We start from the raw sequence: 60,948 nt of genomic DNA on the forward strand, positions 1-60,948 counted from the left end.
TTGTGCTACCAGAGGGGAGCCATTCCTCACTGCTCCAGCAACAGAAAATAGGTTCCTCAGCTGGGAATGTAGCTCAGTTGGTAGAGTGCTTGTCTGGCATGCACGAAGCCCCTTCAATTCCCAACACCAAGCAAACCAGACATAGTAGCCATTGCCTGTCATTCCAGCTCTTGGGAGGCGAAGGCAGGAGGATCAGAAGTTCAAGGTCATCTTCCACTGTGCTGTGAGTTTGAGACCAGTTTGTGCTACCTGGAGCCCTGTCTCAAACAAACAAACAAATAAAATGTTCCTGAGTCCTAATCCAGAGTATTTTATATTAGCACTTTGGACTTTGGGGCAGGGACTTAGGTGTATAAAAACCAACACCTTCATGCTTTTTCTCTTTGATATAGGATCTTGCTGTTTACTCCTGTCTGACCTTGAGCTTTCAGTCCTCTGCCTCCCCAGTGGTGAGATTACAGGCATGAACCACACCCAGCCACTCCAGGATTTTTTTTTTAATTTTTAGGATTTATATGTGTGTGTGTGTGTGTGTGTGTGTGTGTGTGTGTGTGTGTAACTTTATGCCAAGTGTGTAGGTGTCTTTGGAAGTCAGAAGAGGGAGTCTGATCCCCTGGAGGTGGAGTTATAATAGACTGACCCAGTGCAGGTAACTGAACTCGGTTCTTCTGAAACAAAACAAAACACTCCTAACCACTAAGCCATGCTCCCCCTCGGGGGTGTGTGTAATTTTAAGAGAATGAAGAATGGTAGGTTCTTGTCTTAATGAAGCAGTGGAGTTTTAATCCTTGAAGTGAGATATTTCTAAGTAAGGGGTAGAGATTCTGCAAATCTAAAACCTCACTATCATTTGAAGGGAAGAAATGGGGAGTCCATATGGGAGACTTAAGTCTGAGTCCTGATTCAGATAGCTTGGGCCAGTCAATTAAACTCAAGTGCTGACCGTTGTCTACACCTCAGGCTGTTGTGAGGATTAGATTAAAATACAGATGTGAAAGCACTTTCCTTTTACACAGGTATGTGTGGTGTGCATGTGTGCATGTGTATGTAGGTGTGGACACACACTTAAGGGCCCCTGGTTGACAGCATCTGTCCTTTTCAATTTCTTTTTACCTTATTCACTGAGGCAGAGGTCCTTATTGGAACCCAGAGCTTCTTGACAAGGCTAGACTGGCGGGCCAGCTCGGACTGCTGAGCTACCTCTGCAGCCCTCACTTGTTTTCCTGAGACAGCGGCTCACTCGTAGCCCAGGCTAGCCTGAACCCAGCATGTAGCCCAGGCTGCCTTCCCAGTGGTAGGCGTCAGTCTCCAAAGTGCTTTGATTCCAGGCAGGGGCCGCTGCGCCTGGCTGTAGAGGTTTTCACAACTGTGAAGTTCTGTATGATGGTGGCTCACGTCACCCACAGATGCAAACCCTTATCTATGTGCGTGGCATGTTTGTGTGTATATATTCACATGTTGCGACATATGCATGCTTGCATACATGACAGGCAGATCTCTGTGTGTTCAAGAACACCACCATCATGGAGACACACGCCTTTAATCTCAATATCAACCATAGAAGACCTGGAGGTCTGTATAGATAGGCAGTGACGAGGAGGTCATGTGGTTGGGTTTACAACCAATGAGAAGGCAGAACAGAAAGTCAATAAAATGACAGATACACAGGAAGTAGGTCTCTTTGGGAAGGGGAGGACAGCAGCGGCAGCGGGTGGTAAGAAGGCGGTTTTAGTCTCAGCTCTTAGATACTGCTCTGACCTCTTGGGCTTTTAACTCTGCATTTGGCTCTATGTTTCTTAGTTAATAAGACTGTTACATCTACATGGCCTAATTTCTGGGAGAGGGAAGAAAACATTGATAGGGTCTGTGATAGCATATGCAATGGTGTCATCAATGTTTTTAGGGATATCAGCATTAGTTAATCATGTGTGCATTTGGGGATTAATCTAACTATTCAGAAGACCAAAAAGGCAGATAATAAGAAATCATCTACATTGTTACCATATATCTTAATTTTCGTTCTTGAGTGAGGTATATAGGAAGATTTACCTGGTCGAGCAGGAAAACAATTACCTTCTGACACACTGAAGTAAACTTGCCATGAGCATGTCGTCATTGTCTCATTTTAGAAAACTATCACTTAGCTTGCCTTTCTTGCTTTCTTTTTCATTCCCTTTGTTTGAGACAAGGTCTCACTATGTAATTCTTAGATAGATAAATAAATAAGATAGATAGATAGGTAGGTAGGTAGATAGATAGATACACATACATTCATACATACTTACATAGATACATACATAAAAAGAGGTAAAGGCATAGCTAGACAACAGGTAGGAGAATGTGTAGAAGGTAAAATAACTAGAATACAACAAGCTGTGGATCCAAATGATCCATATGTGCATCCTGTAGTTTCTTTTTTTTTTTTTTTACCAAGGCTAATTCTCTCTCAGCCTCAGCTGATAATATTTTTTTTTGGACTATTTAAGTCCTTATCACCTTGTAGGGTTTGAATAAATTACTGAGTTCTTGAATTGTTAATCCAATTGTGGGTCATAGTAAGTTAATATCTCCCAGCAATTTTTGAAAATCATTAAGAATTTGTAATTGGCCGTGCGGTGGTGGCGCACGCCTTTAATCCCAGCACTCGGGAGGCAGAGCCAGGCGGATCTCTGTGAGTTCGAGGCCAGCCTGGGCTACCAAGTGAGTTCCAGGACAGGCGCAAAGCTACACAGAGAAACCCTGTCTCGAAAAACCAAACCAAAAAAAAAAAAAAAAAAGAATTTGTAATTGATCTCTCCTGATTTGTACTTTCTGTGGTTGAATTATTTGTAAACCTATCTTATATCCTAGGTAATTAATAGAATCTCCTCTTTGTATTTTTTCAGGAGCAATTTGTAATCCCCAACAAGGCAAAATTTTCCTTATTTCTTCAAACATTTTTTCCTAAGGTATCTGCATCTAAATCAGAGACATCATCCATATAGTGGTAAATTATATATTGAGGGAACTGATTATGAATTATTTCCAATGGCTGTTGTACAAAATATTGACACATGGTAGGGCTGTTTAACATTCCTTGTGGAAGAATTTTTCACTGATATCTTTTAACAGGCTGGGGAATTATTAAGAGTAGGTAATGTGAAAGCAAATTTTTCTCTATCCTGTTTTTCCAAAGGTTTAGTTAAAAAAAAAAAAAGCAGTCTTTTACATCAATCACTATAATATAAACCATCCTTTAGGTAATAGAGAAGGCAAGGGAATTACAGACTGCAAAGAGACCATTGGTTGAATCACTTTATTAATAGCTCTTAGATCTGTTACCATTCTCCATTGTCCAGATTTCTTTTTTAATGAAAAATATAGGAGAATTCCAAGGACTGGTCAATTATTTGATATGCTGAGCATTCAGCTGCTCTTGTACTAGCTGTTCTAAGGCCTGTAATTATTCTGATGTCAAAGGCCATTGTTCCACCCAGACAGGTTTGTCAGTTAACCATTTTAAAGATAGGGCTGTTGGTACCTTTGAAAGTTTAGCAGCTGTTGTGTCCTGTTTATGTACAACCTGAATGGTTGGTGACTGTTCCTTATAAAACCTTTTAATATTTTCCCAGAAACATACGTTAGTTTATGGTTTGTTTTTGAGATTGAAGGAATGTTAATCTGGGTATTCCATTGCTGTAACAAATCACATCCCCATAAATTCATTGCTATCTTAGACACATGTGGCTTTAATTTTCCTCTCTGTCCTTCTGGCCCTATACATTCGACCCATCTCCCACTTTATTTTATCTGAGATAAAGTTTCAATCCCTAAAAGCTGAACATTTACCTCCTGAAGAAGCCAATTTGGATGCCAAGATTTTGGTGCAATTATTGTTACATCTACCCCTATGTCTACCAAACCCTCAATTACAATGCCATTTATTTGTATTTTTAACTTTGGACTTTGATCATTTATGGAAGTTTGCCAAAATATTTGCTTTATGATTTTTCTGAAAATTTTGTTTTATCTTCTAAAGCTGTTCTGTCATCCAGAGCAGTATGGTTTTCTATAACAGACATTAAATCTTTTAATTAGCTGGGCAGTGGTGGCGCACGCCTTTAAACCCAGCACTCGGGAGGCAGAGGCAGGTGGATCTCTGTGAGTTCAAGGCCAGCCTGGGATACCAAGTGAGTCCCAGGAAAGGTGCAAAGCTACACGGAGAAACCCTGTCTTGAAAAACAACAACAACAACAACAAATCTTTTAATTATTCTGTGGAGAAGTTTCCCCAATGCTGACAGGGAATGATTGAACCAAATTTAATATGAGGGCCTGAAAGAGGCCTCCTATGGTATTTCCTGATGGCGAAGGGTTATCTTGTCTGTACCATGTTGATCTGCATTCATTAGTACAATGTCAGCCTTTGCCATACCTTCTGCATATCCCAGAAGGCTGGGGCCTAATATTTGGATTCTCTTTAGAAAGAACATTACTCCTAGGAATTCCCTGCCTACAATACCTTTTCCAATGACTTGGTTTACCACCATTAAAACATCTAACATTTTGATTTTTCTTAAAATTTTTAGAACTCACTTCTCAGGGCTGGAGAGATGGCTCAGTGGTTAAGAGCACTGACTGCTCTTCCTGAGGACCCAGGTTCAATCCCCAGCACCCACATGGCAGCTCATAACTGTCTGTAACTCCAAGATCTGACACCTTCACACAGGCAAAATACCAATGTACATAAATTAAGAATAAATAAGTTTTTAAAAAAGAGAAAAAAGAACTCACTTCTCCTGTCCAAGTGTCATCATAAGCATGAGCTCCTAATTCAGCTGTATTTCTTTTTCTTTTTTTTGGTGGGGGGAGGTTTGAGACAGGGTTTCTCTGTGTAGTTTTGGTGCCTGTCCTGGAGCTTGCCCTGTAGACCAGGCTGGCCTCGAACTCACAGAGATCTGCCTGGCTCTGCCTCCTGAGTGCTGGGATTAAAGGCATGTACCATCACTGCCCAGCTCAGCTGTATTTTTAATCCATTCATCTACGGGTGTTGATCTTGCTTTTAAAGGCCTGATCACCCTTCTACGTTTTGAATTAGCATTTTTAAAAGCTGAAGTTTCAATTAATATTTGTCTAACTTCTGGATCTGATATTTTATTTACAACTGAAGTCAATCTTTGTAAAAATTCAGTGAAAGCTTCTATAATTTTGGGACTTCTATAATTTTAATAAATGGCTCAGTTCTCTTTCTTGATTTTTAAATCTTGTCACAAACATTCAAAGTTGTTGTATAGCATAGGGCCAAGTTGTGATCATCAAATGTAATCTGTCTTTCCACATCAGCATAATGGCCCTTACTGAGAATTTGATCTTGGGAAGTCTCATAACTTCTAACCCTACCTTGTTGTTCAATGGCCCTAGCTTTGTCTCTCCAACAGGTTCTCTACTGTAACTTAGGACCAGCTTCTAATACAGTTGTAACTAAATTTTTCCAGTCTTGTAGAATAATTCTGTTCTGAGTAGCCCATGAATTTAACATCTGCTTCACAAAAGGTGAATGCATACCATAAGAAACTATTGCTTCCTTAAATCTCTTAAAATCTATAGGATCCCAGTTAACTTCTGAATAGCCTTGGGGATGCCTACCAGCTGGTGGTCATTCTTGAATGGTAACTGGATAAATTAAAGTTGCTTTTTAATAACCTTGGGCCACTTCTTTTCCGTTTTGTAATGCAATGGTGTAGTAACTTCTGCTCTAAATTCTCTGTCTGTGTGTGAATATTTTTTTTTAGTTCCATTAGTCTGTCTTTCTAATAATTTTATCTTATAAGTCTATTTTTCATATTTGGCACTGATATCAACCAACATTTTTGGTATAAAACAAGAATTACCAAATTGATAATGATTATAGTTGACATTATGTAAATCCCAGCTAAGTTAATTATCCCTTAATTTAATTGTTCCATGTAGATGTAATTCTAAAGGTTTTATTAAATAAGAAACACAGAGCCAAATAAAGAGTTAAAAGCCCAGAGACTGAGCAGTAGACAAGAGCTAAGACCACCTTATCTTACCACTGGCTGCCGTCCTTCCCCTGAGAGAGAGACCTTCTTCCTGTGTCCTGTCTTTTTATTGCTTTTCTGTTCTGCCTTCTCATTGGTTCTAAGCCCAACCACATGACTTCCTTGTCACTGCCTGTCTATACAGACCTCCAAATCTCTCGGGTTCATACTGAGATTAAAGGTTCGGTCACCGCTTGGCTGTGTCCTTTGCCATGTGATCGGAATAATGGCTTGTGCCACCACCACCCAGACTTCTACCAAATGGCTTGCTCTTAGCTCTGATCTCCAGGCAACTTTATTAACATACAAATAAAATCACATTTCAGCACAAATAAAATATCACCATAGTTCCGTTTTCACACCATTCATTGTGGAATCGCCCAGGGACCTAACTTCCTCCATTGCGATACTGTTTCCCATTTTTCCTCCCTTTAAGAATTCCCAGTTGTCTCACTAAATCTGTTGACGGTGACAGGGAAGTGTGAGTCTGGCTGTTGTTTCACAGCACAGTTGGGCAGAGAGCACAGTTGGACGGTGCACACAGCCTGGCTGAGGGCAGCGGTAGCTGCTCCCGTGCAGCTGTGAGCAGAACGTGGCGGTTGCAGCCCCAGAAGCCTGGGCAGGGGTCGAGGCGGCTAACCGAGTATGGCAGCAGCCTGAGGAGGGGGTCCGGGGGAAGCCCCACAACCCACAGGGAGGAGCAGCCAAGGAGCCAGCCGTCTGAAAAGCAGATACAAAGGAATGTGTGGAAGAGGCACATGTGGCCGGAGCTGCCTGACGGCGGAGCCAGCCGGTCCTGGACAGCTAACTAACTCCGCGTTTGGAGCCCAGCCCACGTGGAGTTTGGGGTCTCTCTGTGGAGTTTGGGGTCTGTGGAGTGAGTTTGGGGTGCAGCTGGAGGCTGTTGCAAAGCGGCCGAGACAGGAAAACCCCGGACTTGCTCAGAGGGCTTGGGGTAAGGGACGAAAAGCTAGCCGCTTCTGGGGGCTGTGGAGGCCGCAAAGCCAGCGCTGAGTGACTGTCTTGTGATTTTTGTGCCCCATATTGGGCTCCAGGTGAAGCGTTTATCTGTTTTATTCTTCATCAATAGAAAATCGGGAGTCAGATATAAGGTAAGAACCTGAAGGATCAGAGAAGCGACGGGGAAGCCACAGTGACCTCATCTCTCTTCTGTTCCTCAATCCGAAAGGCTGAGATCCTCTCTCAGCCTCACCTTAATACTTTCTGTCTCCCATCTGTCCTCAGTCCAAGACCTTCATGGTTAATTTTGGTTAGTTAGTGGATAGCTCCACCCTTTTTTTTTTTGTCTTTTTGAGCTGAGCATCGAACCTAGGGCCTTGTGCTTGCTAGGCAAGTGCTCTACCACTGAGCTAAATCCCCAACCCCATCCACCCCTCTAACTCAAAGCAAACTTTATTGTCAGAAAGTGATCAAAATATCACTCAACATCTTTATTTAAAAGGCAATAGTGGCCGGGCGGTGGTGGCGTACGCCTTTAAATCCAGCACTCGGGAGGCAAAGCCAGGCAGATCTCTGTGAGTTCGAGGCCAGCCTGGGCTACTAAGTGAGTCCCAGGAAAGGCGCAAAGCTACACAGAGAAACCCTGTCTCGAAAAACAAAACAACAACAACAACAAAAAAAGGCAATAGTGATTGTAGAAGAGCATGTGTGCTGGAAAGTTTTATGTCAAATTGACACAAGCTAAAGTCATCTGAGAGAGGGAAACTTCGAGAAGATTCCTCCATAAAATCAGGCTGCAGGCAAGCCTGTAAGGCATTTTCTTAATTAGTGATTGACTGGGGAGGGCCCTGCCCATTGTGGTTGGGGTCATCCCTGGGCTGGTGGTCCTTGGTTCTATAAGAAAGCAGGCTGAGAAAGCCTTGAGGAGCAAGCCAGTAAGCCACACTCCTCCAAGACCTCTGCATTAGCTCCTGCCTCCAGGTTCCTGTCCTATTGACGGCATGGTGTGAAACACAAATTGCTAAACGGTCTTATTAATAAAACCCAGAGCCAGATATTGGAGTGAAAGCTAAAAGATCAGAGGGATAGAACAATCCAGCCACAAGTTCCTACCACTAGGAAATCCTTAGCCCAAAGAGAGCTACTTCCTGTATACTCATGCCTTATATACCTTTCTGTGTCCTGCCATCTTACTTCCTCTTTATGCCCAGCTCTATCACTTCCTGTCTGTCTGTACAGACCTCCAGACCTCTATGGTTAACTAGTGCTGGGATTAAAGGCGTGTGTTACCATTGCCTGACTTCTATGTTTAATATAGTGGCTGGCTTTTTCCTTTGATCCCCAGGCAAGCTTTATTTGTTAGAGCACAAATAAAATATCACCACGTTGGTATTTCATCACAGCAATAGTAACACTGACTAAGACCCCATGGCTCTCTGAGAGGCAGCACTAGAATTCCTGGTGAAAGAGAAGGTGAGATTTAAAAACAGTATTTGTGTGCAATGGGGTGTGTGGAGGTCAGAGCACATCTTTTGGGAGTTGGTTCTCTCCGTCTACCATGAGGGCCCCAGGGATTGAACCCCAGCCATCATCAGTCTTGGCAGCAAGCACCTTTACTCACTGAGCCATCTCAATAGCTCCAAGCAGTAAAGTTTTTAAACTAGAAGACTTGGGCTCTATTCTGTCTCTTTTCTGAATCACCACAGGATCCTGTTCAAATTCCTACCTTTCTTTTAACATTTATTTATTTGTTTGTGTGTGTGTGTGTGTGTGTGTGTGTGTGTGTGTGTAGGCACACAACACTGTGCATGTGGAGGTCAGAACACACCTTGTTCTTTTCTTCGACTATGCAGGTCCCAGGGTTCAAACTTATGGCCTCAGACACCTTTACCCACGATCCAATCTAAAAAAACTCAATGTTGGTTTTGGATGATGTGCTGACTCTAACCTATACAAATATATATTTTTTCCACAGCAACCCACAATATTCACAATGCTAGGAGATAAAACTGAGTGAAAAAGAAAAAATGAGTTTTATGCAAGAAGAAGATACACAAAGCTATGATCTCCAGCTATGTAGTTTACACAAGATAATAACTCGAGATAAGGACTCGGCAGCTCCATTAAAACTATTTGAGATGGAAAATTGCACTTGATTTACTTTTTTTTTAAGCATCATTAACCTGTCTGAAAAGGGTAGAAGTAGGTGTAATGTGGAAGTGCTTTGTCTCAAAGAGCTGATGAGATGTGACCAGCAGTATTTCCTATCCATTTTTTATCACAGCGGAAATCTCAAATGGCCCTGTAGTTCAGAATCAAAAACTTGAGAGAGTGACCTGGTAGGAACCTGACCAGAGGTTATCGGTGCTGTGCCAAGTGAGAGAGAAGCCATAGTATGCCTCTGGGATTCCACGTTCAGACTCCCAGCTCTGCTCCGTCTCACAGCTGCTCACCATAACCCTAGGCCTGTCCCAACCTGTGAATATCAGGGCAAGAAGTGTACACGTGTAAAATGGAGCATGCACTTTGCTAAACAGTTCCTAAAGAATGATGCCTACAGCTGAGTAGTGGCAAATGCCTTTAACCCCAGCACTGGGGAGGCAGAGACAGGTAGATCTCTGAGTTTGGGGCCAGCCTGGTCTACAGAGCAAGTTTCAGGACAACCAGGGCTACACAGAGAAACCCTGTCTCAAAAACAAACAAACAAACAAACAAACAAACAAACAGAACAATGCTTATAGTTTCCAACATTGTTGTTATTTTAAATATGACACCCATTTGCATTATATGTGCATGAATGTTTTGCCTGTGTGTATGTATATGTACTATGTGTGAGCCTGGTGCCCACAGAAGTCAGAGGAAGACATCAGATGCCCTGGAACTGGAGTTAGGAATAGCTGTGAATCCTGTGGGTACTAGGAACCAAAATAGATCCTCTGTAAGAGGAGAAAGTACTCCAGTGATTCCTCAGTCCCCTTTATTTTTATGGCAATGTCTCCTCACTATATAGCTCTGGCTGGCCTGGAACTCAGTATCTAAATCAGAGTGGACCAGAACTCACAGAGATGACAAGGGTTCCCTAGTGCTGGGATTAAAAGAATTCACCATCATATCCAGTTATAAGTTCCCCAGTTGGAACACCACTTACAAAGTGTTCCATCTATACTACTGTGAGCTATAACCATGAAAGAGCTTTGCATGGAGACAGTGTCTCAACCCAGGCTTTGTGAGTGGTAATCCCAATAGTTCAGATGCGGGGCAGTGTTGGCGCACACCTTTAATCCCAGCACTTGGGAGGTAGAGGCAGGCAGATCTCTGTGACTTCGAGACCAGCCTGGGCTACAAAGTGAGTTCCAGGAAAGGCGCAAAGCTACATAGAGAAACCCTGTCTTGAAAAACCAAAAAAAAAAAAATCCCAATAGTTCAGGCATTCTGAAATGCAGAGCACAGTTGTTTGGTTTTTTTTTTTTTTTTTTGAGACAGGGTTCTCTGTGTAGTTCTGGTTGTCCTGACACTTGCTCTGTAGACCAGGCTGTCCTTGAACTCACAGAGACTTGCCTGCCCCTGCCTCTTGAGTGCAGAGCACAGTTTTAGAGAACAAATTGAAACTACCAAATTTGCTTTGCCATGTGAGGAAACCTTCCCTGGCCTGATGCCAGAGCCACATAACCCTTGTTCACATTGATGAGAAAACTTAACCTGAGTTATGTGCAGCTCACTGTGTTTTGTACTTTCTAGGGCAAAGTCTACAGTCTGCTAATTGGGCAACCACTGGGAATCCCTTCCTGGACACTAAGATTAATTGTTATACAAGTTTATAGGATTTGTCTACTAATATTCACCTTTTCACCAAATGCAGTTCTACTTTCTTTTTTTTTTCTTTTGAGGCAGGGTCTTATGTAGCTCTAGCTGGTCGACTGGACTTGTGATTTTCCTGACTCTGCCTACAAGTGCTGGAATTACAAGTGTGCATCACTTCAAGCTTTTTGTTTCCAGACAGGGTCTCACTACGTAGTTCTGGCAGTCCTAGAACTCATGTAGATCAGGCTGGCCTCAAACTCAAAGAGATTCACTTGCCTCTGCCTCCTGAGTTCTGAGATTAAAGGCATGTACCACCACGCCTGGCAATTTGTCTTTTGTTTTTGAGACTTGGTCTCAGCCCAGGCTGACCTTGAACTCCTGATCTTCCTGTTTCCACCCAAGTACTGAGATTACAGGTGTGGGCCACCACATCCAGCCTGGTTCTTGGCCTTAAAAATTATTTTATTTTTAATATATGTGATTATGTGAGTGGAGGTGCCTTTGGAAGCCAGAGGCATCAGCCCATCCTGGAGCTAGAGTTACAGGTGGTTGGAAACTTCCTGACTTGGGTGCTGGGAACCAGACCCGGGTCCTCTGCATGAGCAATGAGCACTCTTAACTACCCCATCTTGTTTTTTTTTTCTTAATTATTACTACATTTATTTATTCTTTCATTCATTGTGTGTGTGTGGGAGGGCAGATAGAGTGTGGAGATGAGAGGACAACTTGTTGGATCTGTTTCTTTCTTTCCTCCATGTGGCTCTTGGAAATCAAACTCAGATCGTTAAGCTTGGTAGCAAATGTCATTACCCACTGAGATATCTTGAAAGCCTATGGTTCTTGGTTTTTTAATTATTAAGTAAAAAAAATAACAATGTTCTAATGAAAATGAAGTTTGATGTACTGGTTTTGAAAGCATCAAGGGATTTATTGTGATTTTTTGTTGTAGCCTAGTTCTGGCTACTTTGAGGCTCTTTGCCGTCATTTTTGCTTCCTCTATCAGAAAAGTACTTGGTCTATTTCCTCTGAATTGGAGAAAACCTTCTGCTAAACATTAGGGAAATGCTGTGAGCTGCAGAAATATGAAGTAGGAGTTTATCTGACAATGGCAAAAGCTAATACCTGTAAGGGCAGGGCTCTTCCAGAGGATAAAGCCAAAACTCAAGGAGTATTGGTGATATTGGCTTTTGAATATATTGTGTTTCCTGTAATGAATTTCGTGTGTGCTATTGTAGCTTTCCCATGTGATTCTTTTCCTGAGAACTTTTTTTAAAAGATTTATTTATTTTTTATATACACAGTGTTCACCTGCATATGTGCCTGCATGCTAAAAGAGGGCACCAGATCTTATTATAGATGGTTGTGAGCCACCACGTGGTTGCTGAGAACTGAACTCAGGTCCTCTGGAAGAGCAGCCAGTGCTCTTAACCTCTGAGCCATCTCTCCAGCCCCTCCTGAGAACTTCTATCAGTGTGGTTGATCACTCATTGGGCACAATTTCCCCTGTACAATTGGAGCATTTGGACAATATCCCCCAACTGTGCTGACAACACTCACGCAGCCAAGACCCCTAATTTCAGGCCTTTCTGTAATCATCTTTATTAGCAAACATCAGGCCAGGACCTTCTCCGATAAAAGTATTTTATTTGAGATACTTCCCAGACCTAGATAAGGTAAAAATTTACACTGAGACAACCTTCCACACCAGACAGATGTGCAAATTAAGCTTAACCCTCCTTTTTCCAAGTGTTATCTCTAGTTCTAAAGAACTCCCTTTAACAATTAACTCAGAACAAAAGGGCTTTTACACACCAGGTACATCAAGCTGTGATGCAGGTTGCCTAGCTCCTAAGTACACTTTCCCTGCCCTGCCAGAAAACGGCACAGCCGAGATAAGCTTGGACAGATACAGTGCCAAAGGGAAAAAAGGCAATTTTGTTTTCACTCATGACTTAGTGACTTATAGACTCCTAACATTTTCCCTAACCACTTCTAGGAATATAGTTTGAGCACATAAATTCCCTTTTTAGATCTATTAACCGAATTTAGCCCTTAGTGGTTTCACTCCCCATTAGTCACTTCCCTTTGGGGTTGCTAATGTTAGCTGACAATTACTGCTCTTTGTGTGGATCTTATCACCTCTCTGACCCTGAAAGAACCCAAGCTGTGTGATCTTGCTTCGGCCATAGTATTGCTGATGGCATGGGTATATACCTGCAAACCTCAGAGACTCGAGAAGAACTAAGATGAAGAACAGATAGGGAGGAACGAAGACGGGGTAGGACTACGATGGGTAGAACTAAGGACGTAGAGAGAACAGCAGAAAATGTAGAGAGAATCAGGCAAGAGAGGAGCTCAGTGTGAGAACAGAACTGAAGCTGTGTGGGAAGATCTCCACTTAGAAGACTAAAGTGAATGGAGTAAAGAGCTTGGTGTACTTAGATCCATTCAACATCCCTCAGATTAATTCACCACCGGTAGCGTCTCTTCTGGAACTCTGGGAGAAGACTCTAAGGGGCTGGACCTCTATAGTCTTTGTTAAGGAAATTTCCATTCCTTACTTACAACTTCACATGTGTGCATGTCCATGTTGGTGTACATAGGTGTTCAGGCATATGTGTGTGGTTGTGAGAGCATTCAGAGGCCAGAGGACAGTTTCAGGTGCTGTCCCCTCTGAAGCCATCCACCTTGTTTTTAAGACAGGGCCTCCCATTGGCCTTGAACTTGTGAGTAGGTGAGACTGAAAATGCTGGGTTTACAAGCACATGCCACCACACCCAGCTGTTTTACTGGTTTTTTAATGTGGATTCTGAGGATTGAACTCAAGTCTTCATGCTTGTGTAGTATGATGGTTAGTGTTAATTGTGACCTTGACAGAATCTACAAACACTGGGAGGCAGGCCATGAAAAGCAAAATTTGAACACTACCAATAAATCTCTCCTCACAGGAGGAGACTAGACAAATCCTGGTTTGTTTTAAAGACTTAAGTGGTTCTTCCAGTGAGATATTTCCTTACAGAAAGTTAATCCCTTTAGTACTGGTTAGTACCTGTGCACTAAAGGGCAGCGGTTCGTGTGATGATATCTCATTTGGTTCATGAGAATTTCGGCACATGGCTGGAAATGTTGGCAGTTCAGGACCTGCTAGCACAATGGGGGAAACACAATTTTGTAATACCAATTGTTGACCTGAATGCTTATTCTGGATCCCAACTCGGTCCCTGTGTGTGGGCTCAGTCTTTGCAGTCCTTTGGGTTACTGGTTCAGCAGAAGCCAAGAAAATAACTTTGGAGTAATTACAGTGCTATCCAATTGTATATTGTTTTCTTAATTGTAAATGACGGTGAGTGTAGTCCATACTTTTATATCAAAGGAGGGAGGAGGAGGAAGGGCGGTAGAAAGATGGCTTGGGAGTTAAGAGCACTGGCTGTTCTTCCAGAGGACCTGGGTTCAATTCCCAGCCATGTACGTGACTGCTCACAACCATGTGTAACTCCAGTTCCAAAGGTTTTGACATCTGCTGAGCTCCTTGGACACTATATGCACACGGTGCATAGACATACATGAAGGCAAAACACCCATATGCATATTTTTTTTCCAAGACAGAGTTTCTCTGATGTGTAGCCCTAGCTGTCCCGGAATTCCCTCTGTAGACCAGGGTGGCCTCGAACTCAAAGAGATCTGCCTGCCTCTGCCTCCCGAGTGCTGGGATTAAAGGCATGTGCCACGGCTGCCCGGCTCCAAATACTGTTTTAAAGCAGAACAACTTTTCCCACATAAAATCCCAATACATAAAACAGATACAAGTGTAACTTCTCTTTTCGGATTAAAGGTGGCGGGGGAGAGAATGCAGGGAAGGTGCACTTGGTTCCCCCACCGCAGACATGGAGGGAGAGCTTCTGAGAGACTCCAAGAACACATCAAAAAACAATGTACTGAGAGAACTTCAGAGTACCTTCAAAATTGTATTAATGGATGTGTCTGAGAAAGAAGTCGGTCCTAGTGAAGGAAGACATTAATTCTCTTCTAGCTCTGCAACTTCAAGATGAGGAATTATCAGGAGTCAGCGCCCTAAGAAAGAATTCTGTAATATGGGCCACACCTGGAATTCCCCTTCTCAGAGCTTTACCTGGGGAACTGTCAATCACTTTTCTGGGTGGAGATTTAGTGAACTAGTGTTGGTCCTGGCTTGATTCTCTCTCTCTCCCTCTCTCCCTCCTTTCTTTTTTTTTCTTTTTTCTTTTTTTTTTGTGACAGGGTTTCTCCTGGAATTTACTCTGTAGACCAGGCTGGCCTTGAACTCATTGAGATCCCCTTGCCTCTGCCTCTTGAGTGCTGGGATTAAAGGCGAGCTCTACCACACCTGGCTTCTTCTAAATCTCTCTCTCTGAAGGTTCTAGCAGGGTGTGGCGCAATTCTGTAATCTCAGTCATCTAGAGGTGGAAGCGAAGCGTAAACATCAGATGTTCAAAGTTATTTTTAGCTACATTGCAAAGTCTGAGCTACCTGGCAATTTGTCCTGTAGAGTTGATCAGACCTATATAAAAGAAGCATAACTAGCCGGGCGGTGGTGGCGCACGCCTTTAATCCCAGCACTCGGGAGGCAGAGCCAGGCGGATCTCTGTGAGTTCGAGGGCTACCAAATGAGTCCCAGGAAAGGCGCAAAGCTACACAGAGAAACCCTGTCTCGAAAAACAAAACAAAAAACAAAAAAAAAAACCAAAACAAAAAAAAGAAGCATAACTACTCTGGCATAAACCACAAATAAAACCCAGACAAAGCTGGGCGGTGGTGGCGTATGCCTTTAATCCCAGCACTCAGGAGGCCGAGGCAGGCAGATCTCTGTGAGTTCGAGGCCAGCCTGGGCTACAGAGTGAGTTCCAGGAAAGGCGCAAAGCTACACAGGGAAACTCTCGAAAAACCAAAACCAAAATACAAACAAACAAACAAAAAAACCAACAACCCAGACAAAAAACATACGGACGCCAGTGGTGGTGGTGCACGCCTTGAATCCCAGCACTGGGGAGGCAGAGGCAGGTGGATCTTCATGAGTTTGAGGCCAGCCTGGTCTAAAGAATGAGTTCCAGCTCTATTTATTTATTTATTGTTTTTTTTTTTTTTTTTGAGATGGTTTCTCTGTGTAAGCCCAGGCTGTCCTAAAACTTGATTTGTAGACCAGGCTGGCTTTGAACTCACAGAGATCCTCCTGTGTCTGCCTCCCTAGTGCTGGGATTAAAGGTGTGTGCCAACACCACCCAGCTGTCTTGAACTCTTGCTCCTCCTGACTCAATTTCTTGAGTACTAGCATTATAGGTATACAGCTTATCTTCATTCTGTAAAACGGAAACCCTGTTCCCATCAAACAATAACCCCCTCCCTAGTCCTGCTTGTCCCAGGCAACTGCCATGCCACCATCTGGTCCTAGGACTTTAACTGCTACAAGTATGTATGTGTTTCTGTATAATTCTTATATGCCATATATTTGAAGGTTTTAAAAGATTTGTTCTATTTTTATAAGGTTTGTGTTTGGTCTAGTCAAAAGGAGCTAAATAGTAATTTGTGAAACCAGCAGTCTTATATAAAACAGCCTAAGAAACTTGTTTTTTTTTTTTTCCATTCTTCTTCCACTAACAGTGATCAGGACACAGAAAATCAAAGTTGGAAAGAAACAGAAATGTACTCAGCACAGAAGATATGAGACCATGATCTCAGGTCTGAGAAGCACAAACAGGAAGAACTATGGAGCTTTTTGCAGGACTAACGGTATCCTCTCCACTTGGCCAAGACACCAGTTACCATAGAGCAGTGGTTCTCAACCTGTGGGTCACAGCCCCTTTGTCAAACCTCTACCTCCAAAAATATTTATATTACAATACATAACGGTAGTAAAATTACAGTTATGAAGTAACAATGAAATAATTTTATGGTTGAGTGGTCACCACAACATGAAGAACTGTATTTATTTTTTATTTTTTATTTTTTTGGCTTTTCGAGACAGGGTTTCTCTGTGTAGCTTTGCGCCTTTCCTGGAACTCACTCTGTAGTCCAGGCTGACCTTGAACTCACAGAGATCCGCCTGCCTCTGCCTCCCGAGTGCTGGGGAAGAACTGTATTAAAGGGTCTCAGCATTAGGAAGGCTGAGAACCACTGCCATAGAGATATTCCTGCACAAAGCGGGAAGCAGCCAGCCTGCACTGTGAATCAATGGCAAATGGTGACAAACAAACATTCAATAAAGAAAAGAAAGCTTGGAAATGAAAAAAAAAAATCTATTAAAAAAAAAAAAAAAAAAAAAGAATGAGTTCCAGGACAGCCAGGATTGTTACACAGAGAAATCCTGTCTCGAAAAACCAAACCAAACCAAACAACAACCCCCCTCAAACAAACCAAACCAACCAAACAAAAAAAACAAAAAACAAGACAAAATGTATCATCACTAAGCTTAAGAGAACAAGGAAAAGCTGTCTCTATCCAACAATTGTTGCTGGGGATGGGAGTGGGATTCGGTGACATTTCCATTCAACAAGTAAGGAAACAAAAAAATATAAAAGCAGCCCAGAATGTAGAGTCCATGGGGGAAGAAACTTGTTGAAGTGCAAGCGCTTGTTGGTTACTGGCACTTTATTAATGTATTTATTATGTGTGATTAGGGCCTTTACCACTGAACTACATTCTCAGTCTTCGAATCACTTAAAAAAAAAGCCCTCACCTTTTTCGCTTTTACTTTCCCTGCTTCTATGAAGGGTAGGGATAACTCCCGACATACATCCTTTTGGGACTGAAACTTCCCAAGATCAGAAAAAAAAGGCGCTTCCTGAGAAATTAAGCGATCGCAAAACTTTGGGCTCGCTGCTTGCCGTAGCGCTCTCATTGGTGCCCAGGTTACCGCCCCCATTCTCTAGCTTCACGTTAGTCTCCACGCATGCGCGGCGTGTGCTACGCCCCCCTCCGGGGCCTAGGACGCAGGCGCGCGCACGCTCCCCGGCTGGGGTAGGCGGGGGATGGGGGAGAGCAGGAGGGAGGGGAGGAGGGAAGGTGTCTACTCTGGTGAGTAGACGGCAGTGGGCCACTCCGATCGGCCGGGCCTGGCTGCCTGGTGGCGAAAACGCTGCGCCAGCATAGAGCCGGCGGAAGGGAGCGGAGCCAGTCGCCGCAGCCCTCGAGCGGCACAGTCGGGCCGCTGAGCCCCTGAGATCCGCAGGGTGCGAAGCCCCGGCCTAGGCCCCGCGGAGATGTCCAGCTGTGGCGCTTGTACCTGCGGCGCTGCGGCCGCCCGGCTGCTCACCACCTCGCTCACCTCCGCGCAGAGAGGTAACGAAATAGTCCCGCGCTGGAGCCCGTTCTGGGCTCCCGGGAAGTGGACCGGTGAGGACCCTGGGGAGGAGGGCATGAGGACTGCGAGGCGCTGCGAGCCTCTGAAGTAGCTGGCGGTCTGATTTTGAAGAAAACTCCGTGTGCTGTCGCCCGCCGGTGTGCTCTCCAGGCCTCCGGAGTTTGTGGCTGGAATGGGGCCATCTCGCCTCAACTCTGGGAGAGGGGCCGAGTGCTGCACTCGGTCGTTAAAAAGTGACAATCGCTCAGCCCTATTCGGGCCTGCCACTTTTTGCGGGCCTCCGGGTACCCGGTTGTCCGGCTAAGCCGCCTGGACTCAGGCAGCGCAACACTCGGGTGTCACTGTCATTGTGCGGTCGGCGACGCTAGAACATAAACACGGGTCTCACGGGGTTTCCAGATATTTGGAAAACTTCGGAGTTCTAGGAAAGTGGCTGGGGAGATGGGAAACGACTACTGGAATTCTTCAAATACTCACACACAGCAACAGTCGCTCTTGGGCTCCCCCCAGTTTGACAGCTGGAATCTGTCCCCAAGAGTGGCTCTTGTTTACTTTGCCTCTCTATTCATCAGGGCCTGTGACAGAGTGCACACCTGCCAAGAGATTCCGGGAAAGAAACCCGTTTTTCTTTTCCTCAAATCTATGCATATCAGACTGAGGCTAGGTCCTGTTAGACTTTGTGATCTTACAGGCGTCTTTTCATGACGACCCTTGGGTCAATAAGAGCTGTTTTCCTACGTTTTATGGATTAACTATAAAATCTTCATTGCTTACTAAATGTATAATTGACAGTTTTATGATACACATGAAATGGAGTTGTTAATGTGGGTGGGAGCCTGTTGTATGAAGAGACACGTAAGTGTAAGGTTTAGTCTTAAAAGATTGCCACACCTCAACAAGTAGATGTCCCAATTCCAGAGGCTTGATTTGTAAACACTTGAAAGGAACTAATTTTAACCCGTTTATTTGGCATACATTTGTTGAGGGCTTAAGGTATTACTGTTTGGTGCTAGGTAAAGTTTTCGTGTTTGAATTTGGTCAAGTAGACAACAGCATTAACAAGGGTCATGTGTTTTGGACAGGAGGAAGTTCTTGATGTGTCAGCAGGATATTGTAGTGAATACCTTTAATCCCAGCACTTGGGAGGCAAAGGCAAGCGGGTCTCTAGAACTTGGTAGGCCAGGCCGGCCTTGAACTCAGTTCTGTGTGCTGCCTCCAAGTGCTAGGATTAAAAAGCATGTGACACCGTGCCTGGCTGATTTTTATATTTTTAAATGGACTTGACATGTGGGCTGTAAAGATAGCTCAACAAATAAAGGCATTTGCTGTGAGTTTAACCCTGGGACCTACAAGGTAGAGAACAGTCCTGCAAATGGGCATGAGTGTACATACATACATACATACATACATACATACATGAATGATACAAATTTTAAATGTGCTTGACATTGATGAGGTCACCTTGTATTTTAAATATGTGCATTCAGAAGTACTTGATGCCCATTTAAAATGTCTCAGTGACAGTGTTGACCATGAATTTAGGTGAAAGAATTGTAGAATTGCATATAACTTCAGTTTCTGACTTCTTTTAATCCAATCCTTGTAGAAAGGGTGTTCTTTCAGTGTGGTGGTGGCCCACGACTTTAATCCCAGCACTCAGGGACAGAGTCTGGAGGATCTCTGAGTTTGAGGCCAGCCTGCTCTGCAGAGTGAGTTCCATGACAGCCAGGGCTACACAGAGAAACCCTGTCTTGAATCCTGCCCCCCTCCCCCCCCAAGACAAAGGGTATCACTTAATAAAAATGTCTGAGTGAAGAGGTCAAACATGTTGACCATAGTTTTTATGATTATATAGTGCACTTACCTTAATTTTTAGTCCTATTTCCCTCTTCCTTTCCTTCTGGCACTCAAATTATAATAGATTAAATAGGGCAAAGTTAATAATTGATGAAACATTTTCATTTTAGCAGTTTTGCTGGGTAGACCAGGCTGCCTTGAACTCATGATTTCTTTGTCTTGCCTCTGGAATGCAAGAGTCATGGGCCTTCACAAGCAAGTCTTTTTGTTTTGATTTTTTTTTTTGTACTGAGGCTTGAATCCAGGGCCTTGAGTATGCCAGGCAAGTGCATACTGTCTCTGGCCTTCAAAGCATTTAAGATCTCTTTTTTTCTTGGCTAGCAGAATGGACTTACTAAAAACCCATCAAATGTTACAGAAATGATGTTATTTTTCCTTATTAAACAGTATTTAGAGCTCACGAAACAATAACTAGTGCATAAAATAAAAATCCCATCATAAATTAATAAATTCAGTCAGCAACCAGGCGGTGGTGGCGCACATCTTTAATCCCAGCACTCGGGAGGCAGAGCCAGGCGGATCTCTGAGTTCCAGGCCAGCCTGGGCTACAGAGTGAGTTCCAGGACAGTCAAAGATACACAGAGAAACTCTGTGTTGGAAAAAATAAATGCAGTAAGCACTTGTTAAGTTGCAGATATATATATATATATATATATATATATATATATATATCTTTCTTTTAATATCATATATATAGATAGATAGATAGATAGATAGATATAGATATAGATATAGATATATCTTTCCTGGAACTCACTCTGTAGCCCAGGCTGGCCTCGAACTCACAGAGATCCACCTGGCTCTGCCTCCCAAGTGCTGGGATTAAAGGCATGTGCCACCACCGCCCAGCTAAGTTGCAGATATTTTTTGATATTTTTTCTTTTTCAATTTGTGCTAGAGGTTTGAGGCCAAACTTGTAAGAGAAGATTTAGCTTCATTTTCTACTTCACCAGTTATTACACAATTAAAATACTGTCACTAAAATCGGTAATCATTTTTCATCTTTTTTGAGAGCACACTCTACTATTGCTTATTCATTCTTTCATGCTATTTAAAATGTATAGATTGGATTTTTTTTTTTAAGCTGGATCATTTGTAAAGTTTTTAGGCTCCTTAGTTCAAAATAAAGTACAAGAATCTAAAGATGATCCCAGTAATTGGGAGGTGGAGGACCTAGGATTCAAGGCCAACCTCAGCTACCTAGAGTATTCACACCAGTCTGGGTTACATGAAACTCAGAAAACAGTGTTAGGTATGGTGTGGGCTCATGCCTGTGTATAACCTTAGCACTTTGGAGGGCACTCATGGTTTTTAAGCCATAGAAGAGAGTGGAATAGCATGGCTGTAGAATGAAAGCATGTCCTAAAAAGAAAAAGAAATCAAATATGTATTAAATGTATATGTTAAGAATAATATTTAAAAGCTGAATAAATTGGGTCTGGAGATAGAGCTCTGAAGAGTAGTAACTGTTCTTCCAGAGGACCCAAGTTCAATTCCCAGCACCCACATGGTAGCTCACATTGTCTGTAACTCCAGTTCTAGGGACCCAGCACCCTCTGGCTTCCATAGGCACCAGGCACACATGTGTTGTATAGATTACATGTAGATAAAATACCCATACACATTTTAAAAAATTAAAAACTGAGTTACTTTCTTATGTCTTTGTTTTGAGACAAGGTTTCACTATGTAGCTAAGGATTTCCTGGAACTCACTGTGTCTGAGCTGTTGTCAAACTCGTGATCCTCCTGCATCAGCTTGAATCACAGGCATACACCACAATACTTGGCTTCTCATATTTATTTCTTTTTGTTTTAGCCATAGTGGGAAATTGAACCAGGCACCTTGCACATGTCAGGCAAGCATTCTACCACCAAGTTATATGCTTGGCCCTTTAAGAATATTTTGTTTTGAGACAGGACTTCACCAAGATCACTAGGCTAGTCTTGAATTCACTTTGTAACTCTGACAGGCCTTGAACTTGCCATCCTCCTGCCTCAGCCTCCAAAGCAGCTGGGACTAAGATCTGTGCCACCAGGTCTAGCTTCCTCCTATTTCTTAATAGCCTTAAAATGGACATTCCTATGCTATTATTTTAAAAGACAGCTGCTCTGAAACTCGCAAGACTTTATCTGTAGGACAGATGTTCATAATGGTTTAACTTTTAACTGACTTTTATCATTGCTGCCAAACAGTGTTGCAAAATGTACAGAAATGTTTCCCTGGCTTTCAGGGGTTTTTCACCTGAAGTTCATAGGACCTTCAGGGGTCCATAGATAGGAATCAGGTTTTCTAAGCCTTATTTCCACTAATTTTTAACTGAAAAATAGCATTTCCTTTAATTATCAAAGTAAGCAACAAATCATAGTTTTAGAAGTATCTATGAATTTGTCACCAGTCAGAATCATACATTTTCATACTATAATTTGAGTTGGCCCGGACCTAAAAAAGAAATCTTGCTTTTGGCCTCCCTCAAAACCACGTTTCCTTAAAGAATTATTACATTTTATTTGTTTTTGTGTGTGTGGGGATGTGCCTGTGCATATGTATCATGACACTGTGTTGTGGAGGACAATTGTGGGAATAGTTCTTTCCTTTCGCCATGTGGGTTCCAGGGATTGAACTCAGTTTGTTAGGCTAGTCACAAATGTCTTTACCTGCTGAGCCATCTCTCTGGCCCTGCTTTAGCCTTTTGGGTGCTGTAATAAGTCTATGCCATCAAGCCTTAATTTTTATCTTCTTTAGCTTAGTATAGTGAATTTTCTTCATGTATTTTATAGTATACATTCAAAAAATCTGAAATCTGTCCAAACATTTCACCAAAGTATGTAGGTTTTATGTTACAGAAAACCAGTTGAACCCCTGACTAGTTTGCTGTAGTGCCTTATATTTTCTGTGATGGTGTTATGATTGGTGATTGGCCTCTTTGTTTAGTACAGTTGTTTTTGAAGTGCAGTCCCAAGGCAGTAGCATTAGCAGCAGCATCAACATCAACCTGGGACCTTGTTAGAAGGTCATTCTCGGGTCCTGCCTCCAACCTTATGCAGAACCAGGGAAGAGTGCCTGCACTGTGTTTTAATAAATCCACCAGGCAATACTGATGCACACTTTTGAGTTTGAGAACCACCTGTGTTATAACTTGGCTTCTTGTTCATGGTCTTAGATTACAGCATGTTAAAATAGCACTATGGTACCATATGAAAAGTTTCAGTAAAGAAATCCTTAACTTCAGAAGTTTAAATGACACATGAATTATTTTTTCTGCTAGTGTTTTCTGTGGTGACTCTGTGTGATTGCATTGGTTTTTGTGTTTAGAAACACTGTATACTTAGACATGCAAATCCTTGATCACATGAAAATAAAATTTAAAGAATGAGTTTATAATTTTACAAAGAATAAAATGAAGCCGGGCTGTGGTGGCTCACGCCTTTAATCCCAGCACTTGGGAGGCAGGGCCAGGCGGATCCCTGTGAGTTCAAGGCCAGCCTGGTCTACAGAGTGAGATCCAGGACAGGCACCAAAACTACACAGAGAAACCCTGTCTCGAAAAACCAAAAAAAAAAAAAAATAAATAAATAAAAAAAATAAAGTGAGAGGAAAAAAATGTTTTCTTAAATTTAACTACTAATCTCTCCTCTACCACTTTTATTGTTACTTAGTACCTCCTAACAGCACTTTGGTAAACTGTTAGCAAGCCACCTTAGTGATTCACTACAGTCTGTGGTTTATGTAAGGTTCTTTTTTTGTTTTCTTTTGTTTTTCGAGACAGGGTTTCTCTGTGTAGCTTTGTGCCTATCCTGGAACTCACTCTGTAGCCCAGGCTGGCCTCGAGCTCACAGAGATCCGCCTGCCTCTGCCTCCCGAGTGCTGGGATTAAAGGCGTGCACAGTGTGCCACCACCGCCAGGCTGTAAGGTTCTTAGTAGACCCACGGTACTGAAATAAAAATAGAATTTTGTTTAATCAAAGGCCAGTCACCTTTTTGTTTGTGAAGGCAGAAGGAGAGCTGACTGCACACAGTTATCCTCTGGCCTCCACTGCACCCACACATGCCCTCATACATAGATACCCAGTAGTAATTAATTAAGAAAAAAAGAACAAAAAGTCAGGTGTGGTGGTGCACACCTTTAATCCCAGCAATCAGAAGGCATAGGCAGGGGAAATCTCTATGAGTCAAGTCAAGGTCAGCCTGGTCTATATATTGAGTTCCAGTTCAGTTAGGGCTACATATAGAGACCTTGTCTTTAGAAGGAGAAGAAGAGAAAAGAGAAGAAGAAGAAGAAGAAGAAGAAACACGAAGAGCAATATAATGTCCATCAAGAGAGGAATACAAATAATACTTTAATCCCAGCACTCTGGAGGCAGAGGCAGGCAAATCTCTCTGAGTTTGAGGCCAGCCTGGTCTACAAAGTGAGTTCTAGGACAGCCAAGGCTACACAGAGAAACTTTGTCTTCCAGGGAAAAAAAAGAAATAGTATCTTGAGTCCAGGCTGGCTTCAAACTCAATATGTAGCTGAGTATGACCTTGGACTAATCCTCTTGCACTAAGTACTAGGATTACAAGCCTGCACTACCATTCTATCCTTGTTTTATTTTTATTTTTTAAAGACAGGGTCTCATCCCATAGCCCAGGATAGCCTCCAGCTAGGAATTATCCTGCCTCTGTTTCCTGAGTGCTAAAATTACAAGGTAGAATTGCAGGCATGTGCCACTTTGCCCGATTTGGGGTATGTGTGTGCATGCATGCGTGTGTACATGTGTGTGATGTGTTTCTTTGAGGCAGGGTGTTAAAGTAGCTCAAACTGGCCTTGAATTTACTATATGTCAGAGACGGATTAAAAGTGTATACTGAATTCTCTGCTTGTCTTCACTATTTTAAAATGTATAGTTCAGTAGTATTAAATACATATTAAATATTTTTAAAGTTATTGTTATTTACATGTATCTATGGTGTGTGCTTGTGGGTTTATATGCCATGGCACATCTGTGGAGGCCAGAGGACATCATTGTAGAGTCAGTTTTCTTCCTTCATCTTTATGAGGGTTCCAGGAATCAAACTCCATTCTTCAAGCTCGCACATCCAATACCTTTACCCGCTGAGCCATTTTGCCAGCTGTACATTTACAGTGTTCAACCATTACCACCATCCATTACCGATTTTGTAAAACCGAAACTCTGTCCCACCGAAACTATCCTTTCCTCCAATCCTAACAACCACCGCTCTAGTCACTGTGTCAGATTTTCTACGGAGAACCTCCTGTAAGTAGGAAGGCATGTAAGTTTTAAAACAAGTGAGAACTGCCCTCGTAACCAAAGAGGCAAGGGTTGTAAATGCTTATTCTCAAGGGTAGAAATAGTACACAGAAAGTAAAAATATAGCATATAAAGGCCTTTTTCAAAAACATACAGGTAAAGCAAGTGTTAAACGTCTGTCATATTTTAAAAGAGCCTACATGATCTTGCTCACTTTTTTTTTTCCTTCGAGACAGGGTTTCTCTGTGTAACAATCCTGGCTGTCCTGGAACTCATTTTGTAGACCAGGCTGGCCTCAAATGCAGAGATCCGCCTGCCTCTGCCTCACGAATGCTGGGATTAAAGGCTTGTCCCCAACCGCTCATCTGATCTTGCTCACCTTTAAATGATTGATCTGGAAACAATGTTTCTTGCTGGAATCATTCAAAGTCCTGGCTTGTTTGTGAAAGGGCTTTAACTCTGACAGTGTTACTTTTTTTTCTCCAATTGTTGTGTAGCTTTGCTGTCAAAGTTAGCATTTTTCAACCCTCTTTTGTTCAATTTTTATTTTTTCAGGACTTTAAGACTTATTTTTATGTTATGTGTGTAAGTGTTTTACTTGCATGTATGTATGTGTGCTATATATGTGTCTGGTGCCTGCGGAGGACAGAAGAGGTCATTGGAACTCCTGGACATGGAGTTACAGGTGGTCGTAAGCCTCCGTGTAGGTGCTGGGAATCAAACCTAGGTCCTCTGGAAGCGGAGGCACTGAGCATTCTCTCCGGTTCCTACTGGGAATTTATTGAGACATACCAGTGTTTGGTGTGGAAAACTAATAGATTTCTTCTCCCTCCAGGTATTTCTTGTGGGCGCATTCACGTGCCCATTTTAGGAAGACTGGGCACCGTGGACACGCAGATTCTGCCCAGAGCTCCTCTCAGAGCCTTTTCAGAAACACCAGCGTACTTTGCCTCAAAAGATGGGGCAAACAAAGATGGCTCCGGAGATGGAAATAAGGTTATTTTTGTTATTTTGTCTTTATTGGCATCTATACATTTCCTACCTTTAAAGAGCTAAATATAACAATAGTGTTGCATGTTAGCTTAAATGTGTTCTGTAGGAAATATGAATTATGTAAAACAATCTGAACTATAAATTGCATAAAAGTTTGATTTGATCTTATCTTGTATTTTGTTAGTTGTGGTTTTTTGAGGCAGTGTTTATATGATTTAGGCTATTCTGCAACTCGCTGTGTAACTCAGGCAGGCCTGGAATGGGATCATTCCAAGTCAGCTTCCTAGGTGGTCACCCCGCCCAGCTTGTTCAGTGCTTACTTTGTGCTATACAATACTTGTGTAAGTAAAGTTCTAACACCCTAAAGCAATAAAGTGTCATTAAATAACCACATAGTAGGACTGCGTGAGGAGTAGCCATTTCCTGCTTTCTTACACAACTCTAACTTATGCCGGTCTAACCTTCCCTTTATGAGCTTTACGGAGAGATGGCTCAGTGGTTAGAGGGCTGAGGCTCAGTTCCACCACCCAGCGGCAGCTCACAACTGTCTAACTCTGGTCTCGGGATCTGATGCCCTCTTCTGGCCTCCACAGGCACTGCACACATGTTGTGTGCAGACATACACAGGCAGAAAATCCATATATTTACATAAAATTACATACATTTACATAAAATGTAAAGATGAAAAAACAGGCTTCAGTTTGTCCTCTATCTAAAATCTTAGACTTCTCCATTTGCTGTCCAGCTGTGCTGTAACTAGCAAGTGGATGATTAGTGGTTTACTGAGGTTATGTTACTATTTTTCAATGTGTGAATTTAACTATACCTGAACTATTATATATATAGATAAAGTTCTAGGCATTTTCATTTCCATACATAATCCTGGCAATGACTCTGTATTAGGTAAAATTTTTCCATTTTAAATAAGATTTGTGAAAGTTACTTAGAATAGTTAAGGTTTGATCGTAGCGATGACTTGGGAGTAGGTAAAATGGTTGTTTTAAATGAGATGGAAAAGTTCTTTATCGGAATAACCAGTCTGGTGACTTGTGCCTATAATCTCAGTGCTCAGTAGGTTGGAGCTAGAGAATTGCCATTATATTTCAGGCCAGCCTGGGCTACAGAGCCCAAAAAAGGAATGTTAAAAGTTTCTTCCTGTCATGATAACTCTTGATTGGTTTCATCAAAGAGAATTACTTTACATAGAATAACATTTCTTTCCTTGTACTTACAGAGTCTTTGAAAGAAAGCTATTTAATATTCATGTTAATATAGATTCTATTTTTAAAAGATGGTTTTCAGATAACTACATGTGCTAAACTGGAGCCGATTGGATTTTTATGGTAGATCTTTTGACACCAGTGGCAGTAGATACAAACTACTATTACTAAGTCCAGCCTGGAAATTGCAAGATTAATGCAAATTACTGTTTATTGTTAAGCTACTTCTAAAATGGTATCTGATGCCAATGACTGTCTTTCTCTCTTCTGTGAACTTTAGAAATCAGTGAGTGAAGGAAGCAGTAAGAAATCAGGCTCTGGGAATTCTGGGAAAGGAGGAAACCAGCTTCGCTGTCCAAAATGTGGCGACTTGTGCACACACGTAGAGACCTTTGTGTGTAAGTATTTGAATTTTCTTTCCTTCCCTTTTTCTGTAACGAGTTGAATGTATAGAAATGAGAAACCAGAATTATTTTCACCATGAACTTTAGTAAAACTTTAGTGATTCTCCGAGTGTTCTAAAAACACTGAACATCCCTAGGATGTCAGTAGGACTTGGCACTGTAAGAGATAAAATATTCACTTGTTTAATTTGCTTCAAATGTTCATTTCAGATTTGGATTTTGTGAGTTTTCATGTGTGTATTCATTGGGTTTTAGAAAAACCAAAACTTGCCCCCCCCCCAAAAAAAAAGAGAAAAAGGAAAACCAAAACTTATTTATACTATACTGCTACATTCTTCAAATACTTACTAAGTATCTCATATGCCGGGAAGATCAGTCATTCATGGGTTAAGATAATTTCTTCTCTGGGTACTGATGTACCGGAAGAGATAATCCCTCAATTTTAGGCAGTGTTTGATTACCAATGGTTCGGACACTAAAAGAAGAAATCAATTGTCCTACTTCTGGTAGTGCCCTGAACTATAAGAGCAAAGTGCAGTGTATCCAGTGACTCATTGTCTACACGCTCCAGCTAATTACAGTCAAGGGAGAATTACACTGCATCACATGTTAGCCTTCCTGTGTGTCATTGTCAAAGGCTTCTTTCCTTGTTTTTCTCCTCCCTCTCCTTCCCCCTTCCTTCATTCTTCTTTTCTTCTTTTCTGTTCTTTCCTTCTTTCCCCATGTTTTGAGATCACCTTGCTGTGTAGCTACTTGAAATCCACGCTCTCATCATCCTCCAAGGTATAGGATTACAGTCACGCCTCACTGTACATTTTAGCTCTAATAGCAATACTTTAGTTGCATTTTCATATTTACCATAATATTAATTTAGTATCATGTGAAAGAGTACTACACATGGCTTTTTTTTTTTTTGGTTTTTCAAGACAGGGTTTCTCTGTGTAGTTTTGGTGCCTATACTGGGTCTCTGTAGACCAGGCTGGCCTTGAACTCACAGAGATATGCCTGGCTCTGCCTCAGGGGATCAAAGGCATGTGCCACCACTGCCTGGCCCACATGGCATATTTTTATAGTTTTGGGAAGACTTGTTTTTTGTTTTTTTGTTTTTTTCTTGGAGCTGAGGACTGAACCCAGGGCCTTGCACTTGCTAGGCAAGCGCTCTACCACTGAGCTAAATCCCCAACCCCCCAAGACTTGTTTTCTTTTGAGACAGAGTCCCTACATAGCTCTGGCTGTCCTGGAACTCACTCTATAGACCTGATTGTCCTCAGGCTTGAGATCATCCTGTCTCTGCCTCCTGAGTGCTAAGATTAAAGGTGTGCGCCACCACACCCCGCTGCTTATATGATAATTTTAAAGTAGCTCTACTGAACAGTTTGAATATAAAGATATTCTTCACGGATCTAACTGGTAAAAGAGAAAGAATCAATCTGAATAAAGTTTAATTTGGATCACAATATAGAGTGAAAGTGGTGGAAGTGAATGATGAAATTTTCTAGACACATTTGACACATGCACAGTAAGGTTCTAGAGTCTGGGAATTGCCGTCTTTCACTTTGTAAGAGCACTGCCCTGAGGACTCACTGTGTGGTTCTAATCTGTGTTCACTTTGTAAGAGCACTGCCCTGAGGACTCACTGTGTGGTTCTAATCTGTGTTCACTTTGTAAAAACACTGCCCTGAGGACTTACTGTGTGGTTCTAATCTGTGTTCACTTTGTAAGAACACTGCCCTGAGGACTCACTGTGTGGTTCTAGTTTGTGTTTTGCTGATGACCTATAATGTCTAGTATCTTCCTATGTTTTTGGCCATTTGTGGGTGTTCTTTGGCTAGGTGAATGACTATTTGAAGACTGTTCATTTTTAAATAAGGTTGTCTCTATTGTTGAAGAGATTTGTATGTATTCTAGGTACTCGACCCATTTCCAGATACTTGCTTCACAGTTTCTTTTAAACATAGTGTAGCTCCAGTCAGCAAACATTTACAGGAAAAGGCCCAAGTTGGTGGACCATGTGGCCTGGTTGCAGCTACTGTCCTCTGCATCTGTGTCAGGTACTTTCCTTTTTCTGTGACAAAGTACTGACCAGACAGCTTGAAAAGAGGAAGGGTTTCTTCAGTTCATGGTTTCAGGACATTCAGTCCATTTTACTTGGCTCTGTGTACTTGGACAAGGACATTGTGGCCACGTGGGTGTATGATGGCCCACCAGAAACAGAAAAAGGGAACACCAGCAATCTGTTGACTTTCTCCTTGTACTTCTCCCTTAAGTTTTTTTTTTAATTTATTTCTTTATTTGTTTGTTTGTTTATTTAGTGTGTGTGTGTGTGTGTGTGTGTGTGTGTGTGTGTGTGTGTTTGTGTGTGTTTGTGTGTGTGTGTGTATGTGTGAATGTGGTCTCACACATATAGGATCAAGTGAAGTTTGAAGGAGTTGGTTCTCTCCTTCTCCCTTTATGTGGACCCCAGGGGTCAAACTCAGGCCATTGATCTTGACATTGTGCACTTTTACCCTCTGGGTCAGCTCACTGGCCCACTTTTCCCCCTATTGCTCTGCCCAGGCCTTCAGCCCATGGGAATGTATGGCCACCTTAAAGTATTTCTAAGAGTTAAAAATTCTGCCTTATAATTCATGTCACCTCCATAGTATTTTAATAAGTAAAATTGAGTCATTGAACTTGAATATATACTGAACATGCTTCACTGTAAACTTGTATTGCAAATCCAATATTCAAGTTAAATTTTTGTTTTGTTTTGTTGAGTCAGGGTTTCTCTGTGTAGTCCTGGCTTCCTGGAACTTGCTCTGTAGACCAGGCTGGCCTCAAACTTACAGAGCCACCTGCCTCTGCCTCCCAAGTGCTGGGACTAAAGACATGCACCACCACTGCCTGGCCCTCAAGTTAAATTTAAGCAGCCTTTCAATATCAAGCACAGATGAGATATGTTGGTGTTTAATCTCTTTCCCTTTGACCTAATTTCCATAGAGAAATACTTTGGTCATCTGTTTCCAAGCCAGATTTTCCTGTTACACAGCTTGAACTGGATGAGACGCTTCTCTGCCCTTTAATCCTTGCCCTGTTTCCCATCAGTAACAGCTGTGAACTTGCACCTTATTAGAAAACAAAGATGCTCACTGTTTTCTCTTTAATGAGAAATGGTGATTATATATTTGAACTTGTGTTAATTTGTGGATTTGATGGCTTGATGTTTCTTTAAACATTTATTGGTGATCAGTAAATACAAAGTATTTACGAGTCAGTCCTTAATTTAAAATTTGCTACTGGAACAAAACAACACTTTGTTGTTGTTTTAATAGAATATCTTTTTTAAAGGTTTGTTTTGTTTTTAAAGATTCATTTTATTTTTTGAGAATAATTTTTTAAAAATTATTTTATGTGTATGGGTATTTTGCCTTCATGTATGTCTGTGCATTACATGTGTGCAGTCCCTACAGAGGCCCAAAGAGGGTGTGGGATCCCCCAGAACTAAGGAGTTACCGACAATTGTGACCCACCATGTGGTATTGTATATGGGGTGTGGGTTCACGTGGGTTAGTGGAATCAAGATACAGAGGCACTTGGAGGAGAAAATAAGCCTTTCCAGCTGCAGGGAATCAACCTTTCTGGACTGACTCCTCATAGCTTGTCAAAGGACTTTTTCCTGCTGGACTTCTGGAGCTCCGCCTGGTGCTTGGCTGTGGATCTCTGCATCTGCTTCTGTCAGTTACTGGATGGAGGCTCTATGATGACAGTTAGGGTAGTCACCAATCTGATTACCCGAGGAGGCCTGTTCAGGCACCTTTTCCACTATTGCTAGGAGTCTAAGGTGGGGTCATCCTTGTGGATTCCTGGGAACTTTCCTAGCTCCCTGTTTCTCCCTATCCCCATGATGTCTCCTTCTATCATGGTATCTCTTTTCTTGCTCTCCCACTCTGTCCCTATTCCAGCTCAACCATCCTGTTCCCTTATGTTCTCATCCCCATCCCCTTCCCTCCATCCCCCCCCCCTTTTTTGCTCATGGAGATCTCAGAGAGAAGAGGGAGTCTATGAGCAAGGGGCATCAAGATCATGATGGGGAAATGTACAGAGACAACAAAATCAAACTAGTGGGAATTCATGAACTGTGGACCAGTAGCTGTGGAGCCTCTGTGGGACTATGCCCTCTTCATAGGCGAGACAGTTGTTTAGCTTGATCTGCTTATTAAGGGGCTCCTGGCAGTGAGATCAGGAACTGTCCCTGATGCATGAGTAGGCTTTTTGGAGCCCAGTGCCTATGGTGAGACAACTTACACAGCCTTAGTGCAGGGAGAAGGGGCTTGGACCTGCCTCAACTGAATGTACCAGGCTCTGCTGACTCCCCATGGGAGGCCTTGCCTTGGAGAAGGTGGGGAAGGTGGGAATGGTGGGCAATGGCGGCGGCCGAGAGGAGGGTGAGGGGGGGCGGGGAGGAGAGGGGCACCGATGGTTGGTATGTAAAATGAACAGAAAACTTCTTAATTAAAAAAAAAGGACTTTTTATTGTTTTTCAATTTACACCTTTAGCAAGTTAATTTCTGTATCCCAAAACCTCTTATCTAAGCTCCCCAAAGGGACAATGCCAAATGCAAATTCTCAGTGATACCGGTTTTCTGGGTTGCCCCTCAACCAAGTTTACATAGGCTTTGAACCCCTAGGAAACTCTCAGAGAGGACTTCAAATAGAAGGTACCAGAGACAGAAGGTAGCAATCACAAAAGGCAGATCAAAGCTAGGTGCTAGCACTCCAGAATCAAACCCAATGCAGCTCTGTAGGAAATCACCCAACAATGTGGGTGCTGGGAAATTGAACCCGGGTCCTCTAGAAGAATGGACAGTGCTCTTAAACATTGAGTCATTTCTTTTTACAAATCAGTCTTTAAAGATTCATTTTAATGATGTGTGTAATGTATCTCTGTGTGGGTATCTGCATGAGTACAAGTACCCACAGAGGCATTGGATCTCCCAGGAGCTGGAGTTACAAGTGGTTGTGAGCCTCCTTCGGGGAGAACTGTGAACAAGCTCAGGTTCTCTATAAGAGTAGTATACTCTCTTGACCACTGAGCCATCTCTCCAGCTCCTAGAATATCTTTTTTCTCCTTAATTAAAATTTTTTGCATACAATATATTTCGATTATGTTTGTCCTCCTCTCTTAGCTCCTCCCAGATCTTCCTATCTCCCTATCCACACACAAAAAAACAAACAAAATCCCAATACCCCCACAGAAACGAAATCAAAACAATAAGAAACTAATAAGACAGTGCCAAAACAAACAAAAAGGCCACAAAAATATTGGTGAGTTTGTTTTGTGATGGCTAACTACTCTTGAACAAGTATTGTTGATATACCTAGTGACGCTCCACTAGAGAAAAGTGATTTTCCTTTTCTCAGCAGCTACCAATTCCAGATAGCTTCTTGTATCTACTTACCCCTTTCTTAACCCTTCTGACTTTAACCTGTGTGGGCCTTGTGCGTGCTGCCACACAGTCTGTTTGACTCCACATGTGCGTCAGTCCCGCTGTGTATGAAGACGCTGGTTCCTCAGAGTCGTCCCTCCATCACCGCTGGCTCTTAGGATCTTTTCACCTCCTCTGCATAGACCCTGAGCCTTGAGGGGAGGGTTTGTTTCCATTTAGGATTGAGTACCCCAAAGCCTTTTTCTGCACATTATCATGGATCTCTGGATTAATTCCTGTCTACTGCAAGGAGTTTTAGAAAGGATCATATGTGCAAGGTAATCTAAAGAACATAGCTTCTTGCCAGGTGGTGGTGGCGCACACCTTTAGTCCCAGCACTCAGGAAGCAGAGGCTGGTGGATCTACAGAGGGAATTTCAGGACAGCCAGGGCTAAACAGAAATCCTGTGTGAGGAAAAAAAATGTATCACTTACATTTTCAGCAATTAAAATCGTTTTTATCTCAACTTAAGTACTGAAATTTTTCATAAAAAAGATAGAAAATCTACTTATACTCTTGTTACAGTTCATTAAAATATTTCAGTAAATAATTAGTCTATATTCTCAAACTAGTTTTAAAAATTATCTCTAGTAAATGTGGATAGCTGGATTGCAGCCAACTTTTTTGTTTTTTCGAGACAGGGTCTCTCTGTGTTGCTTTGCACCTTTCCTGGAACTCGCTTTGGAGACCAGGCTGGCCTCGAACTCACAGAGATCCGCCTGCCTCTGCCGAGTGCTGGGATTAAAGGCGTGCTCCACCACCACCCGGCTGCAGCCAATTCTTAATATTAGATCAGGAAAAGAACCTAGTGGAAATGAATAAAATAGTTTGTTTTTAATACATTTATTTCTTTTATGTGTGTGCATGTGTAGAGATCAGGTCATATCTTTAGTAGTCGGCTCTCTCCAACCATGTGGGTTCTAGCGATTGGACTCAGGCTTAGAAGCACATACCTGAACGTATTAGCCATCTTGCTTGCCCAGTTTTATTGTTGATTTTTGGTTTGTTTTTATTTTTTGGTATAAGGTCTTACTTTCTGGCTTAGGCTGGACTGTGACTGTGTGCTCAGTGTGCCCTTGAACTTTTGGTACTGCTCAAAAAACAAAACAAAAAAAACCCTCCCATGCTGATATTACAACCATGTGCTGCCACAGCCAGTGGATAACTAGTGGATAAGTCAGCTAGCCAAGGCACTGTTCCACTGAGCCACATCTCAGCCCTACAGCAAGGTTTTTGTTGTTTGTTTTGTTTTGTTTGTTTTTCGAGACAGGGTTTCTCTGAGTAGTTTTGGAGACTTTGTAGACCAGGCTGGCCTCGAACTCACAGAGATCCGCCTGGCTCTGCCTCCCAAGTGCTGCGATTAAAGGCGTGCGCCACCACTGCCCAGCCCTACAGTAAATTTTGTTTTTTTGTTTTTTGAGACAGGGTTTTTCTGTGTAGTTCTGGAGCCTTTCCTTGAACTCACTCTGTATCCCAGGCTGGCCTCAAACTCACAGAGATCCACTTGCCTCTTCCTCCCTAGTGCTAGATACAGTAAGTTTTTAAGGTGAACTCTGTTGAAATTATTCCTAAAATTTTTCTCTCTTGACCTTTTTCAGCTTCCACCCGTTTTGTCAAGTGTGAAAAATGTCATCACTTTTTTGTTGTGCTATCAGAAGCGGACTCAAAGAAAAGCATAGTTAAAGAACCAGAGTCAGCAGCCGAGGCTGTGAAGTTGGCATTCCAGCAGAAGCCACCTCCGCCCCCCAAAAAGGTAGAAGCCTTTCCTCCATCTTTGAGGCATTTTATCCTGAAAACATCCATTCCTTCACTCTTCCTGTTTATGTTAAATCCTAACACTATCTAAATAAGTCTATAAGGTTTTTACCTTTCTTGGTTGTTTTGTTTTGTTTTGAGACCCATGTCCCACATAGCTCAGGTTAACCTTGAACTCCCTATGTAGTTGAAGATGAGCTTCTGATCCTGGAGCCTTCACCTTAAAGTGCTGGTATTATGGGCATATGCTACTGTGCCTAGCTCTATGAGTCTTTTCATTTTTAATTTAGTGTGTGTGTGTGTGTGTGTGTGTGTGTGTGTGTGTGTGTAAATGTGCACATACATGTGCTCATGGTGTGTGTGTGTGTGTGTGTGTGCAGATCAGAAGACGACTTTCAGGGCTGCTCTATGTGTGTCTCCATGGTTTTGATGACTCTTTCTAGGAATCTCAGACAGTGTGATTTGGTCCTGTAAAATATGACAGAGTATGTACTGGTTCGTTTGAATGCATGGTGTGTACTTTTTGAGAACCCAGAAGGTCTTACTTCTTGGCCCTGTGGTCTCTGTTCTGGCCGTCTTTCTATGGTCTGCACAATTAACACTACTTCTCATTTCCTGCTTCACTGTACTCTGCTGTGTTTAGGGCATTCATGTGTGTGTCTGTCTCCATGTGTATTGTGGCAAATTTAGTAATGCAGAGATATGATTTGTAAGGAGTAAGTAAAATTTGAAAACTAATTTAAAGTAATGGTCACACAAAAATAATGTAATAGTTTGATATAGCTACTCATTTGTAGATTTTATATATCTGAGTCAAAGTTCTGGAAAATACATAAGTGATTTAACTTTTCAGGAGTTGATCAATATTAAGAGCTTGTGTTTGCGTATGTGCATGCATGAATGTGGTTATTATACTATGTCACTCAGTCTGGCCTTGAACATGAGAGTCTCCTGCCTCTACCGACCACATGATAGGATTACAGACATGCAGCACTGTGTCCAGTTAAAACCTTCTTCACTAAAAACACAAGAAGTTTTGGTTCCAAACTCTGGTTCCAAACAGTTGGTAATATGAAGTGTGAACCAGAACTTTAATTTTTATTAACAAAGCTGAGTTGTGTGGCTCAGTGGCAGAACATAGAAAGCCACATCCAAGTCCCTAGGTTTGATTCCCAGCTCTGCTGTCCCCCACCAAAAGGAAAGAACAAAGCTTTTAAGTTGCTATCCAGGTAAATGAATAACTTTTCAAGATTACTTTTTTTTTTTAATTTATGTGTAGGGATGTGTGTGTGTGTGTGCGCGCGTATGTGTGTCTGCCAAGGTTAGAAGAGGGCATCAGATTCCCTAGAGGTGGTTACAAGCAGTACTGAGCTTCCTGATGTGGGTGCTAGGAACTAAACTCCAATCATCTGCAAGAGCAGCAAGCTCTCTGAGCCATCTCTCCAGCCCCAGACACTTCATTTTTAATGGGAATCTTTCTTCAAATTTGAAACTCTAAGCAAATTTGTTTAGTATATAGTTTTGTAATGTGTTTGTTTTTATGATAGCTCATAGTGAGTTTTTCATACCTAATCATTTTTCAGATTTATAACTACCTCGACAAGTATGTTGTTGGCCAGTCATTTGCTAAGAAGGTACTTTCAGTTGCCGTGTATAATCATTATAAGAGAATATATAATAATATTCCAGCTAATCTGAGACAGCAAGCAGAGGTGGAGAAGCAGACATCATTAACACCCAGAGGTCAGTGACCAAAATAGAGATTACTATGCTTAACGTTACTTGTAACTCTTTTATCGGGAAGTCATTTCACTGTAGTGACATACTAAATTATCCCTTAGTAGATCATGAAATCATTTTGGTGGGTTACCAGTAGCAATAATTTTTTTTAAGTAGGTGAGAATAAGAAATATTAACTTTTAGTAAGGTAAGTATTGTTTCTTAAAACTTGGAGTCACAAAGTAAAATGTGTTTCTTGAGGGTCTCTTTAGGAAATGTGTGACAAGCTCAGTTGTGGAGTACCTGCCTGACACTCCCAGGCCTCGCCTTTGCTCACTAGCAGCACAAACACCAACCAAGACCTGAAGGCTGCCGGAGTAGAGGCTGAGTGTCTTTGGGTTCTTGAGATCACCTTGGACAGGTCACTGCAGTGCTCTGGACAACTCCAGTTTTCCTCTTTGGGATTCAGGGTACAGAATCTCATTTGCCTAAGTCAGATTCCCGGAGATAAATTAACACAGCATCAGTCCTCATTCTTCCTTGGGCCCCAGCCATGGAACGTGAGGTTCAGGGCAGATTTGTAAGGGATTCTCAGTGGGATTCCTATTTAGCTGAGATTCTAACGTATTATTGTACTGTGCAATCTCAGTTTACTGTGGACAATAGAGTAGTCAATTTTTTTATATAAATTACAATTTAATTAAAATGTAAATATTTAGGTTTTTATTTTGTTGTCCGGGGAGCCCTGATTTCTGATCTAGGTCTGTAATCCCGCATTTTAGGTTCTTTTAGTCATCATACAATTTGAGAAGTTTCTGCTAAATGCTTTATAGTGGCTACTAAATATAAAGCGAATTTAATGAAAACCCTGTTCACCTGGTGAGCGTATTGCAAAATAGTTGTGTGGTAATAGGAGCTGACCTTAGTTTTAGGAAGGCATGCCTATGGTGGACTTGGGAAAGATCGTGATCCAGTCATATACCAACTGTTGTCTGGTTCTTTCCAGTCATACCTAAATTGTATGATATGCTGGGAGAGCAAAAGGCTTTGCATTTATAGTATGAAGAACTTTAACTCTTATACCTTAAATTATTGTTCTCTTTAAATAGATAGTAATTTTTAAATTCTACTGATTGACATTAGTATCGGGGCAACCATCATTAAGCTTGATTTTGTCTTGTTTTTAACATAGAAAGGATGTTGCATAGAAGTTGTTCATAATGTGAAAAGGTGAAAACAACACATCTGTAAATGAATTTGGAAAAAGGCAGGAAGTAGACATTCAGTCCTGACTGCCCCAAACTAAACCAGTACATAAGATTTCATGTTGCCCTTTTATCTCCTTTCTTAGAGTTAGAAATCCGAAGACGGGAGGATGAGTACAGATTTACAAGTAAGTCCCCTCCCTTGGGTCCTGTCTGTACTCGAGATTGTTTCTGAGATTTGCCTCAGTGAAGCGTCTCAGTAGCAGCGATGATGTGTTCATTCACCTTGTATGTTACCAAGAAAGCGGATTTAAATCTTCCTTGTGTATTATTTAAATGAATCTATTATATGTAATGTATAACTTTGGAACAATTTTTCATAATTTGTATATTTTTGATATTTTTTAAAGTTTCTTTTATTTTTACTTATATACACTTGTATGTTTCTGTGAGTACAGATGAGAGCAGGTTATACCAGGCTTTTTTTTTTGGGCCACAGCCAGCTCCCAAATCACAACTTATTAGTTATGAATGCTAGGCTCATTTCTGGATAGCTCTTTTAACTTAAATTAACCTGTTTCTCTTTATCCACCTTTTGCCTCTGGGCTTTTTACCTTTCTTCCTTCTGTATATCTTACTTCCATTGCTTCTCATGTCTGGCTGGCTGGTGGATGCCTGGCTCGCCCTGGGCATCTCCTTCATTCCCTCCTCGCTCCTTCTCTTGTTCTTCTCGAACCTAGATTTTTTTCCTCCTATGTATTCTTTCTGCCCACCAGCCCCGCCTATCCTTTCTCTGCCTAGCTATTGGCTGTTCAGCTTTTTATTACACCAATCAGGTGCCTTAGGCAGGCAAGGCAAAACAAATGCAACATATCTTTTCATAATTAAGCATACATCCTTACATTTTTAAACAAATGCAGAATAAACAAATGTAACACACCCTTACACAGTTAAAGTAAATATTCCGCAGCATAAACAAATGTAACACATCTTTGCCTAGTTAAAATAATATTCCACAACGTTGCAGGTGTCCATGGAAGCCAGAGGTGTTGGATCCTGGAGCTGGAGTTCCAGATGGTTGTGAACTGGCCTTCCTGGGTGCTGGGAACCAAACACAGGTCCTGTCCAAGAGCTGTATATACTCTTAACTACTGGGCCATCTCTCCAGCTTCTTATTTTTGTGAACCAGCAAGATGGCCGAATGAGTAAAAATACTGAATGTGCAAGCTTGCCAACCTGTGTTCAGTACCTTGGTTCCACCTGCTGGAGAGAGTCGACTTCAGGGTTGTCTTTTAGCTTCAACATGTGTACCATAGCATAGAGAGAAACCAACCAATCTAATGAAAAATCAAGAGAAAAACATGCCTAATTAAAATTTTTTTCTTTTTGTTTTTCAAGACAGGGTTTCTCTGTGTAGCCCTTGCTCTGTGACTAGGCTGGCCTCAAACTCAGATCTGCCTGCCTGCTAAGTGCTGGGATTAAAGGCATGTGCCACCACACCTTTTTTTTTTTTTTTTTTTTTTTTTTTTTAAATTTTTTCTTTGAGACAGGGTTTCTCTGTGTAGCCCTGCCTGTCCTGGAACTCACTCTGTAGACCAGGCTGGCCTCCAACTCACAGAGATCTGCCTGCCTCTGCCTCCCAAGTGCTGGGAATAAAGGTGTGCGCCACCACCGCCCGGCTGTGCCACCATATCTTGATCAAGTTATTTTTAACTTGTGGAAATACTGATGTACAATGAATGATATAATAAAATTAAGACATACAGTTAGTAGGGTTGGAAAGATGCCTCAGTGGCTAAGAACAGTGCTGCTCTCCAATGGCAGCTCGTAACTGTCTGTGACTCCAGTTCCAGGGGTCCAATGACCTTTTTGGCCTCCACAGGCACCAAACAAGCAAGTGGTGTACAGATACACATGCAAGCAAAGCACCCATGCACATAAAACTTGAAAACAAATAAGGAAAGGCATACGGTTAGTGCACTAGAATTAGATCGTATATAAGAGTGTAAGATCTAAACCTGGTATGATGGTACATGCTTGTAATCCCAGCACTCACTCTGCAGACCAGATCAGACTGGCCTCAAAGTCAGAGATCCACCTGCCTGCGCCTCCAGAGTGCTGGGATTAAAGGGCATTGCCCAGCTGTAACATTGTTTCTTCAATCAGCAAGTGCCAGATACATCCTTAGCTTGAATTTATACTATAGGAATAATTCTTTTTTTTTTTCCCCTGGTGATACTGAAGATTGACCTTGGGTCCTCATGCATACTAAACAAGTATTCTGCCAATGAGCTATATCTCTAGACTTAGTATGAATAATTAAATTATTGGAAAATAGCAGTAATAAGAGCAAGTGCTTCTATAATAATAAGCCTTATCTTATAGGCATTGTGCTGTTTTATGTGTGATCAGTTAATCTTTCCCAAACACCAGCTCCTGCCCCCCCTTTTAACCTGTCATTGAATAAATAAAACACATGTATCATGTAGCTCCATTGTAATTTATGTATCTCTCTTTTTTTTTCTTTTGGTTTTTTTTCGAGACAGAGTTTCTCTATGTAACAGTCCTGGCTGTCCTGGAACTCACTTTGTAGACTAGGCTGGCCCTGAACTCACAGAAATCCACTTGCCTCTGCCTCCCAAGTGCTGGGATTAAAGGCATGCACCACCACCGCCCAGCTATCTCTTGTAATTTTTAAGAAATTATTTACTTAAATCATTTTTCTCCATCGGGTAGAACTAATAATCAAAGTCAAGCCCTTTCCTTATCACCACAGCTCCAAATTGGATTTTCCAGAAACTAAAAAAAAAGTATTAATAACAACAAACCTCAGACAGAAGAGTATGTTTTCTTCTTGCCTAATGTGGATAATAATATTGTGAATTACTAACTCTTAGGTCTTTACAACTGGAGTTCTATATATATTGCACTAGTAATCTTAATGACTAGAATACCTTTTGCCTTAAGCATGATTTTTTTCAACGTGATACTTGATAGAATAGGACAAAAAAATTGGCATGACTGCTGAACTATTTATTCTACTTAAGCATGATTTTTTTCAAAGTGATACTTGGTAGAATAGGACAAAAAAAATGGTATGACTGCTGAACTATTTATTCTGTCTATTGGCTTGTTTAAAATGATTACTAGACAGCACTATGATATTCTTAACTCATTTCTTAGAAGCAACTTAAAAATAAACCCAGCGGGCTGAAAAGATGGCTCAGTGGTTTAGAATACTTGATGCTTTTGCAAAGGACCTGAGTTCAATTCCCAGCACTCACATGGTGGCTCAAAACCATCTGTAACCCCAGTTCCAGGGACACAGGCATGTACACGGTACACATATATGCAGGCAAGACATTCATATACATAAAATATAAAATAGTACAAAATTATAACCAAGTATAACATAGTCACAGGTACCTTAAGTAATGAGAACTGGGGACAATTTGGTTATTTGCTGGGGTGGATAATCTTTAAAGACTCTGGGTTTTTTTTCCTAGTCAAGAGAAAACAAGAATAAACATTTATTTTTGTAAACTTATACTTCACCGGCACTATCGTCTTTTCTAGTAACATATTTTGTCTGTTGAAGGGCATAGAAAGATCCTGTTGATACCCAGTAAAAGTCAGATATTCAGATAAGGTTATTGATACTGAGATTACCACACCTGGTTTCCTGCTATACTAAAAGAAACATTCTTAAAGGAAGAGGAGACTGGAAAAGGCCTGTGTCACAGCAGAAGCATGTCCAGGGAAGTTAGGCAGTTTTTCATGATTGCATAAGCAGGAGGCAGCCATACTAAGACTAGGACCCAAGTTTCCTGAGTCCCTGTTCCTCCTCCTCCTTTCTTCTTGGTTCTTTTCTCCCCATGTAACTCTGGTGGCCTGGAACTCACCATGTAGTCCCGACTTCCCTTGAACTCATAAGACATCTGCCAACTTCTGCTTCCCTAAAAGTGTGTTCTCCCATACTTGGTCTCATTGTTTTTCTTTTCCTCTGTAGTTCAGCTTTTCATTTGTACAGAAAGTAAGACAGATAGATCTTAATTTTCATTTTATCTTGAAATCAATTATGCTATATCCTTATAATATCCAACTGTATGTTTGAAGTTAATAGGACAAGTAATAATGCTGTTTTGTTGATAGAAAACAGAATCAGAAAGTAACTTGTGCAAGATTATGTGGCTCTTCAGAGGCAAAGGAAGGCTAGCAGCTGAAGCCCTGTTCTGTCACATTATCTCTGTGAAAAGCGTGCTCACACACTGATGTAAATGATGAGGAGAGTTCTCTGAAGCTCACTGTATTTAACATTTGTCACTGGGGCTGGAGAGATTTCTTAGCGGTTAAGAGCGCTGGCTGCTCTTCCAGAGGACCGGGGTTCAATTCCCAGCACCCACGTGGCAGCTCACAACTGTCTGTAACTCCAGTTCCAGGGCTGCTGACATCCTCAAACAGACATACATGCAAAACATCAGTGCACGTAAAATAAGAATAAATAACATATTTAAAAAAAAAACAAACACTTGTCACTGGTCAATTTGAAATTCTCTTTTATGTAAAGCAGTGCTGAATATTTGTTTCCAGTAGTGGCTTGTTTGGGATGTAGGATTATATGGAACATTTCTCAAGTAGTTTCAGGGGCAGCTCTAGTAATCCAGTTGTTCTCTTTCCCCAGAATTGCTTCAGATTGCTGGAATAAGCCCACATGGCAATGCCCTGGGAGCATCTATGCAGCAGCAGGTTAATCAGCAAATGCCTCAGGAAAAACGGGGAGGCGAAGTACTGGATTCTTCTCATGATGACATAAAACTTGAAAAAAGTAATATTTTGCTGCTTGGACCAACTGGGTCAGGTAAATAACATTTTGGGAAACTTTACTACTCATTTTTTAAAAATAGAGAGTGATACTGTAACCTATACCTTGTAACTATAGTGGATTCTGACTCTCAGGCCTGCATGTAATCAGAACAGTTGAGAGGCTGGTGCCAAAGGATTGCCACAAGTGTGAGGCCAGCTTGGTCTGCAGTATGAGAACCTACCTCAAAAAAGAACAGTATCCAAGATTGCTTTGGCTACATCATGAGTGTTCACTATTTAGACCTAAAACTGACTTTGAGATATTGGTGTGGCCCTTTGGGCTAATTCCTAACTTTTTAATTAACATATTAATTATATCAATCTCTAAATTTATAAAAGGAACAATAAAGTTAGTAAGATCTGAATATAGTAGAGAACAGATATAAGAATGTTTCAGGCTTCATTATATACTTCAGTTTATTTTTGTATAAAAATTGTAAGACAGTATATTTTTTAGCTACTGTTTTTGTTTATAGGTAAAACCCTGCTGGCACAAACTTTAGCTAAATGCCTTGATGTTCCTTTTGCTATCTGTGACTGTACAACTTTGACTCAGGCTGGATATGTAGGTGAAGATATTGAATCTGTGATTGCCAAACTGCTCCAAGATGCCAATTACAATGTAGAGAAAGCACAACAAGGTATGTTTTAAGTGTAGCTTGTTGAAGTGTCTCTAGAAAGCAATCTAATATTAAGGAGTAGTATAATTCTCATTTGAGTCAAGGGCTAACTAACATTTTCTAATTACTGGAAGGTACCTGATGTTACCCATTCTAGCATGATTGTTGACTTTGTCTTATGGCTGCAAAGGTAGCTGGTAGTGTGCAAACAGGCTGTTACTATTCTTTTAGGTTTTAGTATTCCCATTGGTTTTCTTGTTCTTACTCCTCTCCAGATTTCCAGTGCTGGGGGTGGGGAAAGGTTGGGGACAGAGACAAAGACAAGAATTTAGACTGGTTTAAGTGTTCATAACAGTAAAACTACAGTTGTGAAGTAACAGTGAAATAATTTTATGGTTGGGGTCCCTACAACATGAGGAACTGTATTACAGGGTCAGAGCATGAGGAAGGTTGAGGACCACTGCGCTAAGAAAAGGTCTAGGTGATAGGTCATTGAGATGGCTCAGCAGACAGAAGCCCTCGTCAACAAGCCCTAAGTTCTCTCCTCACAGCCCACACAGTGGATGGAGGGAACCAACTCTGCAGGGTATCTCCTGACCACCACGTGTTATAATACATACACATGCACACATACATACATACACTAAATAAATAAATAAATAAATGTATATTTGGGGGGATAGAGGTAGGGAAGAATAAACTGAAGTTTTACTAGTTCTGGCAAATGCCTCATACCTACAATGCTATATCTTCCCTTCCAAAAGAAAAAAAATTGAATTCATTATTAGTCGTATAGACTAATAGACTATAGACTCTTGTCAGCATTTTGGTTATCATTCTAAAATTATATGCTATATAATCAATTCCATAATAGTTACATGAAAAGATGAATGAGAAAGATAGTAGTATGTTCTTAATGATCAGTGTTAAGTGTAAAAAATTGACTGACTTTGCTTTGTAGCTATCCAGTCTTTTTAAAGCTGAGACTATCTTGTGCCTTTCTTTTTCATATTATAAATAGAATCCTCCTTAAATTGTAGGAATTGTCTTTCTGGATGAAGTAGATAAGATTGGCAGTGTGCCAGGCATTCATCAGTTACGGGATGTAGGTGGAGAAGGCGTTCAGCAAGTAAGCAGTTGAATATTTTGTTCAAGCCCACTAAAAAGAAGGGAATACATCAGCTTCCCAAGTATTGTACGTTTGGTTTCAAATTTAATTAGATTCTGTTTTATTTTTCCCGCCCTAAACTTCATATACCACTTTATTTATTTATTTAATGTGGGTTTTTTGAGACAAGGTCTGTGTAGTCCAGGCTGCCCTTGAATTTGCAGCAGTATTGCTTCATACTGCTGAATGCTGGGATTACAGGCATGTGCCACCTAGCTTTACATGCCATTTAAAGTAGGTCAGATCCTTTAAAAAGGTTATTAATGATTTTAAATAAGAAAATTCATTTCTTAGGAAATTTAAAATATTTTTAAAAACAGAAAAAGCTAAAGATTGATCTTTATTAGTTTTAGTTTTATTCTTCAAAGGCCCTCTTAAACATTTCTAGAAGACTGAAGACTAGGTATGAATAACCCACCCATGTTTCATTACAGGATTAGTATAAAGGCTGAGATGTAGCTCAGTGGTAAACAACTTGCTTGCCTTGTATGCGCAAGGCCATGGGCTCACTCCCTAGCACCAAAAGAAGCAGAGGAAAGGAGAGATGAGACAGAAAAGAAAGCAGATGTGTTGGTACACGTCTGTAATCTCTCGGCCTGGGTGGTGCAGGAAGGAGGATTAGGAGTTCAGTGTCATTGTTGTCTACATAGTAAGCTTGAGATTAGATCCATGGCACGCTGTCTCCTAAAGAAGATGGTATAAAATAGCCTTTCATTTCTTGTAGAATCATAATTAAAGTCACAATGATCTATTGGTCACCTTAGTAAACTTATTCTCTAATGGCAGTTAGCTGTGACAAACCAATTTTTTTTGACAGATACAGAATTATGACTATTATCAACTATGCTGAATAATTTTTTATGAAGACATCTCAAAATATACTCAACGTTGACTATAGAATTAAGTTAGAATTAAAGAATTTATGTGAAAGATCGATATGTTTCAATTTTGAATATTTACACTATTTTATTACCATTTTACAGAGCCACCATTCTGTCTTTATTAAGTGTTTACCATCAAGCTAGGTAAAGTGGCTCTTGCCTGTAATCCAGCACTTGGAGAGGCTGAGGCAAGAGGATCACTGTTGGAGACCAGCCTGGGCTATATAGAGACATGAGGATGTGGGGGGAAGGGGGAGGGAGGCTCTACCATCAAAGTCAACTTCCTTAGATTGCAATTTATTTATGAAGTTCTAAAGTGATAAGTGCAATTTATTTTTATTTTGGTTAGAGAAATGGGGGAATTTTCATTAGTTACACTCATTGACCATAACCATGTATTATTTTCCCCCATTGAATCCTATTCTTTGATGTATAATAATGTCTTTACATATGGTAATGCTATAATTAATTCATTATCAGGGTTTATTAAAACTTCTAGAAGGCACAATAGTCAATGTTCCAGAAAAGAATTCTCGAAAACTACGTGGAGAGACAGTTCAAGTTGATACAACAAATATCCTGTTTGTAGCATCTGGTGCTTTTAATGGCTTAGACAGAATCATCAGCAGGAGGAAAAATGAAAAAGTAAGTTTTTCTGAGCTTTTCCTTTGAAATTCTTCATGAGATAACATAAAGTTTCACAGGATGGACACTCAGCTTCAGTTCTCATGTCTACTGGTTACCAGTCATTGGATTTTCTTAGAAAGATCTAATATATATTCCTAGTTGTTTGAATTTTAGAGTAATAAGGAATATGATTCTCAAATACCCATGAATTAGTTATGCGTGATGGTACTGGCCTTTAATCCCAGCACTTGGGAAGCAGAAGCAGGCAGATCATTGTTATTTTAAGTCTAGCCTGGTCTACTCAATGAGTTCCAGATCAGCCAGGATGACACAGTGGGACCCTGTCTCAATGTACCTACATAAGAGCATTTTAGAAGTGTAACTTGGTGAGTTTTCATATTGTTCGAGATTAGCTGCAGGAGGAACAAATGGACTAGAGCAGCTGCAGCCCAGCAAATAGTTTGTCTCATTGCCATAAATAGTTTGTCATAAATCACTGCTGGTTTTTTCCAAATAGAAGGAAAAACTTAGCCGGAGTAGGGGGAAGGATTGTGATTTTACTGAGTTTTATTGATGTTTCTTGTAAAACACTCTTATTAGCCATGGTTTTAGTTGGGGCTTGGATTTCAGGGTGCATATCCAGCACCAAGTAGTTGATTGGTTACAGTAAAATGTAATGGTAATGTGGTGGGTAGCAGAAAACCCAGAACACCCTTCTGTTTTTCATGCCTTTGTGTTTTGTCTAGTAGCCACTGCATATTACATAACATTCCTAAGTGAGATCATAGATGAGCTTTCTGACAGTTGCTTTAAGTTGTCTTTGAACTCTTGCTGTACTAGTTTTAAGTAGTAATTTAGTTTAGTAGTAGTTGCATAGCCTACACTCTGGTCACAGGTACTGAGTCGTATAATCAAGCTGCATTCAGCATGGATACAGTTAGGTTCTTATTTTAGCCAGTTTATTTATTTATTTATTTAAAATTTTTAAAAATTCATTTTACATACCAACCACAGATCCCCCTCTTATCCCTCCTCCAGCTCCCCCCTAACCAACTCTTTCCCCACTTTTCCTCCCCTCCTCCAACAGGGTAAGTTCTCCCATGGGGGGATAGCTAAGCCTGGTACATTCAGTTGAGGCAGGACCAAGCCCCTCCCCACTTGCATCAAGGGTGAGCAAGGTGTCCGACCACAGGTAATGGGATCCAGAAAGCCAGCTCATGTACCAGGGATAGATCCTGATCACACTGCCAGGGACGCCTCATACAGACCCAGCTACATAACTGTCTCCCCTATGCAGAGAGTCTAGTCTGGTCCCATGCAGGTTCCACAGCTGTTGGTCTAAAGTTTGTGAGTTCCTATGAGCTTGGTTCAGTTGTCTCTGTAGATTTCCCCATCATGATCTTGACTCCCCTTGCTCATATAATCCCTCTTCCCTCTCTTTGACTGAACTCCTGGAGCTCGGCCTGATGTTTGGTTGTGGATCTCTGCATCTGCTTCCATCAGTTACTGGATGAATAGCCAGTTTATTTTTTATTGCTGTTGAAATTCTACATAAGTTAACAGAGCATCCTTTATTTCCTTCGTGTGTGAGAAACATAGTAACAGATAAGCTTGTATTTGGGTTTCTGTAACCAAAGGCAGGGACCTTGTTCTAATATTTAATAATTATTAGTGCTTCTTCAGACTTCCAAAAAGGATTTGATGGTAGACATGTGTAAAATTAAGTGTAATGTTAAAGTTGATTATTTAACGAGTCAAAAGAGGATTTGCCACATAATTTTAACCTATTGGGAATTAAGTCATTTCATTTAGCTGTGAAATTAGTGGGAAATTTAAGACCTGGCTTTGCTACTTAAAGAAGCAAGCCTTGGCCAAAGTACTTAACCTCTGTGACCCTGTTTCATATGGGACTTATAGATGTGAAGCACTTTTGCACTATCTATCTACTGTTTATAATCTCTGTGGTTTCTTGGATAGTACCTTGGATTTGGAACACCGTCCAATCTGGGAAAGGGCCGGCGGGCTGCAGCTGCTGCAGACCTTGCTAACCGAAGTGGAGAGTCCAATACTCATCAAGATATTGAAGAAAAAGATCGGTTACTCCGTCATGTGGAAGCCAGAGATCTCATTGAATTTGGCATGATACCTGAGTTTGTGGGACGGTTACCCGTGGTGGTTCCTCTGCATAGTCTAGATGAGAAGACACTTGTACAAATACTAACCGAGCCACGTAATGCAGTTATTCCTCAATATCAGGCCTTATTCAGCATGGATAAGGTAAGGTTTGCATTTTTCCTTTAATTTGTGATTCTTTTCTATATTAGAATTCTATTAAGTTAGCCCACATTATTTCAAGAGAAGCCGCTCATCCACAACACCAGCCTATTCTTCACTTATTGTAGATGTAGGAAGGTACAGTGTGTCACATTCAGCATTTGAGAATGTTTTTATTTTTCTGCATTAAAATGACCACTGGAGCATAAAATACAGAAATACAGAGAAGTGTCAACCTACCTCAGCTTCTCCAAGCCAAATACAGAGAATTGTTCTTTCAGCTTTGCTATTTCTTTTTTCTTTTCTTTTCTTTCTTTCTTTCTTTCTTTCTTTCTTTCTTTCTTTCTTTCTTTCTTTCTTTCTTTCTTTCTTTTTTTTGGGGGGGGTTTCAAGACAGGGTTTCTCTGTGTAGCTTTGCGCCTTTCCTGGATCTCGCTCTGTAGACCAGGCTGGTCTCGAACTCACAAAGATCCGCCTGGCTTTGCCTCCCGAGTGCTGGGATTAAAGGCGTGCGCCACCACCGCCCGGCTCAGCTTTGCTGTTTTAAGTGCTTCTACTATTCACATACTGTGTATATACTTTACCTAAGTAAATTTATTAGGTTTTTTTTTTTTTTTTTTTTTTTTTTTTTTTTTTTTTGAGACAAGGTTTCTCTGTGTATAGCTTTGGAGCTTTTCCTTGAACTCACTTTGTAGACCAGGCTGGCCTCAGATTCATAGAGATCTACCTGCCTCTGCCTCCTGGGTGCTGGGATTAAAGGCGTGCGCCACCATTGCCCGGCAAATTTATTAGTTCTTACATCCAGACATGGAGGTCACTCTAGCCAGCACATCCAATCAGATAAAAAATATTTTGAGTTTTATCTTTAAATATAAGTTTTCTCTCCATTTCCATATAAGCACTTTACCACTGAGCTACATATGCAGCCTATGGAACAAACTTGTGACTCATAATAGTGATACTACCATTGGTTAATTGATTAAAAGCATACTACTTGAGGATGACATTCTAGGGTTTTTTGTTTGTTTGTTTTGGTGGATTTTTTAGGCTTTTTGTTTGTTTGTTTTGTTTTGTTTTGTTTTGAGACAAGGCTCCTTCTCTGTATAACAGCCCTGGCTGTCCTGAAACCTACTTGGTAGACCAGGCTGGCCTTGAATTCACAGAGATCTGCCTGCCTCTAAGTCATGTGTCACCATCTCACCACAAGGATGACCTTCTAAAACATCATGAAAATGACAGACTTGTCTGAAATTTTGCCTTTTTAAAGTATAGGGTGAGAGTGTTACACTCTTTAACATGCACTTAGACAGCTAGGGGAATGCTTGGGGGTGGAGGACCAGGCCCTATGTTCAGTCCCTAGTAGAAATACAGCAAATGAAAACCATCTGCAACGAGGTCTAAGTGATAGTGATTATCTAGTCTGCAAGGGGTAAAGGTCTGTCAGATAGAGGCCACACCAGCCTAGCCTCTATCTCTTGCCTTGTTCCTGAGTCTCAGTTTACGGAACTTTCTGGAACTTGTTTATCTTTGAAACAGTCATTGGTTCTATTATTTATAAAAATCTGTGAATCTGGAAGATTAATAATGGTCACTACAGTTAGTATGTCAAATGCTATGTGACTTTATTAGGAAAAGATCACCAAGGACTTGCTTAAGTTCTGATTTTATCTTTCATCTATCTGTAGTGTGAACTGAATGTTACTGAGGATGCTTTGAAAGCCATAGCTAGATTGGCACTGGAACGAAAAACAGGTGCACGAGGTCTTCGGTCCATAATGGTAAGTTGGAGTTAAAAAATTATCAGCAAACCCCCTAGATTGTCATTGATCTAAATTTGGTGTTTTGTTTTATTTTACACTTGCCAGCGTGTGTGTGTGTGTGTGTGTGTGTGTGTGTGTGTGTGTGTGTGTGTGTGTAGGACTGATGGGGTAGTCAGATTTTATTTTGCTTCACCTCCCAGAGAAAGGTATTTTGTGACTGGTAAGCATGACTAAATAGTGTGAATGAGTTTAGCATGCATGAACTACTGGGTTCAAATTTTAGAACACACACACACACACACACACACACATAAAATTTTGGCAAGGGATGTAGCTCAGAAGGTAGAGTGCTTGCTAGAATGCAAGAAATCATCAGTTCCATATCCAGCATCATGTAGCTAGATAGGATGACTCGTATCTGTAATGCTGATACTCGGGTGAAGGCAGGAGAGCCATGCCTTCTCAGTTATATAGTGAGTTCAGTCAAGGCCAGCCTGCTGTCAGCCTCCTCTGGCCTTGCTTCTGAGTCTCAGTTTACTTAACTTTCTGGAACTTGTCTGTGAAATAGGCATTGGTTCCATTTAGTCATAAAATTCTGTGATTCTGGAAGATTAAATAATGTTCATTACAGTTAGTAGATCAAATGCTGTGTTACTGTATTAGGAAAAGATTGCCAAGGACTAGCTTAAGTTTTCATTTGTCTTTTATCTATCTGAAGTGTGAACTGAATGTTACTGAGGATGCTTTGAAAGCCATAGCTTAGATTAAACATAAAATAGGTGCATGAGGCTTCCATTGAAATCCCCATTGCAGACAACATGACATGGCCTCAAAAAGAAAGAAAAAAAAGTCAACCTAAAATTGTAAACAAAAAAGAACTCTGTAAGCTTTAAAGTTTAAGGTGTTTGCAACCAAGGGCGCGCGCACACACACACACACACGCACACGCACACACACTATATTGAAGAAATACAGAAAATATGAATCAGCTGAGTATGGTAGCACATACATCTTCCAACACTTGGAAGGCAGAGGTAGGCAGAGCTCTATGAATTTGAGGCCAGTATGGTCTACATAATGAGTTGTAAGTCAGCCAAATCTATGTAAAGAGACCCTGTCTGAAAAAAGAAAGAAGGAAAGAAGGGAAAAGAAAATCTGAATCACTGGAAGGAGAATTTGAGAAAATTCTACAGGGCAATTTGGGGTGGGATTGGGGCATATAGAGAGCAAGATCTCATGTAGCCCAGGCTGGTCTCAAACGGGCAGCCATTTATGGCCTTGAACTCCTGTGTCTGTCTCACAAGCTCTGGGATTACAGATGTACTACCATGTTCAGTGTTACACATAGCCTTTGACCACTCCTCAGACTGGTTGAAATCCCTATTTCCTGTGCTTCTGTGTGCTATGAGCTTTTTCTTAGAGACCCTAGGGAGGACACAGACTTCCTGACCCCACTTGTTCCTCTCTTGAAACTTCTCTGCCCTGTTTCCCAGATCTGCATGGATTACTGTTTCACTATCTGCTCCCAAAGCAAGTATAGGATTATCTTCCCTGTTAAGAATTTCACTGTTGTCCCAGCCTCATCTCAGTATGACTTCAGTTGTGAACCATGCATTTACCACAAGCAGTTTGACACTACTGTGTGGTGAGGCCCTGGTGGTTAAGGTATTACAGACATAGACAGGCAAACTGGAAGAACAGGACATTGAATTGACATGCCTGGAAAACTTGATGTGTCAGCAATTCCCTCCACCCCTCCTATAGGAAAACTGGTTTTCTAAAGTTTTCTTAAGGTCTACTGCTGCACTTGAGGCAGATGTTCATTTGAATCAGTTTGAAATTGAAGAATTTGGTAGAAGTGATTTTAGGATTAATGGACATAAAAGTAAGGATTATTAGTTGATGGCCTCAGTCATATCATAGAAAAGGCTAGGCATGCCAGGCAGTAGCATCTGAGTTTGAAAGTACAGGCTTTGTATGTGCATGTTGCCTAGATAGGCAGAACAATAGGCAGCTGACTTATTTGTAAAGTGACCTGAATGTAATTAGAAGCTATTTTAATATAACAAATAGGAAGGCTTTTACATTAATTAAAATTGAAATGTTTGTATACAATTTTCCTCCTAATTTCTTACCTTTTCTCTCTTTAGGAAAAGCTGTTACTAGAACCAATGTTCGAAGTTCCTAATTCTGACATTGTATGTGTGGAAGTTGACAAAGAAGTGGTAGAAGGAAAAAAGGAACCAGGATACATTCGGTAAACCATACTCTCAAGCCAGAGTAGAGCTAAAAGTTACGGTCCTTCCTGCTTGAGTTAATCGTTCTGTCCTTGCAAACATGTACAACTTCTTATTTATAAGGGAAATAATAATTTTCTGTAAGAAAAATCTAATATGGTTTATAAAGTAATTTTGTAAAATGATCTTCAAAATTAGCCTCTACTTTTTTTAAAATGTACTTTATGTATATGGGTATTTTGTCTGAGTGAACATCTGTGCATTATAGATGGTTGTGAGCCACCATGTGGGTGCTGGGGATTGAACTCAGGAGCTCTAGAAGAGCAGCCAGTGCTCTTAAGCTCTGGGCCATTCCTCCAGCCCCACCTCTACTTTTTCTGCAGCAAGCAGTATATAAAAGAGGCATACATCATCTGTGTGTGGAGGGGATACCAACAATGCCAGAATTTTATCTCCATTTACACTGTGAATTTGAGGCTAAGCTGGACTATATCATGATACTGTCTCAAAACAAAACCTAGGAGGCAGAGGCAGGCAGATCTCTGGGTTTGAGGTCAGCCTGGTCTACAGAATGAGTTCAAGACATTCAGGGTGACACAGAGAAACCCTGTCTCACAAAACAGAAAAAAACAAAGCAAAAGTCAGACTTTATGTTGACTATCTAGAGAATAAAATATGTTTCACTGCTAATTTTCTAATTGATGAGTGACTTTTTTCATGGCTTGCCCGTTGTGTTTATTTTTTGGACATAGACTGGCCCTGAAGTCACTAAGAAGCTAGGAAATAGCCTTGAACTCCTGAGTGCTGGGATTACTGGTGTGTACCAGGACATTCAACTCTTTTTAATGACTTGCATAAGACCAAATCTTTGTTTACAAAGTTTATTTTCCCTCAGTGTCATACCAGTTGGCAGATTTGACAGTTCTGTTTTATCTATTCTAGGAATCAGCAGACTTTCTCATATAAGTTCTTCAGAGCCCTGCTTTCAATACTGCAACCACTCAAAACTGCCCCCAGCACAGACGCAGCCATACACAACACATGAGTGAACGAGTGTGTTAGTATCCCAGTAGATCTTTGTTTACAAAGCAGATAATGGGCTGGATTTGGTTCATAAATTGCCGTGCATTTCAGCAGTAGCTTTATTAGGGAAATCGATGAACTCTTGTATGACTTAATTCCCATATTTCACCACTAAGCAATCCTAATATTAAAAATACTCTTCTTCTTTTCTATTTTGAGGGGCTATTTAGCTATGAAGATTAGTTTACTGTTCTGAGCCTAGAAATCATATTCACTTCCAATTTTGTTGAAAAACAAACATGACTTTTCATTACAGGGCTCCATCAAAAGAGTCCTCTGAAGAGGAGTATGACTCTGGAGTTGAGGAGGATGGATGGCCTCGCCAAGCGGATGCTGCAAACAGCTAAACTGTCAGACTCCTGCCTGTACATATAGCTTTCCCTTGTTTTGTTTAGGGTCATAACAGTTTCTGCAGTCTGGCATTAAAGGCATTGAATCTATCTTGGATATCATACATGGTCAGAAGCCTTTAAGATAAGAATCCGATCATGTATATTATTGTAACATCACATTGATTTATACAGAAGACATTACATGGACTTTAATGACACAATGTTTAGAGATAAAAATGTACATTATTTTGGTTCTGTTTTTTAAAAATATGCTTTAACAAAATTCTTAGGAATTCTTTTAAGCAATGCAGGTGTTGCAATAACTGTGGACTTTACAATAATGCTACTCTACAAATGAGAAAATAAATTCTTTAAAGTTGAGTGTTGGGATCCCATTCTTTAGTGTTACCCTTTTCTACCCATATTTCCTGGAAATATTAGAATTTTTATTTTAAAAAAACTGGACCAGATAGTTTTCAGATATGGAAAAATACCATGGAAACCCACATTTTGAGTCTTTTCTGCTAGTGCATGACATTGGTTTCCCAGCTGGTACCATAAAAAAAGATCCATCCTCTTGATGGCTTGTCTGACTTATTTGCCATCTTTGAAGCATTTTTAGTACCATCAGTGAGTAGATGGAATTAATAGTCTGATTTAGTAGTCAGAAGACAATAAGTAACTAATTCTTTAAGCGGCATGCTTTGCCAGCCATGTACCAGACTGAATAAAATATCTTAATAGTGTGCACTTTTCTTAAAGTACTGAATTCGTTTTTTTTGTCTATAGGTGCTAGATATCTGTCAGTTTTCTGGCTATACCAAACATGAAGAAAATCTGATGTTTTATCATTAGTCAGTGTCCTCACTGGCATATAAATTATTACTTTGTATTATAGGGCATAACAAAGACATGGGGGTGAGGAAACCTCATGAAAACTGCATCTAAGTCCATAAGTATTTTTTATGCTTTTCTTCCAATATGTTACAAGCTTTATAACATTCATTCAGTTCAATCTTATTTGAAGTTCTTTACATCACAGTATCTGTATTCATTTTTTTTTGTTTTTTGGCTTTAGAACGTTGTTTTCTTTTCAACCACTTTTCCCCTAGGAAAAGTCTAAATCTCATTGAAGACTTGGATTTTCTATGATGTAAGGATGTGAAGTCCTTAGTAGACAGAAGTAGGATGGGGATGCACATTGAATTTTGCGGATACCTAACCCTGGTAGCTGCAGTAAGGAACAGAAACAGATGTCTCTGTTCTCCATAGTAATCATTCTGGTCTCATTAAGTCTTTTGTACTATAATTTTATTATCCTTTCCTTAAAAGCATCATTTCCATTTTTTAAGAGTAAACTTGGCAGTTTCTAAATATATTAAAACAATTCTCCAAAAATGGACTAGGAGACAAACACAGCAACATACAATTTTGATTTATCCTGGAATTTATGTTCTGGCACCTGGCTAAAACAGAAGGACTAAATAAAAAGCTACTGTGGTGCAGGGCAGTGGAGGCAGAGAGAGGCAGGCAGATCTCTGTGAGTTCGAGGCCAGGCTGATCTACATTGTGAATTCTGGGACAGCCAGGGCTACACAGAGAAACCCTGTCTCAAAAAACCAACCCTCCCCACCAAAAAAAGCTACCATACTTGTGTGTCCATGGTGGTGGACAGTGGTGCAGCACTCTGCATCAACAGGGTCAAGCAGCCAGATTGGTCTTTTGAGACAGGGTCTCTCCATAGCCCTGGACTCTGTGCCAGAAGAGTAGGCCACTTCTTTGTTACTTAAAAGTTAATGGTTGGGTTGGGGATTTAGCTCAGTGGTAGAGCGCTTGCCTAGCAAGTACGAGGCCCTGGGTTCAGTCCTCAGCTCAAAAAAAAAAAAAAAAAAAAAAAATTAATGGTTAACTTTTTTGGAGACAGGGACTCACTATATACATAGCTATAACCTGTCCTGGAATTCACTCTTGTAGACCAGGCTGACCTTGAACTCAGAGATATGCCTGTCTCTGCCTCCTGAGCACTGGGATTAAAGATGTGCACCACCATGCCTGGCTGTTGGTGTCATTTTTAAAGAGCACAGATATCATATGAGCTACTTTATTCCAGGATTGGTCCCTCTAATAAATGTTCCTAGTTGTAGATCTTATCAACCAAGTTTTACTAATATTTATGTTAAATGTTATTGAAAATACCTAAGCCCGGCAGTGGTGGCACATGGTCTACAAAGCAAGTTCCAGGACAGGCACCAAAACTACAGAGAAACCCTGTATCAAAAACAACAACGAAACCCCGTAAATGTCCTGCTTTGGAACCTGAACTGGGGACAAGGACCTTACGAGCATTATAGGGGACAGACACAAACTTAAGTGGGTAAGGTAAACACTATAAGTGGTAGCCTAATGGGTGTGGAAGAGCAATTAGGAATTTACCAGAAAAGAATGGGAATAAAATCAAAACCTCCAAAGTAAGCTGAATCTAGGGGGCTTCGGGGGTTCAGAAATAGGTAACAACTGACTTCCTGTTATTACTCTTGAGTTTTTTGGCCCCCATCTTTTGCCACTTTTATTCAGTAGTAGATTCCTCCCTGGTTTTCAGTTCCAGACATGGCAGGAGGTGATTACAGCCGATTGTTATTAAAATACTTGTTCACAACACATACACCTGTTGCCACTGACTTCAAATGGGCCCATTTTGATGGCTTTTATTCCTTTTTTATAAAATACACCACCAAGACCATGGAGGGAGAGGTCAGGAGGCCAGAGAAGAGAAAGGCTGTGATCCACTGCCAAAATGAGCTGTATTTCATTTTAAAACGGGAGTGTGCCCCACAAATGAAAAAAGTAATGAGGATACATAAAGGTGTTCACTACGTTTGATGACATCACAACAGAAAGCATAAAAAGTGGAATACATCAGTGCTGACACAGTCCAGTCCACCAGGCAAAATGGTGCAAGAAGTCACTATATTAAAAGTGCCCTGCCCTCCCCTGAATGGCTAGCAGACATGGAGAGCAGTCCTTAATGCCTCCCTCCATGCAGCTATCCAGTGTTGTAGAATGGCAGTGTCAAATACTGTGGGTGCTCTATCTCCCTAAGCAGGAAGTGACTCCTCTGCTAGGAATGCCCACCTAATTTATGTTGAGATATGTATAGATTATAGTCAGTACCGCAATAGTATTTTCCTTGGGGTGCCAGGCTGTAGGAGGGATTTTCTTGTTGAAGTCCAGGTTGTTGACACTTACTTCATCTTTCACTTGCTGCTTGCAGACTTTACATGGCTTCAGAGCTAAACGAAGCTTAGTGTTCTCTTGTGATGCTTATAGCGTTTTCTCTGGCTTTGTGGCTGTCATTCTGAAGAAGTTACACCATCCAGTCATGCCAACACTAACATTCAAATTTGTCAAATACGCAGTTGTTGTTTTTTTACAGTGAGCAATGTTTACTTCTGAGGCAATCGTGCACTTGGTATGTCTCCACAGGCCTGTTTCTCTATTCAAGTCCTGAATTCTGACTGCCTCCCTGGTCATCATATAGCAACCCCTATCTATGGCTGAATTTTACATCAGACATAGATATGATTTCAGAAAAAAAAAATAGCCTATTGCTGAGTCCTTGAGGTTTTCAAATGGTTTTTAGAATGCATGTGACAGAGTGCAGATGCCCTTAGGTCACATAACCCATTGTTGCTGTACTGCTGGTACACAGATGTGTGATGCTGTTGGGATAGAATTGTGCTGCTCCAGATGGAGCTTTTCCATATTGTCTGCCTTGATATCCACAATATTAAAACTCCCGTCTGTAATTTCCAGATGCCAGAGATTATTTCAAAAATCATCTGCTGGTAAGTGAGTTTCATAATCACTATTGATGGAAATTTGAGTTGATGTGATAGGTGTGAGCATTGCAAATATTCTTCATGGAATGGCCTCAGCTATCTGTCGTGTGGTGACTATAGTAGGATCTCTGTATCTTCCATTTTCCTCTTTCAAGTTATAGCCTTCTGGGCTTTTGTCCCTTCACTGATTTTTACAGAAACGGAAACAGAGCAGTATTTTTCTGAGGTAATCACTTGATTTTGTTGATCTTGTATTTACAAGCTTTGCAAGAAGTCAAATTCCGGCTTGTGGCTCTGAAAGGTGCCGTAAACATTGTATCCTCTGCTGTGAGTTTGGGTTTTGTTCTTTTACATCACCTGAGAAAGTCACCACTGAATATCACTTCCTCCTACTTCTGCCATGTCTTGCTGCAAATGGTGACCCTGCCAGGATCCTTGGGGTCTCTGGGACCAGGGCTCAGCTCCCTCACCTGGGGATGTAGGGTCCAGGGTGGGGATTGTGGCGGCTGGCACTTGATGGGGGAGTGTGTGGGGGACAGAGAGAAAGAGAAGTGTTGGAGCCCACTAGGTTTCCTAGTGGCTGTACCCAGCAGGACTGCATGGGAGGTTGACTGGACCACGGGCCTGGGTACCAGGTGTTTGTAAGAGTCTAACTAGCAAGGGGGAGGAGGTCTTTTGCTCCACCCCTTGGCATTGTTATAAATAGAACTTTGGAATAAAGTTCTGGGCCAGTGGATAAGGATCCAGGCCCATCCGAGTCTATCCTGTGTTTTCTCTCTGTTCTCTCTCCTCACTATTCTAACTAAGTCTCTTATCCCTCATTCCTCAAGAGTTCCTGGGGTAAGTAAGTGTGGGGGCTGGTCCGCTACAGGGAAGCAGTTTGGGTCATCCCCACTTGGCCTCCTTCTTTCTCCCTGGGTGGTGGCAGCAGTGGCAGGAGCAGGTGACTCCACTTTCAAAAGAAGTCCCTATCACTACTCTTGAGATGCCCATTTAACATTCTCTCATCAGCTGAAGACATTGGAACTCACATCCCACCATCTGTGACTACCTTCTTCACCTGTCTAAACTGAACAGCCCGTTAGCAAAACTGAATCACTCCACATGTAATCTGGGACTGGTAATTCCCTTTCATTCCTGAAAGTCTTTAGTCCTTGGTAGTGCCTCTGACACTTTCCTTCTCGAACCTTGTGAGTCACTGTAGTGGCATCTAAGCATTCCTTCCGTTAGCAAACCTTCCAAGCTTCCCCGTATCTTTCTAGCTATTATACCGAACGTTTACTCAGGTGAAGATGAAGCCCCACTTGTTCATTTCGGCCAGCAGCTACCATAATGCTTCGTATATTTAGTTGTCTCTACATTTAAAAAGTCTGTCCTGGTGTGGTGACTTAAGCCTATAATCTCTACACTCAGAGGGCTGAGGCAGGAGAATTGTCAACTTGGGGCCAGCCTTATCCACAGAGTAAGACTCTTGTTTCTAAAACAAACTAGCCAGAACCTTGCACATATGCCAGAGTGGTGGTACTCACCTTTAATCCAGGCAGAGGGAAGCCGATCTCTGTGAGTTCAAAGCCAGCCTGGTCTACCTACAGTTCCAGGCCAGCCAAGGGTTACATAGTGAGGCCTTGTCTGAAAAGAATAAAACAATCCTTGTAGGCCAGGTTAAATGGTAATTTCTTTACAGAAAGTAGTGAGATTAAAGTTTCAAGCCAGAGTTAGCCATGATTAGATGTGCATTTTATAGTGTTGCCAAGGGCAGGCTCTGAGGAAATAAATGGAAGCAAACATGGCTGAAACTTACTTTAGAACATTTCTTTAATGTGTGTCCCTCTATCTTACTAGTTTTCTTATTTTTTTTTTAGATCAGGTGTCATCAGTAAAAAAAAAAACAACAAAACACAGGTCATCCAGATGTCTCAGAGGGTAAATGTGCTTGCACTAGTGGGAGTGTCCAGCTCCTACTAGTCCTCTGACCTCCATCCAAACTGCAGTAGCACCAACACTCACACACTCACACACTCTCTCTCTCACCAGCACACAAAAAATAAAAAATAAATAAAAAATAAAAAGCCAGGCAGTGGCGACTCACTCCTTTAATCCCAGCACTTGGGAGGCAGAGAGAGGCGGGCAGATCTTCCACTTCCAGGCCAGCCTGGTCTACATAGTGAGTGCCAGGACAGTCAGAGCTACACAGAAAAAACATGTTTTGAAAACAAAAGCAAAACAAAAAAAGCAAAGAATGCCGGGCGGTGGTGGTGCATGCCTTTAATCCCAGCACTCGGGAGGCAGAGCCAGGCGGATCTCTGTGAGTTCGAGGCCAGCCTGGGCTACCAAGTGAGTTCCAGGAAAGGCGCAAAGCTACACAGAGAAACCCTGTCTCGAAAAACCAAAAAAAAAAAAAAAAAAAAAAAAAAAAAGCAAAGACTTCCTTGAACCCACATCTCTCCCATCTGTTAGCTTGTTCTCTACAGAAAAGCTAAAAGTTAAGTCTTGCTGTTTCCAATTTCTTTCTTTGGCTCTAAGAAGCCACTGGAAGCTTTTGTACAGAGAAATGTCATTTAGTTTAAAAGCCACTCTAGCTGCAATGGATTGGATAGGGAGAGCAGCAGTGAAGAACTTAGAAGGTGAGCATTTTTGCAGACTAATACAAAATGCTATCCATATTCTTCATGAGGAAATTGGATGTTAAAAAAGCATCCTTGAGCTGGGTATGGCACATGTCTTTAATTCCAGCACTAGGGAGGCAGAGTCAGGCAGATCTCTGAGTTTGAGGCCAGCCTGGACTACATAGTGAGTTCTAGGACAGCCAAGAATACATAGAGAACTCATGTCTTGGAAAGGGGGGGGCATTATAAATCTAGTATTTCAATAAAAATACCAATTAAAATGCAATTTTAACTGGGTGGTGGTAATGCATGCCCTTAATCCCAGCACTTGGGAGGCAGAGGCAAGCAGATATCTGTGAGTTCAAGGCCAGCCTTGTCTACAGTGAGTTCCAGGACAGGCGCCAGGGCTACACAGAGAAACCCTGTAGCCAAAAACAAACAAACAAACAAACAAACAATTAAAGATAATTCTTTGAAGAGACAGATGCTCATAATGCTTGAGTAGCTTCCCCATGTTCATACAACTAGCAGCAGAATCTAGGATTTAACCAACTAGATAAGGAGGTTTCATAGCTTTTGCACTTACAAAACACACTAATTTGTTTTTGTTTCTTTGAGATAGGGTTTCTCTATGTAGCACTGGCTGTCCTGGAACT

At 41.2% G+C, this 60,948-nt stretch overlaps 1 protein-coding gene and 1 pseudogene across 3 annotated transcripts; one reads left to right on the plus strand and one right to left on the minus strand.

Moving 5' to 3' along the window:
• Positions 1 to 16,476: 16,476 nt before the first annotated feature.
• Clpx (caseinolytic mitochondrial matrix peptidase chaperone subunit X) lies at positions 16,477 to 54,228 on the plus strand. Of its 3 annotated transcripts, none has more exons than XM_059268119.1 (14): positions 16,477 to 16,564; positions 26,077 to 26,237; positions 27,735 to 27,852; positions 34,922 to 35,076; positions 36,662 to 36,821; positions 38,149 to 38,190; positions 42,684 to 42,860; positions 43,342 to 43,506; positions 44,526 to 44,614; positions 46,015 to 46,179; positions 48,139 to 48,438; positions 50,121 to 50,213; positions 52,346 to 52,452; positions 53,772 to 54,228. In XM_059268119.1, exons 1-14 carry the CDS (start codon positions 16,504 to 16,506, stop codon positions 53,860 to 53,862), a joined length of 1,884 nt encoding a protein of 627 aa, XP_059124102.1. In that variant the 5' UTR covers positions 16,477 to 16,503; the 3' UTR covers positions 53,863 to 54,228. The 3 variants fall into 3 exon arrangements, with proteins under 3 accessions (XP_059124102.1, XP_059124099.1, XP_059124101.1); XM_059268116.1 differs by lacking the exon at positions 16,477 to 16,564 and adding an exon at positions 17,799 to 18,166; XM_059268118.1 differs by lacking the exon at positions 16,477 to 16,564 and adding an exon at positions 17,799 to 18,112.
• Positions 54,229 to 56,915: 2,687 nt separating this feature from the next.
• Positions 56,916 to 59,155, minus strand: LOC131914362 (serine/threonine-protein phosphatase 2A 55 kDa regulatory subunit B alpha isoform-like; annotated as a pseudogene).
• Positions 59,156 to 60,948: the final 1,793 nt, after the last annotated feature.

This window comes from Peromyscus eremicus, chromosome 7, assembly GCF_949786415.1.
Source record: "Peromyscus eremicus chromosome 7, PerEre_H2_v1, whole genome shotgun sequence".
Lineage (NCBI taxonomy): Eukaryota > Metazoa > Chordata > Mammalia > Rodentia > Cricetidae > Peromyscus > Peromyscus eremicus.

Bases quoted from the DNA above. Each gene is read 5' to 3' on its own strand.
- Clpx (XM_059268116.1), top strand. From the start codon at position 18,034: ATGTCCAGCTGTGGCGCTTGTACCTGCGGCGCTGCGGCCGCCCGGCTG. The intron at 35,077-36,661 runs GTAGAAGCCTTT...ATCATTTTTCAG, and splicing joins CACCTCCGCCCCCCAAAAAG to ATTTATAACTACCTCGACAA. The intron at 48,439-50,120 runs GTAAGGTTTGCA...ATCTATCTGTAG, and splicing joins CCTTATTCAGCATGGATAAG to TGTGAACTGAATGTTACTGA.